At 43.6% G+C, this 72,089-nt stretch overlaps 1 protein-coding gene across 1 annotated transcript; it reads left to right on the top strand.

Moving 5' to 3' along the window:
* Positions 1-11,960: 11,960 nt before the first annotated feature.
* On the top strand, positions 11,961-69,795 carry LOC110488603 (ras-GEF domain-containing family member 1C). The gene is made up of 14 exons (XM_036942735.1): positions 11,961-12,640; positions 41,551-41,789; positions 41,922-42,044; positions 42,247-42,384; positions 43,146-43,370; positions 49,328-49,402; positions 51,199-51,297; positions 53,613-53,715; positions 53,806-53,885; positions 54,966-55,061; positions 55,219-55,314; positions 55,418-55,541; positions 62,689-62,761; positions 67,182-69,795. Exons 2-14 carry the CDS (start codon positions 41,562-41,564, stop codon positions 67,240-67,242), a joined length of 1,521 nt encoding a protein of 506 aa, XP_036798630.1. The 5' UTR covers positions 11,961-12,640; positions 41,551-41,561; the 3' UTR covers positions 67,243-69,795.
* The last annotated feature ends 2,294 nt before the right edge of the window (positions 69,796-72,089 follow it).

Below are 72,089 nucleotides of genomic sequence, written 5' to 3'. Positions count from 1 at the left end.
TAGTCCTCACGAATGTGGACCCTCCCAGAATCATGTGTCAAGTAATTATCTTTTTGTTTTCACATGATTTGGTTGGGTCTAATTGTGTCGCTGTCCTGGAGTTCTGTGGGGTCTTTTGGTGTTTGTAAACAAAGTCCCAGGACCAGCTTGCTTAAGTGACTCTTCTCCAGGTTCATCTCTCTCTCTCATCTTCCCCCAAATCCCAGTGCTGAAAACACTACTCCCTGACAATCCTCAAATCCATCAAGACTTTTGTCTCTGTGCTCTGATCAGCTTGGAGTCTCTCCCAGACAAACCAATACTCTTTACTCTCTGTCCAGTGAACAGAACATTGGTCAAGGCCTGATGCCTACAGCGCTCTGCCAGAGGTCTGTCTGTACCCTTCAGACACTTTTCTCCACAAAGAGAACTCTTGTTTTCCTCTGCTCTCTCTGGTTGTTCCCCCTCTTCTCTATAAGGGTTGAGGGGTGCAGACTCATCGATTCCGCAGAGGGGAGAAGACAGAGAGGCGCCTGGGGGAAACATTGGAACACTGGTCGGGTCAGGAGGATGACGAGAGCCTGGCAGGGGCACAAACCCCTCATAGCTGAGCCCCATGCCTCTACCCCTGTACCCCTGCCATCAACACCTCCCGGCCATTACGCTGACCAATGCTGTGTGACAGCTAGTCTTCACAAATGAGGACCCCCCCCCAGAATCTGTTATCCTAAGCTGTCTTGGACTCTGCCCATTCTCTTGTCTGACAGGGTAGGCATTGTGTGGTGTAGTATAGCTTTCTGTAGTAGTTGCTGTGCATCTCACGAGTGGGTGCTACACATTAGTAAAGGATGGAGTAAAATACCTAGAAGTGCTTTGAGACTAAAAATTCAACCCATTATCAACACGCTTAGAATGATGTCATAGACTCAGTCACAGATACACAAAAGGAAGGAGTGAGTCTACTGCAGTCAAACCAAGGCCAAGGGCATCAATAAGGAGGAGAAAATGGCTGCCCTTGGAAGAGGGGAATTCAAGTGAGAAAGTCAAAGTCCATTTAGAAAGCACTAGGCCGGGAATTGTGCTGCCTGGAGAAGACTTAGTGATGGGGAAAATCTCTCTCTGAGGTCACCTCTAGGACTGTGTCCCAAAATGGCACCCTGCACAGGAATCCATGTGTATTTGTGTGGTTGTAAAATGGTTGTGCAGTTCTGTCTGTCAGAAAAGCAGTGATATTTGTATGGTCGTAAAATGAAATGATTGTGGTGGTGGTTGTGTTTGGGAAAGTAGCACTCATTCTGATTAAATTGGTTACTTCCTATGACAATGTCAAGCTTATTCACAACACATAGAGCAATCTGTAAGACTGTACATGGCACAGTATTTACAAGTATAGATCTAGATGAATGTGCTAAATGCCAATGTGACATTGTAGTACAAAACATTGTATGTCAAGCTTGAAATTACTGAAAACGTAAATCTATGAATATGGATCAGATAATGATCATAGCGTACAATATGCGCCACCCAGTTCGATTCATTTCTTTATGACATTCATATCAACGCTGTTCCTAAAACCTAGTGACACTGTCAGGTGATGATGTGGCCAAATAGAGCTGTCGGCAGCAATGACACAACTGTGAATCTGCCTTCTTCTGCTATTTTCAACACGCTATATGGAAAGAGCGAGGAGAGCCCTGTCATGTTGAGATGGGGAGAGTGAGAGAGGAGAGTAAGAAAGAAAGAAGGAGAGTGAAAGAGAGAGCGAGAGAGAAAGTGAAAGAGAGAGAGAGAGAGAGGGAAGGATAGAGAAAGAAAGAAAAAAGAAAGAACGTGAAAGAGAGAGAAATGTTGTACTTTAACCATTTGTACATCGTTACAAACACTTAAATACATAATATGGCATTTGTAATGTCTTTATTATTTTGTAACTTCTGTGAGTGTGATGTTTACTGTTCATTTGTATTGTTTATTTCACTTTTGTATATGATCTACTTCACTTGCTTTGGCAATGAAGCCCCTTAGAGAGAGAGAGAGAGAGTCGTGTTGTGTAATCAGCATTTTTGCCTCTCCTTTTTTACAGGGAGACTGACAGACAGACACACACACACACACACACACACACACACTAACACACACACACTGAGATAGGGAAGTGGCAGTGAGCTGGGTTCAGAATGCTGATGCAGGGAGGAATAACAGGGTTGTAACTGTGATAGACATGCTAACCGTCAAAACAATATATTTCAACAAGCCTCACCAACCATTACTTAAATGCTGACAGAGAGATACATTAGACAGATAGACAGACACATTGCATGTGCACAAGCAATCGAGGGAGTGTGGCTCTGTTTTTGTGCTCAAATCTTTCAAATGTCAGACATGCACTCCTCTGGCCCAACCAATAGCCCCAGAAGTCCAGAGCTTTAAAACTCCTGAGAGAGCATCTCAATCCAATGACTGTGTTCTCACCCTGCCTGTGTCCTCCGTTACAACAGCAAGGACCTTTTCATGGATAGCTATTGTTTTAATTACAGTCTCTGTCCTCTTCTCCCCCAAGCCATTAGACTGCTGAACAGCTAATCAAATGGCTACCTGGACTATTTGCATTGACCCCCCCCCCTTTTTTTTACGCTGCTGCTACTTGCTGTTTATTATCTATTATCTATGCATAGTCCCTTTACCCCTACCTACATGTACATATTACCTTGACTAACCTGTAGCCCCGCACATTGACTCGGTACCGGTACCCTTGTATATAGCCTCGTTATTGTTATTTTATTGATGCTCTTTCATTTTTTTGTTTAGTAAATATTTTTCTTAACTTATTTTTCTTAAAACTTCATTGTTGGTTAAGGGCTTGTAAGTAAGCATTTCACGGTAAGTCTACACCTGTTGTATTCGGCGCATGTGACAAATCTAATTTGATTTGATTTCTTTATTTTCCATCTGTGCCTCCTTCCCTTGTTCTCTCCTTCCCTCCCTCCTCCCCTCCTCTCTCTCTCTCTATGGTTAAATGAAAACAATCAGAAGTAAAAGTGCCTCCCTCTCTCCCTCTGCTCCTTAATATTCTGGAAACATGCCCCAACTTGTGTGTCTCAAACTTGCTAAAATCAGTTCCAATGGCATCAATAGAGATCGCCAACTTGTAGTCCTAAACACTGGAGATGAATTACCTCTGGTTCGTTCAGCCATTTCTATGGCAAAAATTAATGGGAAAAGGATAGCGTTTTGGGAGGAATGCCAAAAATAAGGTCTGAAGGGCCTTCCGAGTGGCGCAGCAGTAGAAGGCACTGCATTGCAGTGTTGTGGTATCACTACAACCTGGGGTGCGATCCCATAAATAGGCGCACAATTGGCCCATCGTCGTCCGGGTTAGGAGAGGGTTTGACCGGGGGGGCTTTACTTGGCTCATCAAGCTTTAGTGACTCAGTCGTCAGTCGAAAGGTGTTTCTTCCGACACATTGGTGCAGCTTGACTTAACCTTAGCCTTTCCCAAGCCCGTTGGGAAGTTGCAGCGATGAGACAAGATCGTAATCACGTTAAAGGGGGTAAAAAATTCAACAAAAAGGTCTGAGGTTAACACAGGCTTAGGGGATATTTTACGTTAAGCTCTATGAGATAGTATCAGTCAGTTAACAAGGCTGTTACAATAAAGCTGTTTACCACAGCCTTATTTTTGGTGTTTATTCAAAAACCCGACAAAGATTCAATTCATTTCCCCATAGGCTTTTTATAACGAACCATGGCATAGTTATTTTTATTTCACCTTTATTTAACCAGGTAGGCTAGTTGAGAACAAGTTCTCATTTGCAACTGCAACCTGGCCAAGATAAAGCATAGCAGTTTGACATATACAACACCACAGAGTTACAATGGAATAAATAAAACATACAGTCAGTAATACAGTAGAAGAAAAAAATCTATATACAGTAAGTGCAAATGAGGTAAGAAAGGATTTAAGGCAATAAATAGGCCATGGTGGCGAAGCAATAACAATATTGCAATTAAACACTGGAATGGTAGTTGTGCAGAAGATGAATGTGCAAGTAGAGAAACTGGGGTGCAAAGGAGCAAGATAAATAAATAAATAAATACAGTATGGGGATGAGGTAGTTGGATGGGCTGTTTACAGATTGGCCAATTACAGGTGCAGTGATCTGCTCTGACAGCTGGTGCTTAAAGCTAGTGAGGGAGATATGGGTCTCCAGCTTCAGTCATTTTTGCAGTTCGTTCCAGTCATTGGCATCAGAGAACTGGAAGGAAAGGCGGCCAAAGTATGAATTGGCTTTGGAGGTGACCAGTGAGATATACCTGCTGGAGCGCGTGCTACGTGTGGGTGCTGCTATGGTGACCTGTGAGCTGAGGTAAGGCGGAGCTTTACCTAGCAGGAACTTGTAGATGACCTGGAGCCAATGGGGTTGGCGACGAGAGTGAATCGAGGGCCAGCCAACGAGAGCGTACAGGTCACAGTGGTTGGGTAGTATATGGGGCTTTGGTGACAAAACGGATGGCACTGTGATAGACTGCATCCAATTTGTTGAGTAGAGTATTGGAGGCTATTTTGTAAATGACATCGCCGAAGTCGGAGATCGGTAGGATGGTCAGTTTTACGAGGGTATGTTTGGCAGCATGAGTGAAGGATACTTTGTTGCAAAATAGGAAGCCAATTCTAGATTTAATTTTGGATTGGAGATGCTTAATGTGAGTCTGGAAGGAGGGTTTCAGTCTAACCAGACACCTAGGTATTTGTAGTTATCCACATATTCTAAGTCAGAGCCGTCCTGAGTAGTGATGCTGGACGGGTGGGCAGGTGCGGGCAGTGATCGGTTGAAGAGCATGCATTTAGTTTTACTTGCATTTAAGAGCGGTTGGAGGCCAGGGAAGAAGAGTTGTATGGCATTGAAGCTCGTCTGGAGGTTAGTTAACACAGTGTCCAACAAAGGGCCAGAAGTATACAGAATGGTATCGTCTGCGTAGAGGTGGATCAGAGAATCACCAGCAGCAGGAGCGACATCATTGATGTATACAGAGAAGAGAGTCGGCCCGAGAATTGAACCCTTCGGCACCCCCATAGAGACTGCCAGAGGTCCGGACAACAGGCCCTCCAATTTGACACACTGAATTCTATCAGAGAAGTAGTTGGTAGACCAGGCGAGGCAATCATTTGAGAAACCAAGACTGTTGAGTCTGCCAATAAGAACGTGGTGATTGACAGAGACTAAAGCCTAGGCCAGGTCGATGAATACGGCTGCACAGTAATGTCTCTTATCGATGGCGGTTATGATATCATTTAGGACCTTGAGCGTGGCTGAGGTGCACCCATGACCAGCTCTGAAACCAGATTGCATAGCGGAGAAGGTACGGTGGGATTCGAAATGGTCGGTAATCTGTTAACTTGGCTTTCGAAGACCTTAGAAAGGCAGGGTAGGATAGATATAGGTCTGTAGCAGTTTGGGTCTTAGAAAGAGGGGGTCCAGATTGTCTAGCCCAGCTGATTTGTAGGGTTGTCCAGATTTTGCAGCTCTTTCAGAACTTATCTGGATTTGGGTGAAGTAGAAATCGGGGAGGCTTGGGTGAGGGTGAGTTGCTGTGGGGAGTGCAGGGCTGTTGACCGGGGTAGGGGTAGCCAGGTGGAACGCATGGACAGCCGTAGAAAAATGCTTATTGAAATTCTCAATTATAGTGGATTTATCAGTGGTGACAGTGTTTCCTAGCCTCAGTGCAGTGGGCAGCTGGGAGGAGGTGCTCATATTCTCCATGGACTTTACAGTGTCCCAAAAACATTTTTGAGTTTGTGCTATAGGATTCACATTTCTGCTTGAAAAAGCTAGCCTTAGTTTTCCTAACTTCCCTGAAAAGTTGTATATCACGGGGGCTATTCAATGCTAATGCAGAATGCCACAGGATGTTTTTGTGCTGGTCAAGGGCAGACAGGTCTGGAGAGAACCAAGGGCTATATCTGTTCCTGGTTCTAAATGTTTTGAAAGGGGCATGCTTATTTAAGATGGTGAGGAAGGCACTTTTAAAGAATGATCAGGCATCCTCTACTGACCGGATGAGGTCAATATCCTTCCAGGATACCCGGACCAGGTCGATTAGAAAGGCCTGCTCGCTGAAGTGTTTTAGGGAGCGTTTGATAGTCATGAGGGGTGGATGCAGGCAATGAGGCAGTGATCGCTGAGATCTTGGTTGAAAACAGCAGAGGTGTATTTGGGGGGCAAGTTGGTTAGGATGATATCTATGAGGGTGCCCATCTTAATAGATTTGGGGTTGTTCCTGGTAGGTTCATTGATAATTTGTGTGAGATTGAGGGCATCAAGCCCCCTAGATTGTAGGATGGCCGGGGTGTTAAGCATGTCCCAGTTTAGGTCACCTAGCAGCACGAGCTCTGAAGATAGATGAGGGGCAATCAGTTCACATATGGTGTCCAGGGCACAGCTGGGGGCAGAGGGTGGCCTATAGCAAGTGGCAACGGTGAGAGACTTGTTTCTGGAAAGGTGGATTTTTAAAAGTAGACACTTGAATTGTTTGGGAACAGACCTGGATAGTAAGACAGAACTCTGCAGGCTATATCTGCAGTAGATTGCAACTGCACCCCCCTTTGACAGTTCTATCTTGTCGGAAAACGTTATAGTTAGGAATAGAAATGTCAGGAGTTTTGGTAGTCTTCCTGAGCCAGGATTCAGACACTGCTAGGACATCCGGGTTGGCAGACTGTGCTAGGGCAGTGAATAAAACAAACTTAGGGAGGAGGCTTCTAATGTTAACATGCATGAAACCAAGGCTTTTACGGTTACAGAAGTCAACAAATGATAGCGCCTGGGGAATGGGAGTGGAGCTAGGCACTGCAGGGCCTGGGTTAACCTCCACATCACCAGAGGAACAGAGGAGTAGGATAAGGGTACGGCTAAAGGCTAAAAGAACTGGACGCCTAGTACGTTCAGAACAGAGAGTAAAAGGAACAGATTTCTGGGCACAGTAGAAAAGATTCAAGGCATAATGTACAGACAAAGGTATGGTAGGATGTGAATACATTGGGGGTAAACCTGTGCATAGAGTGACGATGAAAGAGTTATTGTCTCTAGGAATATCATTTAAACCAGGTGATGTCACCGAATGTGTTGGAGGTGGAATTAAAGTGTTCACTAGAGGCTCTAAAGTGAAATAAGGCAATAAATACTAACCAAAACAGCAATGGACAAGGCATATTGACGTTAGGGAGAGGCATGCGTAGCCGAGTAATCACCGGAGTCCAGTGAGTGGCTTCGGGCAGCTAAAGGGCCGGGGCTAGCAGCAGAGCCTTAGAACGACATCGCGACGGAAGAAAGTTTGTTGTGGCCCCCTCGTGCTGAGTATGTCGGCAGACGGATCAGCAGGGCTCCGGGTGGTAAACCAGGCCAACTGGCAAATAGGAATAGTGGCCGAAGTATTTGTCCGAAGGGCCTCTTAAGCCAACAGTCCGGTGTGCTCTAGACAGCTAACGTTAGCGGGCCGCAGCTAGCGGTGCCGCAGAGCCAGTTTGAGTACCCCCTCGAGCAGATTTCGTCAGTAGTCCAGTTGTGAAGGATCAACAGGGTTCCGTGCCCCGTACCTGCAGTAGAAGGGGGTCAAGGCCAGTTGGCAAAAAGGTGTCATAGCCTAGGAGTGGCTGTTGGGCTTCTTCTGCTAGCCGGGATATGGGCCTAGCTCCAGGCTAATTGATGCTAGCTTTGGGACAGGGACGTGATGTTAAACCAGGAATAGTCACTCAGGTTGCAGCTAGCTAGCTGTGGTAATCCAGGTGAAAAGGTTCCGAGCTTGCGGTAGGAATCCAGGGATATGGAGAGAAGATAGGTCCGGTATGCTCTGTTTTGAATAGCGTTGTACAAACTGGCTAGAGCTTTCCAAGCTAAAGGTTAGCTGATGACCGCTAGCAGTGGTTAGATGACTAATTAGCTAGTAGCTAGTTAGCTGGTTAGCTTCTGTTGGGGAATACCGGTTCGGAGGTGGATAAGAATACTTTAGAAGAGACAGATCCACACTACATTGGATTAGGTGGGTTGCATGAGAGTATTTAGAAGTTGAGGTTTGGAAAAATATAAAAGATATGCAAAGAAAAAAGAAAAATATAAAACAAGATATATACAAGACGAAGAACAAAGATGTCTGACTGCTATGCCATCTTTGTTTTGATCTGTTACAGTGCATTCGGAAAGTATTCAGACCTCTTCCCTTTTTTCTAATTATTTTACATTACCAACTTGTTCTAAAATGGATTCAATTCAATGTTTTCCTCAGCAATCTACTCACAATGCCCCATGATGACAAAGCAAAAACAGAAATACCTTAATTACATAACTATTCAGAGCCTTTGCTATGAGACTTGAGCTCTGGTGCATTCTGTTTCCATTGCTCATCCTTGAGATGTTTCTACAACTTGATTGGAGTCCACCTGTGGTAAATACAATTGATTGGACATGATTTGGAAAGGTACACACCTGTCTATATAAGGTCCCATAGTTGACAGTGCATGTCAGAGCAAAAACCAAGCCATGAGGTTGAAGGAATTGTACGTAGAGCTCCGAGACAGGACTGTGTCGAGGCACAGATCTGGAGAAGGGTACCAAAAAAATGTCTGCAGCACTGAAGGTCTCCAAGAACACAGAATCCCCCATCATTCTTAAATGAAAGAAGTTTGGAACCACCAAACCGCCTGGCAAAACGGAGCAATCGGGGGAGAAGGGCCTTGGTCAGGGAGGTGACCAAGAACCTGATCAAACATCTCTGGAGAGACCTGAAAATACAGTTGAAGTCGGAAGTTTACAAGCACCTTAGACAAATACATTTAAACTCAGTTTTTCACAATTCCTCACATTTAACCCTCGTAAATATTCTCTGTCTTAGGTCAGTTAGGAACACCACTTTATTTGAAGAATGTGAAATGTCAGAATAATAGTAGAGAGAATGATTTAATTCAGCTTTTATTTCTTTCATCACATTCCCAGTGGGTCAGAAGTTTACATACACTCAATTAGTATTTGGTAGCATTGCCTTTAAATTATTTAACTTGGGTCAAACGTTACGCATAGCCTTCCACAAGCTTCCCAAAATAAGTTGGGTGAAATTTGGCCCACTCCTCCTGACAGGGCTGGTGTAACTGAGTCTGGGTTGTAGGCCTCCTTGCTCGCACACGCTTTTTCAGTTCTGCCCACAAATGTTCTATAGGATTGACGTCAGGGCTTTGTTGTGGCCACTCCAAAACCTTGACTTTGTTGTCCTTAAGCCATTTTGCCACAACTCTGGAAGTATGCTTGGGGTCATTGTCCATTTGGAAGACCCATTAGCGACCAAGCTTTAACTTCCTGTCTGATGTCTTGAGATGTTGCTTCAATATATCCCCAACATTTTCCTACCTCATGATGCCATCTATTTTGTGAAGTGCACCAGTCCCTCCTGCAGCAAAACACCCCCACAACATGATGCTGCCAACCCCATGCTTCACGGATGGGATGGTGTTCTTCGGCTTGCAAGCCTCCCATTTTTCCTCCAAACATAACATTGGTCATTATGGCCAAACAGTTCTATTTTTGTTTCATCAGACCAGAGGACATTTCTCCAAAAAGTATGATCATTGTCCTCATGCGCAGTTGCAAACCGTAGTCTGGTTTTGGAGCAGTGGCATCTACCTTGCTGATCGGCCTTTCAGGTTATGTCGATATAGGACTCGTTTTACTGTGGATATAGACATTTTTGGACCGGTTTCCTCCAGCATCTTCACAAGGTCCTTTGCTGTTGTTCTGGGATTGATTTGCACTTTTCGCACCAAAGTATGTTCATTTCGCGTCTCCTTCCAGAGTGGTATGATGGCTGCGTGGTCCCATGGTTTTATACTTGCGTATTATTGTTTGTACAGATGAACGTGGGATGAACGTGGGACCTTCAGGCGTTTGGAAATTGCTCCCAAGGATGAATCAGACTTGTGGAGGTCAACAATTTTTTCCCTGAGGTCTTTCCAGATTTCATTTGATTTTCCAATGATGTCAAGCAAAGAGGCACAGAGTTTGAAGGTAGGCCTTCAAATACATCCACAGGTACTTCTCCAATTGACTCAAATGATGTCAATTATCCTATCAGAAGCTTCTAAAGCCATGACATCGATTTTCTGGAATTTTCCAAGCTGTTTAAAGGCACAGTCAACTTAGTGTATGTAAACTTCTGACCCACTGGAATTGTGATAGAGTGAATTATTACTGAAATAATCTGCCTGCAAACTATTTTTGGAAAAATTACTTGTGCCATTGTCAGAGTCGTGTGTATAAGTGGCAGGGAAGTCAGGCGCAGGAGAATCAAACTTAGTGGAATGGAGATGTTTAATTACTTGAAAACAAACATAACTCCAAAACCATGAATACAATAAAACAACGTGGGACGAGGACCCGTCGCGCACGAATACTGAACAAACAATCTCTTACAAGGACATGAGGGGAAACAGAGGGTTAAATACACAACAGGTAATGAATGGGATTGAAACCAGGTGTGTAGGAAGACAAGAAAAAACCAATGGAACATGAAAAATGGATCAATGATGGCTAGAAGGCCGGTGACGTCGACCGCCGAGCACCGCCCGAACAAGGAGAGGCATCGACTTTGGCATAAGTCGTGACAGTCATGCACAAAGTAGATGTCCTAACCGACTTGCCAAAACTATAGTTTATTCACAAGAAGTTTGTGGAGTGGTTGAAAAACAAGTTTTAATTTCTCCAACCTAAGTGTATGTAAACTTCAGACTTCAACTGTAGCTGTGCAGAAAAGCCTGCTCATCCAACCTGACAGAGCTTGAGAGAATCTGCAGAGAAGAATGGGAGAAACTCCCCAAATACAGGTGTGACAATACAGGTGTGCCAAGCAGACTCAATGCTGTAACCGCTGCCAAAGGTGCTTCAACGAAGTACTGAGTAAACAGTCTGAATATTGACGTAAATGTGATATTTCTGTTTTTTATTTTAATAATTTTGCACAAAATTTAGAAAACCTGTATTTGCTTTGTCATTATGGGGTATTGAGTGTCGATTAATGAGGGGGGATTATTTTATTTTTATTTTAGAATAAGGCTGTAACATAACATGTAGAAAAATTCAAGGGGTCTGAACACTTTTTGATGTTACTGTAGTGCCTACAAAAAGATACCATTACTATTGCTCTCTATGACAACATCCAACAATACCATTACAACCAAACCCAAGCCCTGGCACAGGAGAGGGGTTTTAACCATCATACATACCGTTGTCATCCATAATTGGGTTAATGTTATTAATTAACTTTTCCTTTCTCAGCAGCATCTTTAAATGTCAAAGGCATATTAACATATTAAGGAGCTAGCATAGTGGGCTTCTCTGAGGGGTCATGGGTAGAGAGCTATGTATTAATTAATTGCACTGAGCCCTGCTCTGCTCTGCCATTCACATGGGAGTCGATGATGATTAGGAGAGGCCATCTTTTTATATATTAGAACATTAGTCTGGGATAACCTTGTTGACTTGTAGTCTGAACTCAAAGATAAGCATGAAACAGAAGATATTGAAATAGTAGTACTGCTTTTCTCGCACTTGCTCTCTCTCTCTCTTCAATAGGCTAGATGTGGAGGCTTATTTTACGTGACTTATTGGAGAGAAACAATGCCCTCTATTGAATCTTTTCCTCTTTATTATTGGGTGTTTTTTTTCTACTGACTCAGTGGCAATATCAACACACTCATGAACTCAATTTGACAACAGTTAATAATTGTCGAATCTGTAAATGATTCACGTGAAAATTAATTGTCAGTAATTTATTAAAATAACTGTTCACAAATACAATGACAAACTAATATTAAAGTGAATGTTTTTTTATTAATGTGTTATGGTACATTTGAATTACAAAAATATATTGAATTTGACCTATCCAATAGCATAATGCACAATATCAAGAGGATGAAAGAATTTGCTTTAGGCTGCATAGGCTACTGTAAAGAGAGGCGGAGATGAGGACTGGAGCATGTGGGTGTGTGTATTGAAAGAGAAAGACAGAGCGAGAGAGAGAGAGAGAGAGACTTGCAGGCGACTTGTTTGCTGAGGATATTAGATTTCTCTATTCATCGTCGTTAGTTCTTTCTCCTCTCTTCCAGCTCTCAGAGGACGTCTGATGTGCTGTCAATCCCCGTTGTAGCCTCTCACTCTCGTTTTGTATGGCCGTGGACACCGACTGGACAGCCGTGATCTGTTCGAAACGGGGCCGGTACATTACCACACCTTTATTGTACGTTGAAGCCACTGTCTGAATAGCGAAGGGACTACCCGCGAACCGAATTATTTCTGAATGGTTCAGTTGGGACTGTTTTTTTACGAGTATTTTCGTTCGTATTTTTATGTTCGGCATTTTGCTCCAGAATAAGTATGTTTTAGAAGATCAAGACAAGTGAATGGCTATACCAATATCAGTGGTACTGTAAACCAAGTCATAGCCCAGAGGAGACCCTAACATCATTCGATTGTGGCTTTCTTGGACCTTACTTTTTGTGAGTAGATTGTGGGATAATATATATTTTTTCCCACGGATCTTTGGATTAGCAGAACTGTTGAATTGAAACAGGCTAATACACGTAATACTCACCAAGAAGAAAGATGGGGAAGAGTGTCTAGTATCGGTAAGTGAAACGAGGTTACTACACCATAAGCAGAATAATCGATTGAAATTTCACTCACGCCCACGTGCGTCTGTGCCTCATTGCGCGCGTGCGTGTGTTTGATAATGACTTCACCTGAGTAAAAATAGCTTTTGACATATTTCAATCTTTATGTTTATCCAATCATCGAATGAGCATTAAAAACGTCAACATGCTGTCCGATTGTTTAAACATTTTATTGACGGAAGCTTAAATCCACTTGTCATTGTTGGTTGTAGGCTAATCTATATTGTTCATCTCCACACACAAACCCATGGTCATATAATTGTATTTGTAGGATTATGTAAATTACAAGTTATTCTATAACCTACAGAACTATATTTTCTGTAGAGTGCTGTAAAAAGTTTACCAAAGGGGATATCGTTCTAAGCAGCATCCCATTGGAGGTAGGTTTCACTGGTCACGTTGCCTCTACTACGATATGGGCTTAAAAAACCCCTGACAGCATGAGTCAGCGGTGTGTTTTAGCCAGAACCAGTGGGGCTATAAGGCCAGAACTCAGGAAAAACCTTGGTACAGGCTTATATGCTTACAAAACCAGCCTACTAGGGGGATTTTAGGGGCTTTATTGCGCCAAATTTAGTCAGCTGTCATATGCTAATCTAACCCAACTCCAACGTGCGCACCATACTAATTCAGAGAGAGAGAGTTAGGCAGGCGACACAGGCCAGGCATGAAACCAACCAGGATTCTGTGTCGCAGTCAGGAATACACAGCTATCCTAAATAATATAAATTAATTCCATTTAAATTACATGGCTTGTAGGCTAAATTTAACTTTCTTATCTAGCCTTTGTGTAATCATTAACCCACATGGGGAATGTAGACTCAGGACAGGACTACTTCCCCAAACAGGGTGTTGCTGTTTTTCTCTCTCTTGTTTCACAGCCTGGATATGCACTAGTAGTAGGCTAAATGCTAAGTGCCAGTTCCTGGACTGACATGATTATTTAGTTCGAATTATAGTCTTTCAGTGTAGTGCAATGGGTTTGAGGTCTGTTCTAGTGATGTGCGGGTTGAGAGTCATGAAATATTGTGTGGATGATATGGTGGATTGAATAAAAAGAAAACAGTGCATAAAAAAAATCTATAAATGTATAATTTTTGTGCAATTCATATCTATAGGCTACATTGAGGTTTTTCTTTCATTATTGGCCCCCACAATGAAAATGGGGGGGGGGGGGGGGGGGGGGGACTGTGGATGTCCATTAGTTCATACCGTCACATGCGATATCTCAGAAAGCACTGGCCGATTTTGAGGAAATTTAGGTGAATGATGCGTCTTGCCATAGAGATCCGGCATTTACAAAATTACACTGACTGGCCCAAGGCAGGAGCTTGAGTAATTATCAAACATTTGTGAGTCACACTAGAGAGGAAAAGGCGAAGCGAGAGGGATCTTCTCCAGCAGGTGCTGTTATTTGTTGTTGTTTTTGTATGGAGGTCAATCAGAATGTCGAATTTGGTTAACAACAAATGTCTTATTTCCTACGTGTGGCTTATTTGTTTGAATAGAAGTTTTGTAATACTTAGATTATTACAAGTGTACTGATATGTTGGACACGTGACATCCCGGCAACAAAACAAAACAAAAAATGTATATCGGAGTTGGGCCTGTTGTTCACATGCGTATCTGCCCTCATTGGCTAGACTGGTCCCACCTAGAGCTGTCATAGTGTCTGTATTACTGCCACACTGGTGGTCACGAGTCATGACGGCAGTCAAATTCCACGTGACCATTTAGCCACGGTAACTAGGTTTCTCCAAGCTCTGAGGCCATTCATGGTCATCAGTATACTATCAAACTTGCTAACTGCCTGGTACCTCACCCTATATTGTCCCTCTAATCAAACTGACATCAATGCAAACATAATCGAAAATCTAATCAAACACTTAATGAGAGCCGATGAGCTGATGTTGCGCAACATTTCTATAGGCAATGCAATTGCGTGAGAAAACAGAGTGATGGCTTCTATTAAAAAGAGGAGGATCCCATCAGCTTTCTATAGGCTAGGCCTACTATATTTAGTTCTCAACTTTCCTAATATTAAGCACATTGCTTCTCTTTAAAACAGGACTGTAGCCTACCTGGTTGCCATGAAAATGAACCACGGAAAAGCGTCCTCCATTCGCTATTTAAGTGCAAAGATGACATGTATTTTTTTCCGCTGCCCCTGTTTCGAAACAGGTCCATTCTAAAATAAAAACAAATTTCACACATATATTATTTAGTATATGTAAAGACAAGATTAAATTAAGAATAGTGTGATAGTATTAGCCTATCATTTGTGAATTGTATATTAAAACCGAATGATGCTCAGCTTAAGGGCAAACAGCGCATGCTTTTTTTTCACACCTCATGTAGCCTAGCCCATAGGCCTACATGTTTTGATAAGGTTTGTATTACAACTAAAGTGGACAAATAACTTCTTAAAATGAAGCACATTAATCCTCTTTACAATGGGTGTAGAGCCTAACTGGTATACAGTACATACGCAGCGCAGGAATTTCAAGTTTGGGGAAATAATTTTCACCATAGAAAAGCACCTTTATAATAAAAGCATTACATGCATAATCACATTTGTGGTCCCTTTTGTTTTGGGAATGATGTTTTCCTGCTAATGGAACATACGTGCTTATAGCCTACTGCCTTGTGCACATTGCTGTGCTTATAATGTGAAGAAATTGCCTAATATTTTATCAACATTTTAAGCTAAACGTTCTCATCTGTTGGACCAGGCTCATTGCTTTAACAGGTTTTTGGTTGCTAGTGGTTATATTAATTTGGGATCTATCGTATCCCACATCTATCTCAGAATATGTTTGGTATCTATACTATGAGGGATAGTAGAGTTACATAGGCTAGTGCTTTTGCTGTTCTTCAGGTCTACTCATCTTGTTGGCAAATTAAATGTAAATGTGGACAGTTCTTCCAATATCTTCAATATGCGCCTCGGAATTGGAGAAAGACTCGTGCAGTTGCGTCCCAGATGTATCGGTCTTCACTTGTAGGCTGTGAGAAAGACCAGATCAGGTGACTGAGAGGTGGTTCGGCATGCAGCCGGGAGAAGGGAATTCCTAATTATTATATTCAGTCCAAGGGCACAACGGCCACAAAAGTCATGGATTATTTTAGGGGGCATTACCTTCACACAGAGAGAGACTGATGAAGTGTGTACAGCATTGCGCAAAAAAACAAAGCAGAGTTTATGCCTTTCATGCAACTTTTTTCAAATCATCATTAGAGTCATATCATGTAACCTTAGAAAGTATTACAAACCGAAAACATAGAGCCTAACATTTGTATCACAACTAAAGTTACATAAATAACTTAAAATTAAGCATATAGGAGAACCTATTTCTTTGTTAACCGCTCAACACAGAATAGCCGCATGTGCGCACTCCCTCAAATTGTTTGGAGAAAATACCCTTTCTATTTTATTCAGCTATGTTCAATTGCATTCTTCATACTAGAAAATAATATAAAATAATGCCATGTAATTCTAAGAAATTTGTTTCTACTAAATGAACTAGTGCAGCCCACAGCCATATGGCATAGCCAGATCAGGGCCTAACATAAGGACAACTCAAGAGTATGCTATTCTGTTCTTCTGAAAAAAACTACATCTTCTTCATATCATGTTTCTTTAGACGTGTCTAAAATAAATAATGGGTTTATTGTTATGGTGTAGGCTATATTACATGGATTTATTAGGCCTTTTCAAATCTAGATGTTCCGTAGGTCTGCATCAGTGCCTTGTAGGCTATGCGTGGAAGCCAGGAGATGCTACCGGCAGTTATTTGCTAGACAATCACCTGCTGACAAAATTTCATGACCGCCACAGCCCTAGACTCCACCTAATCTTGCCTCCTCCCGACTTCCTTCTAGTCTGAGTACCAGTCTCTTTAGCTAACATTCCACTCCTTGACTCTCCTTGTCATTATGGAGTACAGGGAGAGAATTAGCTAAACAGACTGGTACCTAGGCTAACTGCCTTCCATTTTTATAGACATTTATTTTCACTTCAGTATCTGGTCAATGTAATGTATAATATGTGGTCACACACAATAATTGAAATGTGTTAGTCACATGCAATATCTCAATTGGCCCGGGGGGGTGGGGGGGCTGCATAATTTGTGCTGGACGACATGTTTACTGTTGCCTTGTTTTTATTTGGCATTTGTGCATAAGCCTAAACTTTAGGGCCTTACTGTACATGCGCCCATGGCCGGATTAAAAAATGTTTTTTTACTCACGGTGATGGCCGTTGCACTCGTCGTGGCAATCTATATCAAGATGAGCTACTTGGAAAAACAGTGATGCTGTTAGCTACAAATTGGGAGTTGTTGAGAAAAAAAAATGTATTGGTGCTACAGACCGATTACTCTTCTCTTTTCAGTAGTAGTAGGCATTTGTTTTCCAAACTACGTTTTTCCCGCAATTGTATTTTGAAATCCGCAATACGCAAATAAGAACAGTCTCTGAATGTCCTTGCGTGGCCCAGCCAGAGCCCAGACTTGAACCCACTCTAACGTCTCTGGAGAGACCTGAAAATAGCTGTGCAGAGATACTCGGCATCCAACCTGACAGAGGATCTGCAGAAAAGAATAGGAGAAACTTCCCAAATACAGTTGTGCCAAGCTTGTAGCATCTTACCCAAGAAGACTCGAGGCTGTAATCGCTGCCAAAGGTACTTCAACAAAGTACTGAGTAAATTTCCCAAAACTTGTTTTTGCTTTGTCATTATAGGGCATTGCATATAGATTGATGAAGAAAAAAAACAATTTAATCTATTTTAGAATAAGGCTGTAATGTAATAACATAAGGAAAATTCAAGGGGTTTGAATACTTTCCAAATGCACTGTATATACAGTATACAGTATATTTTCTTCATATTGTTTGTAATTATTATATATTTTTTCTATATATATTTGTTTTTGCTGCCTCTTGGACCCCCCCAGGCTCTGGGCCCAGTGGCGTCAGCCCCGGTAATCCCCTGCGTTATCCTGCGCCCTGCACGCACTGACTGAAACCTGGCACATCAGATGCTATTCGGTTTCTTAACACAGTGCTGCAAAAGAAAGGAAGACAAAGTAGGCAATTATAGCTTCATAACTGGACAGTGGGTACTTTGATTTTCCAAATGTTGTCTTATTGTCTATTATTATTGTTTTCTATGTCTATTTTTTATTTAATTTGATTCTTTGTTATTCATCTGAAAGCATAGGCTATTAGCCCACACAGGCCGTTGTCCTACAAGATGTCCATTTATTGTTTGTCATTTTGTTTCATTTCAGCAAAGTCAATAAGCCTTTTCAAATGAATAGGCCTAAATGCTCAAGAAAAACATAGTTGTTCAATTAATTGTTCAAGGGAAAGGTAGCCTAATTGTAGAGCGCAATTTCACAAAAGCATGTGCATGGTGTAACGGTCGTCGTGGGAAGAAGGTGAGGACCAATGTGCAGCGTGGTACGTGTTCATCTTTTTAATAAAGTAAACTTTACACTGAATAACAAAACAAGAAAGAAACACCCGAAACAGTTCTGTCTGGTGCAGACACACAAAGACAGAAAACAACCACCCACAAAACACAATAGAAAACAGGCTACCTAAATATGGTTCTCAATCAGGGACAACGATTGACAGCTGCCTTTGATTGAGAACCATACCAGGCCAAACACAGAAATAGAAAATCATAGAAAAACTAACATAGACAACCCACCCAACTCACGTCCTGACCATACTAAAACAAAGACATAACAAAAGAACTAAGGTCAGAACGTGACACATGGGGTCAATTTAGGCTATTGTTTTACAATTTCTGTTCAAGCAAAATATCAGGCTTCTATTCAATTGGCTTAAATATTTAATGAATAAATGTTGACGAAAAATTAACATGTTCGATACATTTTTTTAAACCGCACAGCATATTTTCTAAATTTGCGGATTAGGATCAGGTCCGGGTTCTCAGATTTCCACTTTATCACATATCGTCGGATGGTTGCGGACGGGTTATTAGCAAGCGGGTGAACAAACAGCTGACCCGCACATCAGTAGTCTGTGGATCATCCTATCATCTTCATCCTGAAGATTCCGTAGCGAGCTTCCTAGGGACGTGTGTATCCCAGCTAGGCTATTCTATTCTCGTATCTCATTATCTTGATGGTCATAAATCAACCTTATTTAATATTCAGACAAAAACTGAGAGTCGTAAAGCGAGAAACATAGTGGAGGTGGTGTGGCACCATTTTGCAGCGAATGTGTTCCTTAACAATTTGATTTCAGTGTGAATGCAAACAGTATCCCAACCTTTGACTCTGTAAACAAACAGTACCCCAGCACATTATCTGTCACAATCTATAAATGATAGATTCCTTGTTACAGAGTTTGCAGTGCATGATGGTTCCGCCATGAGGTAGTCTGATGATAGTAGGCTCTTGGGAAACCTCTTAGGTGGGCAGAGAGACACTCAAGACATTGTGGCTGCTGCAACTTTCCCACTTTCCCCTCAGCTCCAGTCCCCTCCTCACTCACTGATCCTTCGAACTCCCCATGATTTGAGGAGGGGCTCAGATTTCCCACCCCACCTACCCACTACTCCAGCCTCAGAGATCCTTCCCAGTGGGCCTAATCCTAGCTGCTCCTTTCACAGAGATGCAGCCTTCACTAACCACCAGACACCTGCATGCAGCCCTAAGCTTTTTCTGTGCTCACTCACTCAATCTCTCTCTTTCTCTCTAATGACACCTTGGGAAAAGGACTGAAGCCCAACATCTGTGTCCCCTTTCACACTGGTTCACGTTTACTGAAGAACGTGCTGCTGTGTACCTAGCGGGGTGAAAAACAAACTTTCTTCCACTCCACGGTTAAGGGTGACATCATGGGGAATGGGAAAATACTGTATGTCTTCTGAGGCTCGTCTCCTTTCATTCCCTAGAACTTGAGCTTAATTTCATTGAAATGACGTGGAGACAACATTGATTCAACCAGTGTGTGCCCAGTGGGAATGCACTCTCTACAGATCTACTGGTGCAACAAGCCTAGTTCCCATGGGCACACTGGTGATACAGTTGTCAAGTGAAACCTGGGCATATCCACAAAGCGTCTCAGAGTAAGAATATAATGAATAAGATTATATGGACAGATTCTAGATCTGTCTTCCTACTCTGAGAAGCTTTGTGGATCAGGACGCTCGCTCAAGAGTGACTTCGAAATTGGACGTCTATCCATTTTGGGGCAGCAGGTAGCCTAGTGGTTAGAGCGTTGGGCTAGTAACCGAAAGGTTGCAAGATCAAATCCCCGAGCTGACAAGGTAAACATTTTTGGCCATCATTGAAAATAAGAATTTGTTCTTAACTACTTGCCTAGTTAAATACAAATAAAAATGTCCTAAGGACATCGGGAGATGCCTTCCAAACCGGCCACTAGGAGCAACAATGAGGGTTATTACCGTCAAGTAGGCTTGGGTTTCGCTAGGGCATGGCGCTAATCCCATGACTCTGGATCAGAAGGTTGTGTGTTTATAAAAATAATTGTATTAATCCTATCCCAAACCCTATCCCAAATTCCAAACCCTTAAATTTCAAAATTTGACGTTTTGAGGAACTTCTACATTTTATGTTTGAAGAAACGGAACAATACTGAGCAGGAAGAGTCATTCTAGGGTGTCACAACACTTGACGTTTGGAATAACTTCGGAATTTGATGTTTAGAGAAAAGCTTTGTAGTGTGGATAAGGGCTCTGAGGGCTCAAGTTCCTCTTAGATAAGAGTTGCTGTGAGTCACCAATGCAAGGGCAGTCATTCAACCTCTCCCATGTGCCCCAATCCAGGCCCAGCCTAGAGAGAGAAACAGGTGTGCGTTTTAACAAGGGCATAATTTATGTTGACATGGAGTGAAATGGAAAGGGGCATCTCACAGCCTCACATGAGGTCACGGTGGGTAGTAGTGTACACTCAGGGTCTGAGTGTGTGTCTGAGGGGTAACAGTCTGGCTGCTATGACAGGTTTAGCACCTCTGAATGTTTATGGGTCTGTGTTGCCCTGTGTTGATGTCATGGCAATTTGGATGGTTCAGTCTTCAGAGAACAACTTCTAGACAGGTTTTTTTTTAATTTGACAAACATGTTTTCAGATAAACAATCGTGGATTGAAATTGAAAAAGACAATGTGATGGTGTTGAAGGTTTTCATACATGACAGATCTACCCATCCCCTCAGGGGCCCTCTTACCTCGGGGGGCCTCGGGACAAGTCCACCAGAATCCTATACTCGGATGATTGTCGTTTTAGTAGCGACCGTCCAAATATATGTCATGAGTGAATCTTAAAGGACACCCAATTCTACATTCGTGCACTACATGGGGAGTATTTGTGATTTGGCGATACGGACATGGTCCTGCAGTGGAATACGAACGTAATGGCCGTGAATGTTCTGCGTCCAGAGAAAGAGTGAAGAGAGGAAAGAAAGAAAGAAAAATAAAGAAAGACAAGAGGGATGGAGTAATGATAGTAAGGTAATGACGGAGGAAGAGTGTGTCACTGTCGGGAATCAACAGACTTTGAATTACCTCACAACAAGTTAGACAGGACACCATGGCAACGCTCGGCACTCCACACTCTTCAATTTAGCTCTCTCGGATTCCACACGGGTGTCGTGGTGTCATTCAAGCAGAGCTTGTAAAACGTGATAGTTGCCTGTAGGTTACATTCAAGAAGTACTACACAAGGCTACGCCTGGTTAGATGTAGGTATTTACATCCTACATGTTCATAAAGTTCTATGAATTGGCCCAATTCAATTCATACCTAATCACATACATACTTCCCCTATGGTTACCATAAAACAAAAAGCAAGCCTTCCCGAAAGGCCATAGCTGTATATGCAGAGCTCCTATCTGTCTGCCTGTCTCTGATCCTGTCACAACACATGACGCATGATATCACAGTAGACAGAGCCAAGGCCTAAGAAAAGTTATTATCTCACCCTTCCTTCTTCAGTAACAATGACAGATCATGTATCTGTCTCTCCGTACAGTAGGGGTAATAAAGGATGCTGTAATATATATTCAAAATCGTAACAGCCATTATGAAATTAGTAATGCAGTGATATTACATTTGCATCGGTTACCAATCACTCGTAACTGATTGGGTTGTATGTCAATTATGTCGCATGGTCGTGCAAAATCAATGCAACGTAAAGGACATTTGACAAGCCTGTTTGAATCGCGCCTAAAGAGCTCGTATTAACTAGAAAGGTCACCTATTACCATTGGGTAGAATCTGGTTGAATCAACGTTGTTCCCATGTCATTTCCCCCAAAAATAATCTACGTGTAAAACTGATTGAATTTGAAATAAAATCATCAACGTAAGGGAATTTAGTTTATTTTTCACATAACTTTTAACCTAAATCAATGACATGGTGATTTGTTTAGTTGATTTCACGTTTAATTCACAACTCAACCAAATGTGAATCAAAACTAGATGTTGAACTGACATCTGTGCCCAGTAGGTTTATTCAAATCATTTCAGTAACATTTGATTCATCCGTTCTATTATCCCTTCCCTCCCTCCATTTGATACATTTCTGAGTATCGTCTTCCAACCACCTTTTTAAAAGATGATAATTCCCCTGTAAGTGCCTCCTTAGAATGATGTCTGTTCGGAGAAAACCTCTCCCCCTCCCTTCTCTTCAGTGCACCATTGCATCATGTGGCCGTGATGAATCTGAATGTATGAATAATTCAACACTTTTTTAAAGTAACATGACCCTTCTGAATGACAGATTGAGGGCATGTGTAGCTCAGGCATGTGCCGGTGCCGTTCATTCGGAGAGCCATTTTGTATACTCCCCTCCAATTACCTCTAAGTAACACCAGAGAGTACCTATTCATCTCAATGATGGATTACCAGGACGTGTACTCCAAGCATGCGCTGAACTGGCAGGTGTCTTCACTGACATTTTCAACCTGTCCCTGACTGAGTCTCACTCAACACTGCCCTTTCCCACCTGGACAACATGAACACTTATAGTTGAAGTCATTCAAACTAGTTTTTCAACCACTCCACAGATTTCTTGTTAACAAACTAGTTTTGGCAATTCGGTTAGGACATCTACTTTGTGCATGACACAAGTAATTTTTCCAGCAGTTGTTTACAGACAGATTATTTCACTTATAATTCACTGTATCCCACTTCCAGTGGGTCAGGAGTTTACATACACGAAGTTGACTGTGTCTTTAAACAGCTTGGAAAATTCCTGTTAATTATGTCATGGCTTTAGAAGCTTCTGATAGGCTAATTGATATCATTTGAGTCAATTGGAGGTGTACCTGTGGATGTATTTCAAGGCCTACCTTCAAACTCAGTTCATCTTGGCTTGACAGCATGGGAAAATCAAAATAAATCAGCCAAGACTGCTGAAAAAAATTTGAAGACCTCCACAAGTCTGGTTCATCCTTGGGAGCAATTTGGGAGCAATTTCCAAATGCCTGAAGGTATCTGTACAAACAATAGTATGCAAGTACAAACACCATGGAACCATGCAGCCATCATTCCGCTCAGGAAGGAGACGCGTTCTGTCTCCTATAGATTAACTTACTTTGGTGCGAAAAGTGCAAATCAATCACAGAACAACAGCAAAGAACCTTGTGAAGATGTTGGAGAAAACAGGTACAAAAGTATCTATATCCACAGTAAAATGAGTCCTATATCGACATTAGCAAGGAAGAAGCCACTGCTCCAAAACGGCCATAAAAAAGCCAGACTACGGTTTGCAACTGCACATGAGGACAATGATCGTACTTTTTGGAGAAATGTCCTCTGGTCTGATGAAACAAAAATAGAACTGTTTGGCCATAATGACCATCGTTATGTTTGGAGGAAAAGGGGGATGCTTGCAAGCCGAAGAACACCATCCCAACCGTGAAGCACGAGGGTGGCAGCATCATGTTGTTGGGGTGCTTTTCTGCAGGAGGGACTGGTGCACTTCACAAAATAGATGGCATCATGAGGATGGAACATTATGTGGATGTATTGAAGCAACATCTCAAGACATTAGTCCGGAAGTTAAAGCTTGGTCGCAAATGGCTCTTCCAAATGGACAATGACCCCAAGCATACTTCCAAAGTTGTGGCAAAATGGCTTAAGGACAACAAGGTCAAGGTTTTTGAGTGGCCATCACAAAGCCCTGGCCTCAATCCCATAGAAAAAATTGTGGGCAGAACTGAAAAAATGTGTGCGAGCAAGGAGGCCTACAAACCAGCCCTAATCAGGAGGAATGGGCCGAAATTCACCCAAGTTATTGTGGGACCCACTGGGAATGTGATGAAAGAAATAAAATATGAAATAAATCATTCTCTCTACCATTATTCTGACATTTCACATTCTTAAAATAAAGTGGTGATCCTAACTGACCTAAAACAGGGAATTTTTACTAGGATTAAATGTCAGGATTTGTGAAAAACTGAGTTTAAAACTATTTGGCTAAGGTGTATCTAAACTTCTGACTTCAACTGTATGTGAGAATGCTATTCATTGACTACAGCTCAGCGTTCAACACCATTGTGCCCCCAAAGCTCATCAGCAAGCGAAGGACCCTGGGACTAAACACCTCCCTCTGCAAATGGATCCTGGATTTCCTGACGGGCCGCCTCAGGTGGTAAAGTTAGGGAACAACACATCTGCCCCGCTGATACTCAACACGGGGGCCCATCAGGGGTGCGTGCTCAGTCACCTCCTGTACTCCCTATTATTTCATGACTGCATGGCCAGGCATGACTCCAACACCATCATCAAGTTTGCTTTTGACACAACAGTGGTAGGCCTGATCACCGTCAACAATGAGACAGCCTATAGGAGGAGGTCAGAGACCTGGTTGTGTGGTGCCAGGACAACAACCTATCCCTCAACGTGATCAAGGCAAAGGAGATGATTATGGACTATAGGAAAAGGAGGACCGAGCACGCCCCCATTCTCATCGACTGGGCTGTTGTGGGACAGGTTGAGAGCTTCAAGTTCCTTGGTGTCCACATCACCAACAAACTCTCATGGTCCAAACACATTTAAGACAGTCGTGAAGAGGGTACGACAAAGCCTATTCCCCCTCAGGAGACTGAAAAGATTTTGCATGGGTCCTCAGATCCTCAAAAAGTTCTACAGCTGCACCATCGAGAGCATCCTGACCGGTTGCATCACTGCCTGGTATGGCAACTGCTCGGCCTCCAACCGCAAGGCACGACAGAGGGTAGTGCGTACAACCCAGTACATCACTGGGGCCAAGCTTCCTGCCATCCATGACCTCTATATCAGGCACTGTCAGAGGAAGGCCCTAAAACTTGTCAAAGACTCCAACCACCCTAGTCATAGGCTGTTCTCTCTGCTACCGCACAGCAAGCGGTACCGGAGCTCCAAGTCTAGGTCCAAAAGGCTTAACAGCTTCTACTCCCAAGCCATAAGACTCCTCATCGGCTAATCAAATGGCTACCCAGAGCCCCCTTTTACACTGCTGCTACTCTCTGTTTATAATCTATGCATAGTCACTTTAACTCAACCTACCAACATGTTACCTCAATTACATCGACTAACCGGTGACCCTGCACATTGACTCTGTACCGGTATCCCCTGTGTATAGCCTCGCTTGTTATTTTACTGCTGCTGTTTAATTATTTGTTACTTTTATTTTCTATTTTCTACATGTCTATTTTTTACTTAACACTTATTATTATTTTTCTTAACTTCTTCGAGCATTGTATGTTAAGGGCTTGTAAGTAAGCATTTCACTGTAAGGTCTACCTACACCTGTTGTTTTCGGCGCATGTGACAAATAACATTTGATTTGATTTGTGTCGTGGTGGAACTCAAGTGCAAGCTAATGTTTCTTCCTCTTTCAACCTAGACATGTATTTTGGTATATATTTATAATGTAAACGTTGTCAGCTTTTACTAGTTGCTTAAGTAAAATAATATGTTTTTAATGGTGAGCAAGCATTGTGCCTTTTCCTTTTCAATTATGTAAAAGTGGGAGAATTGGTGTAAAATGTGGTGTGTTGCAGGAGACGATGTTAACCACCCTACGACCATCCTTTTTAACTAATCCTTTTTAACTAAAGCTACATCTGATAAGAAGCTGTAGGTGTAATGTGTCACGTCCTGACCTTAGTTCCTTTTTTATGTCTCTGTTTTAGTTTGGTCAGGGCGTGAGTTGGGGTGGGCATTCTATGTTTTGTAGTCTAGGTTTTGTATTTCTATGTGTTTGGCCTGGTATGGTTCCCAATCAGAGGCAGCTGGCAATTGTTGTCTCTGATTGAGGACCATACTTAGGCAGCCTGTTTTCCCACTATGGGGGTGGGTAGTTGTTTTCTGTTTTGTGTGTCTGCACCAGCCAGAACTGTTTTGGTCGTTGGCGTTGTTATTTTTGTGATTTCAGTGTTCATGAAATAAATATGGACACATACCACGCTGCACCTTGGTCCTCTTCTTCCAACAGCCGTTACATAATGGGAGTGAACGAGAGAATAAACTGGAAAATGAATACTCTACACAGAGTGTGTTTGATAGACACTAAGGTTTCACTGTGTGACCTTATGCTTTGCAAGTTGATCATTTCTTGAAACATTCATCTTGAATTAATCTAAATGTAAATTATAATAAAGTGGTAGTGTGGGCCGTGGAGCGTTTCTTTACAGATTGAGAGAGTGTGCTGCTTTTGTCCTCCCAAGAGCCTTTCTCTCCCTCTCCTTCATCCCTCTCCCTCCACCTCTCTCTCTCCTTCGTCCTGCTCTCTCTCTGTCCCTCTGTCCCTCTCTCTCCTTTGTCTCCCTCTCTCCCTCGTTCCTCTCTCTTTCCCTCTCCTTCGTCCCTCCTTCATCCGTCTCTCTGTCCTTCGTTCCTCTCTCCCCTTCTCCCCTCTCTGTCTCTCACTCTCTCTGGCTGATAGACAGGGCCTATGGGAATACAACCACACCTCTTGCTGATGAGAGAACTACTTTGTTTTCTCCTCTCTGGGATGACTTCATTGGGCTCCGCTGTGTCGAGGCAGTCAACAGCCTCAGTCCCCTCACTCACTCACACACACACACACACACACGTACGCTCACACACACAATGTCCAAACTCGCTCAGGAATGAGGCCGGCTGGCTGCCGCTCACACACACACTCCCAGGATAGGGTGTGTTTATCGGCAGATAATTCCCAAAGAGGTTTACGTTGGGGATTGATGAAGCTGATCCGGCATGGGAACAGGTGCCGGGATATGATTCAAACACTGTCCATATGCCATGGTGGTGGCTGTTCAACAGAGGGATTTAGGGTACATGTTCATGTTTAGCTTGAAAGTCTCTGCCTCTCCTCTCTCACTGTCATGCCATACCACAGAAAGAGGGTGGAGTATGGATGGAGAAATGGAAAACCGCAATGGTAACTCGATAGTCGGTGTGTGTGTGTGTGCGCGTGCATGAGCTTGTGTGTGTGTGTGCCTGCACGTGTGAATGTGTGTAACACAATGCACTCATTTGTTTGCAACTGAACCCCCCCCCCCCCACACACACACACACACATACACACACGCACCACAAACAAAGAAAGGCGGTTTACGGTTTGTTAGAAAGCATGCTGAGACATATGATTGCTATTTTTCACATTCTGTTGGAATTGACTCCACTCAGCTTGGCAGAAGCGACCCTAGCCTTGCTCTTTTTCCTCGGGCATAGTGCTGGACGCCAGTAGACTTTTGGGGTCCTGTTGTGACTGGGGAGGGTGGAAAGCCAAAAGGGCTCCTATGCCAGCAGTCCCCACTGGGATGACAGGCTGTTGCAGGGCCATCTGTATAGGCATCCTGACATAGTGGGTTGGGAAGTAGGGCGTGGGCTCGTGGAGAGGAATGGATGGACTAGTGGAGGGGAAAGAGGAGAGGTAATGGATACATTTTTGTTTAATTGTGAGGATCAATAACTACTGTGCTCAGGTGACATCTGATTTCAAAGACACTTTTATCCTGGGCTCAAATTGAGATAAAGCCCACAGAATCATTACAAAGCAAACAGCTTTCAAAGTATATCTCCAATATAGGCCAGCAGTGCTACAACTCTGTGAAGTCTCAGTCTCAGTCTCATTACACCCAAAACAGTGTCAGCACTAAAAATACATCAATGTTTTTTTAGAGCAGTTCCTAAAAATGGAAAAGGCACTAAAATAAAGAGCTTCCTAATAGAGTTCAAAAGCAGAGCTGGAGGAGAGGAGGGGAGTGGAGGAGAGAGGAGAAGTTTCTAGTTCAGTCCGAGACAGAGAAGAGTTTGTCTGCCCTCTGCCCTTGGTTGGAATATCTCCTCCTCACCCTTTCTCACCCACCAAAGGGATGGTAAGGGTCACATTTGACCTCTCCTTGTCCTGGGAGAGTGACCCTGAATGACCTTTGAACCAGGAAATGAAAACAACACCAAAAACAACGCCTACTGACATACCCATGAACTATGTTTAAAAACCAGGCGTTAAGTGTCAACGGGATTTTTAGTGTCACTGTTGGCATCTGAGAGGAGACTCTCACAACCCACTTGCATATAAGGATCTTGTCCATCCAATTGGCTGTCAGTAATACATACAGTCTCTATAACTTCCCTCAATCAAACTTGGCTGTTCTTAGGATGCTGATATGGCAGGCTATATAATAAATTCTCTGTCCCCTCCCTGGTAGATACTGTGTTCCAGCCAGAGGATAACAGCTAGGATCTCTGCCTGCTGTACAGACACACAACTGGTCTTGTCCTCGTGTTACTGACTTTGGGAGGGATAAATTGACAAGGAGAACATAGGCTAGTGAATTAATCACTGTAAAACAGTCCAGGTGTTTTTGTGCTGCCTCAGTCTATTGTTATGTTCAGCCACTCTAGGCTTTTCTAAAGCCTCCACAGTCTCTGAATAAGACCCACTAAAACATCCTGGCCCAGGCTGAATAAAAGAGGTGGAAGAGGGGCTCTGATACTTAGATTGACCCTGGTGTAAACAAAGCCCTGGCTGTACTCAGGAAGCACTGGATCTAACCCCCTGAACTCTAACCCCTGACCCCTGTGTCTGAGAGTTCAGACAGAGATTTTCTACCTCACCGATCCGTCTGACTCTCCCCCTCTCCTCTTCAGCCTCATTGTGGATCCTCAATGGCCCTGAATCCTGCCCCCTTAACCCTTTAACCCTAATAGACTCATTAATCCTGTATGTCTGGGAAGTCAGACAGAGATTTGCTACTTCACTGATTCAGCCAGCTGCTCCCACTCCTCTCCCCACTACACTACAGTCTGATTTTAGTGTTGTCTCCAATGCCCCTGACCTCTAACCCCTGTCTCTGAGAGAGCAGACTAGTAGCTGTGTCTCTCCATCCCTTCCTTTCTGCCTCACTGACAGCCAAGCAAATGTGAGTAATCCAGGTTTATCCCTGTGTAAACGAGACAAAGCAAGAAAGACGGATAGAGAACAGGTAAAGGAGAGAACGAGATGTAGTCTGACAGCTTCAGCACCCCAGTCATGCTAACAATGGCTTTGTTTCATCGCCACGGTGACAATGCTCTCCAAGCTCTCCCTTCACACACACACACACACACACACTGTGTGTTAATCCTGGCAGAACAAAGCAAGCAGATCCGCTTGATGGTAACGATACCATAGCAGCCCCACAGGAACAAAAGGCAGTGTGCACAACCAGTGTTTAATTTCAGCTGGATCCTGCCTGAACAGGATCCTGCACCTCTCCATTTTGGCTGGATCCGGTACCTCTCATGGAATGAAAAATAATTTTCATAATAATAAAAGCCATGAACGTTCATTTGAGTTCTCCTGCCCTGGTTTTTTGGGGGGGATATGCTAACATTAAAGTTCTGCTTTCTGTTAATTCAGAATAGGCTACTACACTATGAGTAGGCCTATAAATTAGCCACAGAGGATCTATAATGATTTTTTTTGCCTAGCTGTGGATTGATTGTGTGTAGCCCAATAACAAGGCCTAGCCTACGGTCGGGAGCGCGTGGCAAATCTGTCAGTGAACACTATGCAGGCAAATCCTTTTTTTCTCCTCCAACAATTGTATTTGAAGACACAGGTTGGAAAGCAAATAGCTCCTGCTGAAAAGAGAAGCCTAATCTGTCTTCTGTAGGCTACCAAAATATTTGATCCACTTCCAAATATTGTTTTGCAAAGAAGTAGCACTTTGTGACATCTGGTGATGTAAAAAAAGGCTTTTATGAGTACATTTGATTGATAGACTTTCGACACTAATGCATCGAACATCGCCGGCGAGCGAGTCATTGGGTGAGTAAGTGTAAGACTATAATTTCCTCAAATTGTAGCCTACAACACACCTAGGCCTAGGCTATTGATGGATTCAAGACAATGTTGTTTTTATTGACCTCAGATTCTCAGTGCCATTTCAATCATTTGTTTATTTATTTATTTTTTACCCCCATTTATCCCCAATTCCGTCCAATCCAATTGGTAGTTACAGTCTTGCCCCATTGCTGCAACTACCATCTAGACTCTCGGGAGAGGCGAAGGTCGAGAGCCGTGCGTCCTCCGAAACACAACCCCGCCAATCCGCACTTCTTCTTGACACAATGCTCGCTTAACCCAGAAGCCAGCCGCACTAACGTGTCGTAGGAACACCGGTACACCTTGTCAGCGTGCATGCGCCCGGCCCGCCACAGGAGTCGCAAGAGCGAGATGGGACACAGCTGGCCAAACCCTCCCTATCCCGGACGACGCTGGGCCAATTGTGCGTCGCCTGCGACACAGCCAGGTATCGAACCAGGATCTGTAGTAACGCAGCTAGAACTTCGATGCAGTGCCTTAGACCGCTGCGCCACTCAGGAGGCCCCATTTCGATCATTTGTGCGGTATTAAAAAAAGATTCTGCTAAAGTCTCCAGTCTTGTAAAATTACATAGAATTGCATGAAATGCGTTTATAAAAGGACACATTTCACCCGGACCCTAGGCTACTAAAAATGTTCTCCATGTGTGCAACCTCTGTTAGTGCCTCTACTCTACTGCTCTATGAAACTACCAAATGCGATGATATGCATGCAATGCTTTATTATAAAGGTGATTATTTTTTTGGTACCTCTGAGTTCCCCAGGTTACCCCCCTCTCACGCTCATTTTTCGTTCCAGCACCTCCTGATTTACCAACAATAGCAGCTGAAACCCCTAGCTGTGTGTCTTGACAGATGTGTGACTAGTGTCATTGTGTAAGAGAGCATGCAGACAGCCACCTACAGTTTGACAGTGTGTGTGTGCTTTGTATATCAAGATTTGTAAATTAAGCACACACACATTTGTAAATTAAGCACACACTGTCAAACTGTAGGTGACTGTCTGCGTGCTCTCTTACACAATTACACGAGTCACACATCTGTCAAGACACACAGCTAGGGGTTTCAGCTGCTATTGTTGGTCTCGGGCAAGTAGTTTGATAAACATCACCTACTATGTTTTAGTTGATGTGATGATCAAGGCTCTATACTAGGAAAGGGAATGTGGGTGAAGAAAACCTGATCGTACAGAAGGTTACGGCTTATGGGTGTGTCTGCATTGCAACTAGATCTCACACCTATGTCACACGAAATCCTGCCCATAATCCTGCATTGCAGCATAATTCACCATCATTTTTGTGCAACCTCAGCTAAACGTGTCTGATACTGTTGGTTGACGTAAGCACTACCGTAATACACAGGCTGAGACAGGATGTCTGTATTATTGTTTCCTGACCGCTCTATTCTTCTTGACCATGATGCATTAACTGACGATGATGATGATGATGATGGTGTGTGTGTGTGTGTGTGTGTGTGTGTGTGAAGGGGGGATACAACTAGAGTGAAAGCGGAAGCAAATCACACGTGTGTGTGTGTGAATGAGCGAGGTACCCACTGGGTACACACACGCTCATCCGTCTCTGGAGTAGTGCAGGGGCTTAGAGTGTGTGTACACACAGAGTGGTGACTCATGGTTGAACTCAGATGTTCTCCCAGACTCACCATGGCCCTAGAGCTGTACAGCCTTAAGTACACAGCCAGTCAGCCAGTAGCCAGCCAATCAGCCAGTAAGTCAGCAAGACAGTCAGCCAGTAAGTCAGCCAGTCATCCAGTCAACCAACCAGTCAACCAACTAATCAGTCAGCCAGTAAGTCAGCCAGACAGTCAGCCAGTAAGTCAGCCAGTCAACCAACCAGTCAACCAACTAATCAGTCAGCCAGTAAGTCAGCCAGACAGTCAACCAGACAGTCAGCCAGTAAGTAAGTCAGCCAGTCAGCCAGTCAACCAACCAGTCAGCCAGCCAGTCAGCCAGCCAGTCATCCAACCAATCAGTCAGCCAGTCAGCCCTGCCTTACAGAGGAAATGCTTCCTTTAGGAATCCCTGTGTACTGTATCTCTAGGACAGCATCATAGATGTGGCAGTGCCAGAGTAATCTACACCACAGCAGGGGTATTACAAGGACACACTGGGCTTTCCCTAGCATTGTCACATCTAGACCATTATATACAGTGCCTTGCGAAAGTATTCGGCCCCCTTGAACTTTGCGACCTTTTGCCACATTTCAGGCTTCAAACATAAAGATATAAAACTGTATTTTTTTTGTGAAGAATCAACAACAAGTGGGACACAATCATGAAGTGGAACGACATTTATTGGATATTTCAAACTTTTTTAACAAATCAAAAACTGAAAAATTGGGCGTGCAAAATTATTCAGCCCCCTTAAGTTAATACTTTGTAGCGCCACCTTTTGCTGCGATTACAGCTGTACGTCGCTTGGGGTATGTCTCTATCAGTTTTGCACATCGAGAGACTGACATTTTTTCCCATTCCTCCTTGCAAAACAGCTCGAGCTCAGTGAGGTTGGATGGAGAGCATTTGTGAACAGCAGTTTTCAGTTCTTTCCACAGATTCTCGATTGGATTCAGGTCTGGACTTTGACTTGGCCATTCTAACACCTGGATATGTTTATTTTTGAACCATTCCATTGTAGATTTTGCTTTATGTTTTGGATCATTGTCATGTTGGAAGACAAATCTCCGTCCTAGTCTCAGGTCTTTTGCAGACTCCATCAGGTTTTCTTCCAGAATGGTCCTGTATTTGGCTCCATCCATCTTCCCATCAATTTTAACCATCTTCCCTGTCCCTGCTGAAGAAAAGCAGGCCCAAACCATGATGCTGCCACCACCATGTTTGACAGTGGGGATGGTGTGTTCAGGGTGATGAGCTGTGTTGCTTTTACGCCAAACATAACGTTTTGCATTGTTGCCAAAAAGTTCAATTTTGGTTTCATCTGACCAGAGCACCTTCTTCCACATGTTTGGGGTGTCTCCCAGGTGGCTTGTGGCAAACTTTAAACAACACTTTTTATGGATATCTTTAAGAAATGGCTTTCTTCTTGCCACTCTTCCATAAAGGCCAGATTTGTGCAATATACGACTGATTGTTGTCCTATGGACAGAGTCTCCCACCTCAGCTGTAGATCTCTGCAGTTCATCCAGAGTGATCATGGGCCTCTTGGCTGCATCTCTGATCAGTCTTCTCCTTGTATGAGCTGAAAGTTTAGAGGGACGGCCAGGTCTTGGTAGATTTGCAGTGGTCTGATACTCCTTCCATTTCAATATTATCGCTTGCACAGTGCTCCTTGGGATGTTTAAAGCTTGGGAAATCTTTTTGTATCCAAATCCGGCTTTAAACTTCTTCACAACAGTATCTCGGACTTGCCTGGTGTGTTCCTTGTTCTTCGTGATGCTCTCTGCGCTTTTAACGGACCTCTGAGACTATCACAGTGCAGGTGCATTTATACGGAGACTTGATTACACACAGGTGGATTGTATTTATCATCATTAGTCATTTAGGTCAACATTGGATCATTCAGAGATCCTCACTGAACTTCTGGAGAGAGTTTGCTGCACTGAAAGTAAAGGGGCTGAATAATTTTGCACGCCCAATTTTTCAGTTTTTGATTTGTTAAAAAAGTTTGAAATATCCAATAAATGTCGTTCCACTTCATGATTGTGTCCCACTTGTTGTTGATTCTTCACAAAAAAATACAGTTTTATATCTTTATGTTTGAAGCCTGAAATGTGGCAAAAGGTCGCAAAGTTCAAGGGGGCCGAATACTTTCGCAAGGCACTGTACATAAGAAACTGAGTGAAATAAATGGCTTCTTATTATGTACATTCTCATTATAATTGTCACGTTCTGACCTCTATTTCCGTTGTTTTGTATTTATTTAGTATGGTCAGGGCGTGAGTTGGGTGGGCAGTCTGTTTGTTTTTCTATGTTTTGGGGCATTTCTATGTTTTCGGCCTAGTATGGTTCTCAATCAGAGGCAGGTGTCATTAGTTGTCTCTGATTGAGAGTCATACTTAGGTAGCCTGGGTTGCACTGTTTGTTTGTGGGTGATTGTCTATGTTGATGGCTTGTATCAGCACAGTCCATATGATTAGCGTCACGGTTGTTATTGTGTTTACTGGTTTTGTATAGTGTTCAGTGTTCACTACTTTCTTTATTAAAGATTGACCATGGACACTTACCACGCCGCGTATTGGTCCTCAGATCCATCTCGCCTCTCCTCTTCAGATGAAGAGGAGGACGGCCGTGACAATAATAGAATCAAACCTCACAATACATGTTTTGTTTAATTCAATTTGATTCACTTTGTTTGCTCAGTCCAGCTGCTTTTTCATCAAATTAGTCGCCAAACAATCAAAAAGGTCGGAGACTGAAGTGGTGACAGTGGCGGTCACAGTGTGTGTGTGTGTGTGTGTGTGTGTGTGTGTGTGTGTGTGTGCGTACATTCATGTGTGTGCTTGTTTCTGCGTGCGTGCCCGCATATGTGTGTGTGTGTGAGTGTACATGCTGTGAAATAGACGCATCCCTGTCAGAGGAGGTGAGTTATGGCATTAGAGGACTAAAATGTTTTCTGTCTGGTCAGGTCTTAGACAGTATAAGTGGACTGTGACAGCGTAATGAAAGGACCGGGGTGTTAACTACTGTGCTAAATGCTTAATATCTCCTCTCAATGGATACTGTTATTTATGTGACTGTGTCACAGTTGGATCACACTGGCCTGCTATGACAACCAAAGACAAGGAAATGTCATCTGCTTTCCAGCTGTTTTTTTTATCACAGATGTAGCTCGACAGCTGCTGAGGGATACAGGGTAGAGTGACAGCCACCCTCTTCCGCCTCCACTATTCCCCAACAAGATCTCACAGTTTAACGAATTTGACTTTTATTTATTTATTTGTAATAATGACAATTACAACAATACTGAATGAACACTTATTTTAACTTGATATAATACATCAATAAAATCAATTTAGCCTCAAGTAAATAATGAAACATTCAATTTGGTTTAAATAATGCAAAAACAAAGTGTTGGAGATGAAAGTAAAAGTGCAATATGTGCTATGTAAGAAAGCTAACGTTTCAGTTCCTTGCTCAGAACATGAGAACATTAGAAAGCTGGTGGTTCCTTTTAACATGAGTCTTCAGTATTCCCAGGTAAGAAGTTTTCGGTTGTAGTTATTATAGGAATTATAGGACTATTTTCCTCTATACCATTTGTATTTCATTAACCTTTGACTATTGGATGTTCTTATAGGCACTTTAGTATTGCCAGTGTAACAGTATAGCTTCCGTCCCTCTCCTCGCTCCTCCCTGAGCTTGAACCAGCAACACAATGACAATTAACGCGCGCTAACTAGCTAGCCATTTCACTTCGGTTACACGAGCCTCATCTCGGGAGTTGATAGGCTTGAAGTCATAAACAGCGCAATGCTTGACGCACAAAGAAGAGCTGCTGGCAAAACGCACGAAAGTGCTGTTTGAATGAATGTTTACGTGCCTGCTTCTGCCTACCACCGCTCAGTCAGATACTTAGATACTTGTATGCTTGTATGCTCAGTCAGAATATATGCAACGCAGGACACGCTAGATAATATCTAGGAATATCATCAACCATGTGTAGTTAACTAGTGATTATGATTGATTGTTTTTTATAAGATAAGTTTAATGCTAGCTAAAAACTTACCTTGGCTTACTGCATTCGAGTAACAGGCAGTCTCCTTGTGGAGTGCAACGAGAGAGAGGCAGGTCTTATTGCATTGGACTAGTTAACTGTAAGGTTGCAAGATTGGATCCCCCGAGCTGACAAGGTGAAATCTGTCGTTCTGCCCCTGAACAAGGTAGTTAATCCACCGTTTCTAGGCGTCATTGAAAATAAGAATGGGTTCTTAACTGATTTGCCTAGTTAAATAAAGGTATAAAAATATAAAAAAAACGGCAAATCGGCGCCCAAAAATACCGATTTCCGATTGTTATGAAAACGGCAAATCGGCCCTAATTAATCGGCCATTCCGATTAATTGGTCGACCTCTAGTTCACACCCTCTTAAGCCTTAGCCCCTCCATTCTCTTTAAGGATTCACATGTGAGTCCATGTGCTCAACAACCAAATATTTCAAGACGAAAGGCTTGTTTGTACCAAGGGTGTATTTGTAAATTCAATCTGGAGTGCCAGAGTGCGCTCTGGGCGTTTGTAAACTCAGAGAGTAGTCAGATTGTCAGTTCGTAAATTCAGAGCGTTTCACTCTCTGAGCATTCAGAGCTCACACCGGATGCTCTGGCCGAGAAGTAGGATCGATCTGAGTGTTCTGACCCTAACAACAGCAATCAAGCACCCAAGCTAACTGGCTAACTTGCTAGCTACTGCCAGGAAAAAATTTGAGAACAGCTCACTCTGACCATTTTACTCACCCTAGCAGAGCTGGTTAGGCTGTTTTCATGTTATCCAGAGCATTGGTGACTGTAACTGTTCTGCTGGCTACAATTTAATTTAGTTTTTTTGACAATGTGTACTGACACCGGCCATATTCAACGGGTGTTGAGCGTTCATGAATTTGTCAGTTATTCTCTGCTCTGGCACACTGATGACAAGAGTGCTCTGAAATTGGAGTAGATAGCCAGAGCGAATTTACCAGCTATGTCTATCGACAGTTGTCACAGTTGCATCATGAACATTCCATTGAAATGGTTAATTTCATAGTGGAGTCTTTTGTTTAGACATGTAGCTAGCTAGAACCATATTCCCAATTCAAAACGTTATTGCCCTGCATGAATCTGCAGGTAGCTAACCAACCAGGTTCATTGTTAGATAGCTAGCTAACATTAGGATATAACTAGCAATGCAAATGAGTTACAAATAATATTACTATACAGATCACACACATAACGTGAGCTAGCGAGCCAGCAACATAACATTAGCTAGCTAGCTAACAGTACGCTTTAACTTGAAATTAAAATGACTTTTTGATAAAATTAGAAACGTGTAATATCTGAAAATTTAGCTAGCTAGACTATTTTACCCGTATACATGGATGGACGCTTCTCCCTCTCTGTCATGGATGCCATGGTTGCCCTTTACACAATAGCCTTCTGTGTGTTCTCTTTTCGACTCCCTCTGCATATTGGCAATCAAATGTCAGAATTTTCTCCATCTCCTTAGCTATCATACTCTAATTCCACAGGGCATTCCACTGATTTCAGAACTCGATCCTCCAGAAAGCGGTGAGCAATATTTTTTGCAGTTCTACTATGTGATATCTTTAAAAAAAAATATGTGTTAGAAAGGATTACCTACAAATACTGACCAGCTCATGTTATAGACAGAAATGTGCTACATGGCAGACCAATCCAAACTCATCTCATGGGATGTCTAGCCCAACCAATATCTCACCCAATCATGGCTAACGGGAAGTTTTTTTTCCCGTGGATAAACCAACTAGGCTCGTAATTTGGCAATCGTATCGGTATTTACAGATGGCATACAAGTTTGTTATTGAGGCACATGAAAGTTCACATGTTCCAAAAGGCATTCATGCCAAAAAACATTTTTTTAGCTCTCCTGTGATGTAGTGACGCGTGACATACGCCTGGTTTCCTGAAACGAGTCACATATGAACACATCTTAAGCCATGCAAAAAATCTTTTAGAATGTAGAATGACAGGAAATTTGCTTTAAAACTGAAAAATGTAAAGAATAGCAGGACATTTATATCAGGAAATGTACATTTAGGGGTATTTTATAAGGGAACGTTTTTTGGGTGGGAATTTCCAAAATACTTTCAATATTATTAGTGTTTATTATTATTCATTATTATTAGTGTTATTAGTGTTCTTCGTCTTGCAAGCCTCCCCCTTTTTCCTCCAAACATAACAATGGTCATTATGGCCATCAGACCAGAGGTGCACATAGGGACGATCTTTGTCCCTATGTGCAGTTGCAAACCGTTGTCTGGCTTTTTTATGGCGGTTTTGGAGCAGTGGCTTCTTCCTTACTGAGCGGCCTTTCAGGTTATGTCGATATAGGACTTGTTGTACTCTGGATATAGATACTTTTGACTCCAAAATGACACAATACATTGTTTACCATTCATTTCTATTGGGCACAAAATAATCTGTATAGTCACCAAGCTTGATGTAATCATTGCATGCTATAAATACGGTACCAAATACTAAACTTTTGTCTACTTTAATACACAAGTTTGGACACACCTACTCATTCCATGGTTTGTCTTTATTTTACTCATAGAGACGGATGATGAATTTTATGAATGGTGAACGTTTGATCTCCGTGTGTGTGGTTCCCACTGTGAAGCATGGAGGAGGTGTGATGGTGTGTGTACTTTGCTGGTGACACTGTCAGTGATTTATTTAGAATTCAAGGCACACTTAACCAGCATGGCTACCACAGCATTTTGCAGTGATACGCCATCCCATCTGATTTGGGTTTAGTGGGATTATCATTTGTTCTTCAACAGGACAATGACCCAACACACCTTCAGACTGTGTAAGGGCAACGTTACCAAGCAGGAGAGTGATGGAGTATTGCATCAGATGACCAGGCCTCCACAATCACCCGACCTCAACCCAATTTATATGGTTTGGGATGAGTTGGACCGCAGAGTTTTTAATTGTTTTATTTTACCGTTATTTAACTATGCAAATCAGTTAAGAACAAATTCTTATTTTCAATGACGGCCTAGGAACAGTGGGTTAACTGCCTTGTTCAGGGGCAGAATGACAGATTTGTACCTTGTCAGCTCGGGGATTCGATCTTGTAACCTTTCAGATACTAGTCCAATGCTCTATCCACTAGGCTACGCTGAGTGAAGAAAAAGCATCCAACAAGTGCTCAGCATATGTGGGAACTCCTTCAAGACTGTTGGAAAAGCATCCCAGGTGAAACTGGTTAAGAGAATGCCAAGCGTGTGCCATGCTGTCATCAATGCAAAGGATGGCTACTTTGAAGAATCTCAAATATAAAATATATGTTTAAATGTTAAACATATTTTTAAATGTTTTTTTTACTACATTATTCCATATATGATAGTTCATAGTTGTGATGTCTTCACTCGTATTCAACAATGTAGAAAATAGTAAAAATACAGAAAAACCCTTGAATGAGTACGTGTGTCCAAACGTTTGACTGGTACAATATATACAGCACATTTGGAAAGTATTCAGATCCCTTGACTTTTTCCACATTTTATTACATTACAGCCTTATGGATACATTTTTTTCCGCTCTTCAATCTACACACAATACCCCATTATGACAAAGAAAACCTGTTTAAAAATATATATAATTTAATCACATTTACGTATGTATTCAGACCCTTTACTCAGTACTTTGTTGAAGCACCTTTGGCAGCAATTACAGTCTTCTTGTGTATGACGCTACACTCTTGGCACACCTGTATTTGGGGAGTTTCTCTCATTCTTCTATGCAGATCCTCTCATGCGCTGTCATGTTGGATGAGGAATATCGCTGCACAGCTATTTTCAGGTCTTTCCTGAGATGTTTGTTTGGGTTCAAGTCCGGGCTCTGGCTGGGCCACTCAAGGACATTCAGAGACTTGTCCCGAAGCCACTCCTGGGTTTTCTTAGCTGTGTGCTTAGGGTTGTTGTCCTGTTGGAAGGTGAGTCAGGTCCTGAGTGCTCTGGAGCAGGTTTTTATCAAGGATCTCTCTGTACTTTGCTCCATTCATCTTTCCCTTTCTCCCAGTCCCTGCCATTAAAATGATCCCCACAGCTGCCCTCACCATGCTTTACCCGTAGGGAGTTGGGGGGGCCCCTTGCGAGGTGTGTGTGTGTGTGTGTCTGTGTGTGTGTGTGTCGGTAGAGGAACAAAGGGAAGCTGAAGCCTTGGAGTGGAAACTTCAGACACCCGTCACGATCTCGCACGGCGGTGTCTGCTTGACCTCTCACCTCCGAGGCAGTAGTGACACCAGTCAGTCAAGAAGATCCGGTGGGAGAGAGGGCAGCCAGTTAAACATGACCTTAGTTTTCAGTATATTGTGATAGGAATCCTACCACTCCATTGCTCCCAAATGATTTTGCACAGTCGTTCATATTGCCACTCAACGCTCAGAATACGCTCAGATGTGTACTTTTCTAGTCAATGATCTACATGGGAAAGTGAATGGATTTGGATGCTTTTGAACAGTCCCTGCCCTGAAGGGCCATTTTGAGTGTGTAGGCTAGCTATGCTATGCTTCATTTATACTGTAAGTATTGATCTCTCCCTTCTCCTATGAATGTCAATAGGACAAGAGATCTGCTTTGTCTTCTCCTGAACACAGTGAAAATCCTTGTCACACCCAGTCCAGCCTCGTCTCTCACTCACTCACTCACTCACTCACTCACTCACTCACTCACTCACTCACTCACTCACATGGAGATTGCTGCTGTTGTGGCACTGGCACTGTAGCTCTGCCTCTGTTTGTTTAGGCTGCTTGTATACATTTTGAAATTGGGTAGGCAAAGCAGGAAGACCAAGCAATGTTTACATCTGGAAGAGAGTCCTCTTCTTTGCCCTGCCAAAGGTTTCACCGTTGGCACTGCGTGTTTACTGACTTTCTCTCTCACCACTGCTGGGGAACAAGACACTGGCTGTGGGTTTGTTTTTCAAACAGTCTAAAGACATTATTTTTCATAAGAAAGCCCATGGTCATGGGTCAGGGAGAGACTGCAGATAGGCTTGCTCGGTCGGCCACACCTTTTTGTTACCTGATGCCAGTGATTCACAATAAATACCTGGAATTGGCATGCTATTGTTCTTCCTTCTTTGGAGGCTGCTTAGTTTATAGCTAACACTGACTAAATCAGTGTCATACCACCATCTATTATCTCAATATAATATTATTCATTAGTGTCTATTGTGGGCTAAGAAGTCCCATGGTGCCATAATGCAGTCTTGATGTGGGCCTCTATCTCTATAACACCTCACTTTAATATATCTGCTCCAGTGTAAGTGCTTATTCACACTACAACTACCTTGTTGGCCCATTGAGAGGGATGTGTTTAATTTTTTAAAACGTGTAACGGAGCACGGTCTAAGAGCAGACAGAGAGAGAGAGATGAGGGTTGAGAGAGAGAGAGATGAGGGGTAGAAAGAGGACACGGAACGCTTTCTCACGGCAACGGTCTCCACGGCGACGGTGTGACCCACATATCCCTTCTCTCTCGTTGTCCTCGGAGACGGGGCAGCTGTTTTGGGGCGGGGGGAGACGAAGACTGCGGCTGTGGCGGGGCGGGTTGTAACGGAAGGAGTGTGTAGTGGAGACTGAACTAGAGATAATGCTCTGACCGAGAGGGTAAACATCTTGCCTGCTCAATGTGATATAGCAAAAGGAGAGAGAAAGAAAGTCGGCGTGTGCATGGTGTGTGTATGCATGCCTGTGTTTGTGGTTGTGTGTAGTTGAGTGGGTTTGTGCGGTATCTGTCTATATGTATATATCTGCCATGCATGTGTGTTTTTAAATAGCCCTCATCCATTACACGTTCACTCTCAAGCCAGGAGAGGAATGCCCCAGACTGTGTGCCCAGCAGCAGGCACCATGTTCACCCCCAGTGGCTTCAGCCCCCACCTGGCCTCCACCTGCTCTGAGGCTGACCCGGTGATCGAGGATGAAGGGGGCCCTCAGGAGGCCCGGGGGCCTGGTGCTTGCCTGGCCGAAGGACCCCCCATCACCTCCGCCTCCCTGGACACCCTCATCCAGCACCTTGTGCCCACCACAGACTACTACCCAGAGGTAAACAACTATTAGAGGGCCAGTAATCTATCCTGGTTGTACTGGCTACAGCATCAGTAGTAGAAATAGGAATAGTAACAGCAATAGTAATGTTAATGATAATGTAAATACTTTATGTGTTGCCTTCCACAGAAAGCCTATGTGTTTACATTCCTGCTGAGTGCTCGTCTGTTCATCTCTCCTCCTGAGCTACTGGCCAGACTCTGTGAGACCTGCATTAAACAACAGCAGCTGGACCAGAGTCCACTGGACATGGTCAGTACACACACACCTACTGACCACTTATACACAGAGTCCTCTCAACACGTTCAGTACTGCTTACACACACATGCACAGTCCCTCAACACACACAGCTACTGCTGATCACTTCGACACGCCTACTGAAAGCTGTCCTTCCCAGTGTCTCTGACTGTGTCTTCTTCTCCTGCGCCCCCCCCCCCCCCCCCCCCCCCCCCAGGCTAAAGTGAGGAAGTTTGGTCCCAAGATCCTGCAGCTGCTAACAGAGTGGACAGAGACGTTCCCCACAGACTTCAGAGAGGAGAAGATGGTGGGCCTGTTCAAAGACATTATCCACAGGATAGCACCCTGTGATGAGGTGAGGAGGAGAGAGGGAGGGAGGGAGGGAGGGAGGCTACCCTCCATAGTCTCAAAGATGAGACTGAGAGCAGGGGGAAGGGGTGTGATGCTCTGAATGTACAAACAGTGCAATGTTATACAATCCTGTTCCACTGCATTACAGGTGAGAGAGTGGGATAGGGCGAGAGTGAAGTGAAAGAGAGGAGGGACAGAGAGAAAGAGAGAGGAGAAGAGAGAACAAGGGGAGGGGTTTTGGCATTGCCTCTGCAGCCTCAGGGAAAGAGAGAGAAGAGATGGATGATGATGATGGAGGTAGAAAAAGGGATGGAGGATGGAGAGCAGGAAGGGGGGGAAGTGAAGGGAGGTTGGATGCGAGGGAGGAACAGGGATGTAGAGAGAGAGAGTGTGAGGAGGCTAATGGTGATGAATGTGCAGTTATTTGTGGCTGCAGAGCAGAGCTGGGCCCAGGCAGTGTTCTCACTCTGGGTCATTTATGGCACACTGTGGGTGATTTACTGAGACCCGACCTGTTGGCCCCAACCCAACAGCCTACAGCCACACAGCTCATTGGGGGCTGGACACACATACACACACTGGGGGAACACACACATGTCCATGCACACAGAAGAAACAATGGTGTGAAAGAGGTCTGGGAAGATGATGATGATGATGATGATGATGATGATTTTTGTTATCTCCTGATGATGATACTAATGTTGAACATCCTTAATATGTTTATGATCATTATTAGTTGTCTAATCATTATAATGTCCTCCCCAGGCGTACTGGAAGACACTGAGTCAGGTCCTGCAGACCCTGAACCAGAAGCTTGCAGCCATCGCCCAGGGAGAGGAGTGCATCGTCAAAGTGAATGCCTCCTCTGTATCCTCAATCTCTGACAAGCTGGTGGCCTTCAAGACCAAGTCTCCACCCATCCAGAAGGAAATGCTGTCTATCTGCAACGACCCTTACACACTTGCACAGCAACTCACCTATATAGAACTGGTAAGGAGAGGGGGGGTGAAGGATAGGATGGGAGGCGGGGGTTAAATAGAGGTCATGGAGGGAGAGCGAGAGAGAGAGAGAGAGAAAGAGATGAAGGGAAGTGGAAGGGGAAAAGAAGGAGAGAGAGAAGCAGAGATGAAAGATAATGAGAGAAGGGTGTGATGTAAGGGAGAGAGATGATGAGAAGGGTAGGGAGAGATGACACTAAGAGAGAGAGAGAGCAGAGGGGAGAAAAGAACAGACACAGCAATAAAGCCTAGATTAAGATAGCTGGAGAGAGAAAGAGGGAGAGGAGAAAGAGAGAGAGAGAGAGAGCACTGAAATCTTCCAAACAGCCCAGAGGACAGCTAGTTCTCCCATTGGCTTGATTACCTGCTAACTATTCCAGTATTAGTTTTAAATGCTCCCCTGTTAGCTCTAGCCTACAACTGACTAATAGGCATAGGAAAGGGTGCTCTAAAGACACATGAACAGACAGGGCTGAGCAACAAATGATCGGAGGAGGACGACCCACTCTCACTGATTGAGTGACGTGTGTTCATGTGTATTGGTGTGTGGGGGTGTTTTTATGCGTTTATGTGATTCTGTGTCTGTGTGGGGGGAAGGGGGGCGGGGGTTGTGTGTCTGTTTGTCCGCCCTTCCATGTGGGTCGGTGTGTGTGTGTGTGTGTGTGTGTGTGTGTGTGTGTGTGTGTGTGGGGGCGGGGTGTGTGTGATTGTAAGGGCCGTCTTCCGCAGGCCTGAGTAAGCATGTGCTCTCATCTGATAAGTATGACATCATCTCAGAAGTCAGTGGATTGCCCGAGGCATTTAACAAAGGGAATAAAACCGCAGTGGATATATGCGACCTGACAGCGTTACAATCCACAGCACACACACACACAAACGCACACGCGTACACACACACACACACACACCCTGGCTAATATGCAATCTCTCAGACGTACTGTAAAACTGACAAACTGTAAAGTGCTTATCACAGTACCGAAATGCCTGCATTCTGGCATTCACTGAGTCCTGGCTGACAGAGCAGGATCGAGACGCTGATTTAGAAATCGACGACTTTGGGGTTCCTGTGCTCCAGGACCGTGATGCCTAAACAATGTGCGAAGCACAAGGTGGAAAGGTCTGCCGCTACAATTAATAAACGATGGGCGAAGCACAAGGTGGAAAGGTCTGCCGCTACAATTAATAAACGATGGCTCAACACGGTGGAAAGGTCTGCCGCTACAATTAATAAACGATGGCTCAACACGGTGGAAAGGTCTGCCGCGACATTAATAAACGATGGCTCAACACGGTGGAAAGGTCTGCCGCTACATTAATAAACGATGGCTCAACACGGTGGAAAGGTCTGCCGCTACATTAATAAACGATGGCTCAACACGGTGGAAAGGTCTGCCGCTACAATTAATAAACGATGGCTCAACACGGTGGAAAGGTCTGCCGCTACATTAATAAACGATGGCTCAACACGGTGGAAAGGTCTGCTGCTACATTAATAAACGATGGCTCAACACGGTGGAAAGGTCTCCGCTACATTAATAAACGATGGCTCAACACGGTGGAAAGGTCTGCCGCTACATTAATAAACGATGGCTCAACACGGTGGAAAGGTCTGCCGCTACAATTAATAAACGATGGCTCAACACGGTGGAAAGGTCTGCCGCTACATTAATAAACGATGGCTCAACACGGTGGAAAGGTCTGCCGCTACATTAATAAACGATGGCTCAACACGGTGGAAAGGTCTGCCGCTACATTAATAAACGATGGCTCAACACGGTGGAAAGGTCTGCCGCTACATTAATAAGCGATGGCTCAACACGGTGGAAAGGTCTCCGCTACATTAATAAACGATGGCTCAACACGGTGGAAAGGTCTGCCGCTACATTAATAAACGATGGCTCAACACGGTGGAAAGGTCTCCGCTACATTAATAAACGATGGCTCAACACGGTGGAAAGGTCTGCCGCTACATTAATAAACGATGGCTCAACACGGTGGAAAGGTCTGCCGCTACATTAATAAACGATGGCTCAACACGGTGGAAAGGTCTCCGCTACATTAATAAACGATGGCTCAACACGGTGGATAGGTCTCCGCTACATTAATAAACGATGGCTCAACACGGTGGAAAGGTCTCCGCTACATTAATAAACGATGGCTCAACACGGTGGAAAGGTCTGCCGCTACATTAATAAACGATGGCTCAACACGGTGGAAAGGTCTGCCGCTACATTAATAAACGATGGCTCAACACGGTGGAAAGGTCTGCCGCTACAATTAATAAACGATGGCTCAACACGGTGGAAAGGTCTGCCGCTACATTAATAAACGATGGCTCAACACGGAGGAAAGGTCTGCCGCTACATTAATAAACGATGGCTCAACACGGTGGAAAGGTCTGCCGCTACATTAATAAACGATGGCTCAACACGGTGGAAAGGTCTCCGCTACATTAATAAACGATGGCTCAACACGGTGGAAAGGTCTGCCGCTACATTAATAAACGATGGCTCAACACGGTGGAAAGGTCTGCCGCTACATTAATAAACGATGGCTCAACACGGTGGAAAGGTCTGCCGCTACATTAATAAACGATGGCTCAACACGGTGGAAAGGTCTGCCGCTACATTAATAAACGATGGCTCAACACGGTGGATAGGTCTCCGCTACATTAATAAACGATGGCTCAACACGGTGGAAAGGTCTGCCGCTACATTAATAAACGATGGCTCAACACGGTGGAAAGGTCTGCTGCTACATTAATAAACGATGGCTCAACACGGTGGAAAGGTCTGCCGCTACATTAATAAACGATGGCTCAACACGGTGGAAAGGTCTGCCGCTACATTAATAAACGATGGCTCAACACGGTGGAAAGGTCTGCCGCTACATTAATAAACGATGGCTCAACACGGTGGAAAGGTCTGCCGCTACATTAATAAACGATGGCTCAACACGGTGGAAAGGTCTGCCGCTACATTAATAAACGATGGCTCAACACGGTGGAAAGGTCTGCCGCTACATTAATAAACGATGGCTCAACACGGTGGAAAGGTCTGCCGCTACATTAATAAACGATGGCTCAACACGGTGGAAAGGTCTGCCGCTACATTAATAAACGATGGCTCAACACGGTGGAAAGGTCTGCCGCGACATTAATAAACGATGGCTCAACACGGTGGAAAGGTCTGCCGCGACATTAATAAACGATGGCTCAACACGGTGGAAAGGTCTGCCGCTACATTAATAAACGATGGCTCAACAAGGTGGAAAGGTCTGCCGCTACATTAATAAACGATGGCTCAACACGGTGGATAGGTCTCCGCTACATTAATAAACGATGGCTCAACACGGTGGAAAGGTCTCCGCTACATTAATAAACGATGGCTCAACACGGTGGAAAGGTCTGCCGCTACATTAATAAACGATGGCTCAACACGGTGGAAAGGTCTGCCGCTACATTAATAAACGATGGCTCAACACGGTGGAAAGGTCTGCCGCTACATTAATAAACGATGGCTCAACACGGTGGAAAGGTCTGCCGCTACATTAATAAACGATGGCTCAACACGGTGGAAAGGTCTCCGCTACATTAATAAACGATGGCTCAACACGGTGGAAAGGTCTGCCGCTACATTAATAAACGATGGCTCAACACGGTGGATAGGTCTCCGCTACATTAATAAACGATGGCTCAACACGATGGAAAGGTCTGCCGCTACATTAATAAACGATGGCTCAACACGGTGGAAAGGTCTGCCGCTACATTAATAAACGATGGCTCAACACGGTGGAAAGGTCTGCTGCTACATTAATAAACGATGGCTCAACACGGTGGAAAGGTCTGCCGCTACATTAATAAACGATGGCTCAACACGGTGGAAAGGTCTGCCGCTACATTAATAAACGATGGCTCAACACGATGGAAAGGTCTGCCGCTACATTAATAAACGATGGCTCAACACGGTGGAAAGGTCTGCCGCTACATTAATAAACGATGGCTCAACACGGTGGAAAGGTCTGCTGCTACATTAATAAACGATGGCTCAACACGGTGGAAAGGTCTGCCGCTACATTAATAAACGATGGCTCAACACGGTGGTCATACGTGTGACCCAGATATTTTACTTTGATCGGTCTCACTTCGGACCGTTTTCTTACCATGGGAGTTCCCCCAGATAGTTGTCACGCCGGTCTCCATCCATTCTAGAGCTAACGGGGACAAGGCGACGGACACCATCTCCCGGACCGTACAAAGGTTACAGTACAACTCCCTGACGCTCTGAACCTCTTTATTGGTGACTTTAATCACTGTTTGCTGAAAAAGTATCTCAATCGCTACCAATACGTCGCCTGCCTTAGAAGACATGGCAACGCGTTGGATTTGTGTTATGGGACAGTAAAGGGGGCATATAAATCCATTGCCAGAGCGCCACCGGGCTCGTCTGACCATAGCACTGTTTAACTCGTTCCCACCTTAAAAACCGGTCATGAAGAGAGGCAAAGTTGAACGAAGAAATGTTCAGGTGTGGACGGCTACTGAGCGTCTTCAGGACTGCTTTGATAGTACATGTTTCCTAGCTCCTGCACTGACCTGTGAAAATGAGGAAATACCCCGGAAATCAGGCTAAATATTTACTAATAACAAACCTTTGGTAACCGAACGTGTTAGCAGAGAGGCTTTTGTAAAGTTTAGCATAGTCAGCTGGTTGATGGACTTTTTAAACCAATAGAACTCAAAGGGTGAGAGTCAACAGTTCCCGATCCTCCACTGGTTCACCACAAGGGTGCGTCCTTTCCCCTCTGTTTGTACTGTACAGTAATGATTGTCAGAGTAATCACGACTCTGGACACATCATTAGGTTTGCAGACAACTTGGTTATGGTGAGTCTTTTACAGGATGGGGAGGTGAGCCACGGCCCAGTGGTGGAGGAGTTCTTGCTTATAATAACTTAATGTCACGAAAACCAAGGGTATGGTTAAATGAGATCCAGAAGCTCTCACTGCCACCAAATGCAGACTCTTATAGATGGTGAGCTAGTGGAGACCGATGGTCGATACAAATATATCTTGGCCCTTTCCTTGACAGCAAACTTGAGTTTTGAGCCCAATATGTATGCTATCTTCCCGGGGGAACTCTTTTACAGATCGTTCATTGCATCCATATTTACATTCAATATGATCTGCTGTTTCGGTGATCTAAACTTCAGGCTGGGTAACATTGTGAAACAAAGTAGTAGGATCGTTGGCATGAACTTAACCCACCTTTTTTTTTACCTGTATCAGTCATAAGTCGTATGTAAGGCGCAATCCATTCTGAGGGACTCCCAGCATCCCTTGTTTGTTGAATTTATGTTGCTTCTCAGGGCACCGATGCAGGCTCCCTAAGTTTAGGTCTGAACTCTCCTTCCTGCCAGCTGCTATCAGCTTTCTCAATAAGCTGTAGTAGTACTGGTAGTTGTGTATTGCTGTATATTGTTTTTGTGTATATTTATTGTCATGTGTTCAATGTGTTTTTAACCACGTGCTGCGAAATGAATAACCCCCCCGGGGATAATAAAGACGACTCTACACGCACATGTGCACAGCTATCTGTGCTGTGGACTACCACGCCATGCTTGGATTCTTTATGAATTTTTCCCTGTGTCTATGCCCCTATGGCTGCATTTACACAGGAAGCCCAATTCGGATCTTTTTGCCACTAACTGGTCTTTTGACCAATCAGATCAGATATTTTGTCAAAAACATTTCAGAAATGGGCTGCCTGTGAAAATGCAGCCAAAGTAAACGGGTGAGCTAATGTAGCTGCATACCAGGGGTCATCTGTTAATTCAAGGACATGTGATATCTTGTCGATGATTCATGACTTCCTGTATTGATTGGCTACCATTACTGATATTAATTTAATATCCATGGCCATGTCGCTATGCTCTGCTCTGTGTGTTTCAGGAACACCTGAGTCACATCGGCCCTGAAGAGTTTGTACAAGCCTTTGTTCAGAAAGACAAACTGGATAGCACTCAGGTATAGTATACGGCACTTTGTCAGTGGAAATAACATTACAATATACTGCTGTGTGAATCATTTTTTTGCCTTTTGAAAAGAGTGTGAGAGAGAGAGAGAGAGAGTGTTTCAGCATCACTAATTAGAAGGCAGTTCTATAGGGCCACTCAGGGGCCAGCAGGTCACTAAGGCCCCGCTCTGCCTGGGGCTCACTTTAATGATGATGACTGGACACAACACACAGTCACATACACACAGTTGCATGCACGCACACACACACACACACTAAGTTATTTTTATCTCTCCATCTCTCTTGCTCCTTTGCAACTTCTCTCTCTTTATTTGCCTGTCTTTTGATGCTTTCTTGCTCTCTGTGTGCTTCTCTCTTTTTCTCTCCCTCTCTCTCTCGCTGCAGTAATTGCCCTATTTCCATTGTCTCTGCCAGCTGCTGATGACATTAACACAGGGAAGGGGTGGGTCGGTGGGTCTGTCTGTCTGTCTGTCTGTCTGTAGTTAGATAGATGCCTCCATAACATCAGACAAAACCCCTATAGCACCTATAGCTTCAACCCAGTCAGCCCACTGGGCAAACACACTGGTTGAATCAACTTTTCCACGCCATTTCAATGAAATGACATTGGACCAACATGTAATAGATGTTGAATTGAGATCTGGGTCCAGCTATAACTTATATTATCATGGTGAAATCGTTTACACTTTCAATCCACATAAAATGACAACAATGTACTCCTTTAATGATCATTGAGGGTCTGATTCAGACTCAATAGTGGAATTGAAAAAGGAAGAAACCCATTGAGACACAGCGTAAACCGAGCCCGTGCACTTGGGCAGATACTGTGTGTGACTGTGTGAGAGCAAAGTCTAGCATGACGCTCATCTCAATATCTGCGGCGCTGCTCATGGCAACACCATTTCGCAAGAGTCTACCTTTAAACATACAATGAAAACAGCAACAAACAACAACAAAAAACACATCATTGAGAGATGATCGGCCCACAGAAAACATTTACACCTCTCGTCAACAGTTGTGCGACACAGTTTTAAACTCACTAAGGGGCACTAGTACATCTAGGTGAAGCATTTTTTTTACAGACTGTTCCATGTCTCCGGTGCACATTGGGAAAAGGCAGTCTTGCCTAACTCGGTAAGGACCCTGGGGACTTTAAGTAGCTACCACCTAGTAGACCAAGTCTGGTAACTGCTAGTGGTGAAGGAGAGCAGGCTACCAAGGTAGAGAGGGGGCCTTGTAGATAAACACATACAAATGTAGCTGCGCATGTAAAGCGAGGTCCAGCCCACCATTTGATACAAGATGCAATGGTGGGTTTGCAACTTGGCATTTGAAACAAAACGCAAAGATGCATGATAAGCTCAGTTCAGTCTCTTTAACACAGAAGAGGCTGCATGCATATACAATAAGTCACCATAATCAAGCTTGAACAAGCTTCCTTCTAGCCTCAAAACTGTTCCGAAAATAAAAAAAACTATTCCAGTTTAAGCTTCCTCACAAGATTATCTACATGAACTTTGTAAGACAGCTTATCGTCCAACCAAAGACCAAGGTATTTGTATGATGACACCTTTTCAATGGGTGTGCCACAGGCATCAAAATGCTAACCTTCTCTGGCTGAGAGGGAGCTCTGGTAAAGGTCATGAAGTGGACTTAACATGGACTTATTGTAAGTCAATAAAACACAGACTTAAGTCCATGTTAAGTCTACTTATCTCAAGTCTGGATAGGTGGCCTAGTAAGGTGGCCCTCTGTGGTCCTGATTGTGTGCTTGTGTCTCTTGCAGCCGTGTTTCAGTGAGCAGAAGAAGAAGACCACTAACTTGGAGGCTTATGTCAGGTGGTTCAACAGGCTGTGCTACCTGGTGGCCACTGAGATCTGCATGGTAAATGATTTCACATGTTATTCTCATCTTTGTTGTGCAATGTGGCATTACTACCCTCAGATCATCCCCATTGTGAGTAGCATTACTACCCTCAGATCATCCCCATTGTGAGTAGCATTACTACCCTCAGATCCCCATTGTAAGTAGCATTACTACCCTCAGATCCTAATTGTGAGTAGCATTACTACCCTCAGATCCCCATTGTGAGTAACAGTACTACTCTCAGATCCCCATTGTGAGTAACAGTACCACCCTCAGATCCCCATTGTGAGTAACATTACCACTCTCAGATCCCAATTGTGAGTAACAGTACCACCCTCAGATCCCAATTATGAGTAACATTACCACTCTCAGATCCCAATTGTGAGTAACATTACTACCCTTAGATCCCAATTGTGAGTAACATTACCACTCTCAGATCCCCATTGTGAGTAACATTACTACCCTCAGATCCCCATTGTGAGTAACATTACCACTTTCAGATCCCAATTGTGAGTAACATTACTACCCTCAGATCCCCATTCAAATCAAATGTATTTATAAAGCCCTTCTTACATCAGCTGATATCTCAAAGTGCTGTACAGACACCGAGCCTAAAACCCCAAACAGCAAGCAATGCAGGTGTAGAAGCACGGTGGCTAGGAAAAACTCCCTAGCAAGGCCAAAACCTAGGAAGAAACCTAGAGAGGAACCAGGCTATGAGGGGTGGCCAGTCTTCTTCTGGCTGTGCCAGGTGGAGATTATAACAGAACATGGCCAAGATGTTCAAATGTTCATAAATGACCAGCATGGTTAAATAATAATAATAATAATCACAGTAGTTGTCAAGGGTGCAACAAGTCAGCACCTCAGGAGTAAATGTCAAGTTGGCTTTTTATAACCGATCATTGAGAGTATCTCTACCACTCCTGCTGTCTCTAGAGAGTTGAAAACAGCAGGTCTGGGACAGGTAGCACGTCCGGTGAACAGGTCAGGGTTCCATAGCCGCAGGCAGAACAGTTGAAACTGGAGAAGGAGATTGTGAGTAGCATTACTACCCTCAGATCCCCATTGTGAGTAACATTACTACCCTCAGATCCCCATTGTGAGTAACATTACTACCCTCAGATCCCCATTGTGAGTAGCATTACTACCCTCCAATCCCCATTGTGAGTAGCATTACTACCCTCAGATCCCCATTGTGAGTAGCATTACTACCCTCAGATCCCCATTGTGAGTAGCATTACTACCCTCAGATCCCCATTGTGAGTAGCATTACTACCCTCAGATCCCCATTGTGAGTAACATTACTACCCTCAGATCCCCATTGAGAGTAGCATTACTACCCTCAGATCCCCATTGAGAGTAGCATTACTACCCTCAGATCCCCATTGTGAGTAACATTACTACCCTCAGATCCCCATTGTTAGTAGCATTACTACCCTCCAATCCCCATTGTTAGTAGCATTACTACCCTCAGATCCCCATTGTGAGTAGCATTACTACCCTCATATCCCCATTGTTAGTAGCATTACTACCCTCAGATCCCCATTGTGAGTAGCATTACTACCCTCATATCCCCATTGTTAGTAGCATTACTACCCTCATATCCCCATTGTGAGTAGCATTACTACCCTCATATCCCCATTGTGAGTAGCATTACTACCCTCATATCCCCATTGTTAGTAGCATTACTACCCTCAGATCCCCATTGTGAGTAGCATTACTACCCTCATATCCCCATTGTTAGTAGCATTACTACCCTCCAATCCCCATTGTTAGTAGCATTACTACCCTCAGATCCCCATTGTGAGTAGCATTACTACCCTCATATCCCCATTGTGAGTAGCATTTTCTACTCTCAGATCCCCATTGTGAGTAGCATTACTACCCTCAGATCCCCATTGTGAGTAACATTACTACCCTCAGATCCCCATTGTGAGTAACATTACTACCCTCAGATCCCCATTGTGAGTAACATTACTACCCTCAGATCCCCATTGTGAGTAACATTACTACCCTCAGATCCCCATTGTGAGTAGCATTACTACCCTCAGATCCCCATTGTGAGTAACATTACTACCCTCAGATCCCCATTGTGAGTAACATTACTACCCTCTGATCCCCATTGTGAGTAACATTACTACCCTCAGATCCCCATTGTGAGTAGCATTACTACCCTCAGATCCCTATTGTGAGTAGCATTACTACCCTCCGATCCACATTTTGACTGAGGCAGTATACTTTCTTCCCAGAACTGGGCCAAGTATATTTAGTTTTGCATCTAATTTACATCCAGTATATCTCACTACCAGCTTGTTTATGTATCCTCTCAGCCTGCTAAGAAGAAGCAGAGGGCCCAGGTGATTGAGTTCTTCATCGATGTGGCCAGAGAGTGCTTCAACATCGGCAACTTCAACTCCCTCATGGCCATCATCTGTGAGTGTCTCGGCTGTATCCCACACGATACAAGATCATACACTGATATTTGGCAATATACTGACATTTGACATGTGTCTGCTACTCTAGCTGGTATGAATATGAGTCCTGTGTCTCGGCTGAAGAAGACCTGGGGGAAAGCCAAGACTGCCAAGTTCTTCATTCTGGAGGTACAACTCACTAATATAGAACAGTATGTCCTTGGTAGAATATGGAGAAAACACTTTACCTGCCTATTAAATTAGAATTGAATGCGGGCTGAACTTCCTGATTTGGCCTCGTTTTTAGGCTTGGTCATTAAGAAATGCAGCAGCTATGACTGAAGCTAAACGAGAGTTGTCTTGGGGTTGGGTGGTTTAATATGCTTGTCTCTTGTGTGTTTGTTTGCACGTGGTAAGCGTTTGTACACTCACTCTAACAAAACAGTACACAATTAAGGTCACTCACCCCTCTAAATAACTTGAAATAGTCTAACCAGGTCTTGTCTTGAAGTTGCCTAGGCTAGTTAGTACCAGCCAACCTCTTTCGCCAATTAGCTTCAGCCAGCTGGTGTGCGACCAGGGCAAAGGGAGTTTGACATTGGAAAGTCTATCCCTGGGGCTAGTTATGGACTATCAATAAATTACACAATTTAAATGGGACAATATTTTCATGTTTCTCATGTTTTAGTTGTCATATTAAATGTTTTCAATATTTGTATATGAATTTTTACAATTCATAGTTGGTTTGAGGTTTTTAAGTCATTGAAATGTGGACCTATTGACCTTTTAACATATTGTCCCATGTGCATTGTGTAATTTAATGATAGTCCCTAACTAACCCCATAGGGATATCAAATGTCATACCAAATTGACCATGGGCATTACGTTCAGGTCACACACTGTGTTACAAATGGATGATTACTTGGATGCTGCCAGTCGTAAGCATGTGGGCATGTGGCCATGCCAAGGAAAACTGTTACGGTACTCTTCATTCCGTGACATACCATTTTTTTTAAATAATCTTACAAATCTCTGTTTTGGACGAGACTGTCTTTACAACCAAAATCATCCGATTTACACTGTGTAGTCAATTTGGACACTAGAATAAATGTTTCTGACTCATATAGATGCCACATAGGCCGTTTTCAAAATGAGAAGTTTCTTTTTAAGGGCAGTCAGTCTTTAAAAACATGGTTTTAGTGCCACAATAAGGTGGGGCCAATGCTTATCATGGACATCTTTGTAATGCTATGTTGTTCTCCCATACAGCATCAGATGGACCCTACTGGAAACTTCTACAACTACAGAACAGCACTGAGGGGAGCTGCCCACAGGTCCCAGACTGCTAATAGCAACAGGGAGAAGGTAGCCTACAGTTCAACCCAGTATTCTCTATTTCATCTAACTCTGACCTAAACTATTGGACTCACCTGACCCAGTTTCTTGTATCAAAACCCAGTGCACTAAACTTTAAATGAATTATTTTTCTATATATCTCTCTTTCTATCTCTCTTTTTTTTAGATTGTGATTCCCTTCTTCAGCCTACTGATCAAAGATATCTACTTCCTGAATGAGGGATGTGCCAACCGCTTGCCCAATGGCCATGTTCATTTTGCGGTAAGGCTACAAATATTATACTGATACTTAAAAATGTAGGATTTTCTTTTATTCTCTCTCGCTCTCTCTAATGGGGCGTGTCCTTTGTTAATTTTGTTTTCAGAAATTTGTGGAGTTGGCTCGTCAGGTGGGCGAGTTTATGACGTGGAAACAGATGGAGTGTCCATTTGAGACAGACAGGAGCATCCTACACTACCTCCACACTGCTCCCATCTTCAGTGAGGATGGTAAGACACACAGTCGCACCTAACAAAAAAAACATGTTTTTGCAGCACGAGCAATCATTGCTTCAACATTTCTCTATTGAAAATGAGATACTTTTTCTAAGCTGGGGAATTTTGATTGGCAGCACCACCTAGTGGGAATTTTTTTGTAATCCTCCACTCAGAGCACAGATATTGGTAATGTGATCAGTCTGCCGTTCAAATTTTTTGGGGGAAAACATGGTGGCTGTTTTGAGATGTAGTGAGAGAAAATCATCTCCCGTTATGAAATTAAATGTTGGCCATGCACGTCTAAAATGTTTCTTCACTATAATATTTGATCATGATACATTAATACATACATACAGTGTTCAGTTTCATGTTTATCTGACAAGAATATCCACGCTGGGGTGCATGCTAATCGATTAGCATGCTAATCATAGCCCATGTATATTCAATGTGACAAACTGTCTAAATTAGCTAGCCACATACATTGTTACCTAGCTATACCCATTTACATTTTGTTTTTCATTTGAGTTTTTTGTATGTTTAAGTAGCTGGCTAGCTAGTTTAACCGGTGCTGTACTGCACCGCTGTAACTCTGCGTTGTGTGTGGTTGATTGAGACTATAGACGTGGACTTGAGATCAGATCAGATTTAATTAAGCAGAACTCACTCTCTGCATCCTGCATCTGCATCCAAAAGTAAATAAAACATTTGTAGAGCACATATGTTCTGAGAATTGTTGCCTCTTTCTACAACAGATGCACAATAGGAGGGACTGGGATCATTAGAGGAGCTAGCCATCGTTCACACATACAATAGCCTGCTAATACCTTAGCTAGCTATTAACCACATGTTGAATTCAGAATATTGATATCATCCTAAAAAGTACAATTACAAGTGCATCTTAACAATACCATCCACTTATGAGTAACCTCTAAATATACAACATTATTCATGAACAAAACACTGTGTGTATGACTTTGTACTTAAAAGAATCAAACTTTTCTGAAGAAAACAGAAAAAGCGTGCCTACCTCTCATAGTGCATCAAAATGATTTGAACACGAGCACGCAGGGCAAAACCTAAGTACACACTCCCCTTCTCCCAGGATGCAGGCATGCATAATAACAAATCAACACGACATATTAATATATGTGTTAGAGGTGCGTGAATGAGGACCCAAAAGCGAACTAACGTAAACAGGGCTTCTTTAATAACAAAACATACGTAGGCTCAGATGGACCGGCAGATTCCGACAGGACAAGGTTGCAGCAAACATGACGATAGTCTGGTTCAGGCATGAATAACACAAACAAGAATCCGACAAAGACAGAAACAAAAACAGAGAGAGATATAGAGGACTAATCAGAGGGAAAAAGGGAACAGGTGGGAAAAGGGGTGACGAGGTAGTTAGGAGGAGACAAGGAACAGCTGGGGGAAAGAGGGGGAGAAAAGGTAACCTAATAACGACCAGCAGAGGGAGACAGGGTGAAGGGAAAGGACAGAAACAAGACACAACATGACAATACATGACAGTACCCCCCCACTCACCGAGCGCCTCCTGGCGCACTCGAGGAGGAAACCTGGCGGCAACGGAGGAAATCATCGATCAGCGCACGGTCCAGCACGTCCCGAGAGGGAACCCAACTCCTCTCCTCAGGACCGTACCCCTCCCAATCTACTAGGTACTGATGACCACGGCCCCGAGGACGCATGTCCAAAATCCTACGGACCCTGTAGATGGGTGCGCCCTCGACAAGGATGGGGGGGGGGGGGGGGGGAAGACGAGCGGGGGCGCGAAGAACGGGCTTGACACAGGAGACATGGAAGACCGGGTGGACGCGACGAAGATATCGCGGAAGAAGAAGTCGAACTGCGACAGGATTAATGATCTGAGCAATACGGAACGGACCAATGAACCGCGGGGTCAACTTGCGAGAAGCGGTCTTAAGGGGAAGGTTCTGAGTGGAGAGCCAAACTCTCTGACCGCGACAATATCTAGGACTCTTAGTTCTACGCTTATTAGCAGCCCTCACAGTCTGCGCCCTATAACGGCAAAGTGCAGACCTGACCCTCTTCCAGGTGCGCTCGCAACGTTGGACAAAAGCCTGAGCGGAGGGGACGCTGGACTCGGCGAACTGAGACGAGAACAGCGGAGGCTGATACCCGAGGCTACTCTGAAAAGGAGATAGCCCGGTCGCAGACGAAGGAAGCGAGTTGTGGGCGTATTCTGCCCAGGGGAGCTGTTCTGACCAAGACGCAGGGTTGCGAAAAGAAAGACTGCGTAAGATGCGACCAATAGTCTGATTGGCCCGTTCTGCTTGACCGTTAGACTGGGGGTGAAAGCCGGAAGAGAGACTGACGGAAGCCCCAATCAAACGGCAAAACTCCCTCCAAAATTGAGACGTGAATTGCGGACCTCTGTCCGAAACGACGTCTGACGGAAGGCCATGAATTCTGAAAACATTCTCGATGATGATTTGTGCCGTCTCTTTAGCAGAAGGAAGCTTAGCAAGGGGAATAAAATGAGCCGCCTTAGAGAACCTGTCGACAACCGTAAGAATAACAGTCTTCCCCGCTGACGAAGGCAGTCCGGTGACAAAATCTAAGGCGATGTGAGACCACGGTCGAGAGGGAATGGGAAGCGGCCTGAGACGGCCGGCAGGAGGGGAGTTGCCGGACTTAGTCTGCGCGCAGACCGAACAAGCAGCCACGAAGCGACGCGTGTCATGCTCCCGGGTGGGCCACCAAAAACGCTGGCGAATGGAAGCAAGCGTACCCCGAACGCCAGGATGGCCGGCTAACTTGGCAGAGTGAGCCCACTGAAGAACGGCCAGACGAGTAGGAACGGGAACGAAAAGAAGGTTCCTAGGACAAGCGCGCGGCGACGGAGTTTGAGTGAGTGCTTGCTTTACCTGCCTCTCAATTCCCCAGACAGTCAACCCGACAACACGCCCCTCAGGGAGAATCCCCTCGGGGTCAGTGGAGGCTACTGAAGAACTGAAGAGACGAGATAAAGCATCAGGCTTGGTGTTCTTAGAGCCCGGACGATAAGAAATCACGAACTCGAAACGAGCTAAAAACAGCGCCCAGCGCGCCTGACGCGCATTAAGTCGTTTGGCAGAACGGATGTACTCAAGGTTCCTATGGTCAGTCCAAACGACAAAAGGAACGGTCGCCCCCTCCAACCACTGTCGCCATTCGCCTAGGGCTAAGCGGATGGCGAGCAGTTCGCGGTTTCCCACATCATAGTTACGTTCCGACGGCGACAGGCGATGAGAAAAATACGCGCAAGGGTGGACCTTGTCGTCAGAGAGGGAGCGCTGAGAAAGAATGGCTCCCACGCCCACCTCTGACGCGTCAACCTCGACAACGAACTGTCTAGTGACGTCAGGTGTAACAAGGATAGGTGCGGATGTAAAACGATTCTTGAGGAGATCAAAAGCTCCCTGGGCGGAAACGGACCACTTAAAGCACGTCTTGACAGAAGTAAGGGCTGTGAGAGGAGCTGCCACCTGACCGAAATTACGGATGAAACGACGATAGAAGTTCGCGAAGCCGAGAAAGCGCTGCAGCTCGACGCGTGACTTAGGGACGGGCCAATCAATGACAGCTTGGACCTTAGCGGGATCCATCTTAATGCCTTCAGCGGAAATAACAGAACCGAGAAATGTGACGGAGGAGGCATGAAAAGAGCACTTCTCAGCCTTCACAAAAAGACAATTCTCTAAAAGGCGCTGGAGGACACGTCGAACGTGCTGAACATGAATCTGGAGTGACGGTGAAAAAATCAGGATATCGTCAAGGTAAACGAAAACAAAGATGTTCAGCATGTCTCTCAGGACATCATTGACTAATGCCTGAAAGACAGCTGGAGCGTTAGCGAGGCCGAAAGGAAGAACCCGGTATTCAAAGTGCCCTAACGGAGTGTTAAACGCCGTCTTCCACTCGTCCCCCTCCCTGATGCGCACGAGATGGTAAGCGTTACGAAGGTCCAACTTAGTGAAAAACCTGGCTCCCTGCAGGATCTCGAAGGCTGAAGACATAAGAGGAAGCGGATAACGATTCTTCACTGTTATGTCATTCAGCCCTCGATAATCTATGCAGGGGCGCAGGGACCCGTCCTTCTTCTTAACAAAAAAAAACCCCGCTCCGGCGGGAGAGGAGGAGGGGACTATGGTACCGGCGGCAAGAGCTACAGACAAATAATCTTCGAGAGCCTTACGTTCGGGAGCCGACAGAGAGTATAGTCTACCCCGGGGGGGAGTGGTTCCCGGAAGGAGATCAATACTACAATCATACGACCGGTGTGGAGGAAGAGAGGTGGCCCTGGACCGACTGAACACCGTGCGCAGATCGTGATATTCCTCCGGCACCCCTGTCAAATCACCAGGCTCCTCCTGTGAAGAAGAGACAGAGGAAACAGGAGGGATAGCAGACATTAAACATTTCACATGACAAGAGACGTTCCAGGAGAGGATAGAATTACTAGACCAATTAATGGAAGGATTATGACAAACTAGCCAGGGATGGCCCAAAACAACAGGTGTAAAAGGTGAACGAAAAATTAAAAAAGAAATGGTTTCGCTATGATTACCAGAAACAATGAGGGTTAAAGGTAGCGTCTCACGCTGAATCCTGGGGAGAGGACTACCATCCAGGGCGAACAAGGCCGTGGACTCCCTTAACTGTCTGAGAGGAATGTCATGTTCCCGAGCCCAGGTCTCGTCCATAAAACAGCCCTCCGCCCCAGAGTCTATTAAGGCACTGCTGGAAGCTGACGAACCGGTCCAGCGTAGATGGACCGACAAGGTAGTGCAGGATCTTGAAGGAGAGACAGGAGTAGTAGCGCTCACCAGTAGCCCTCCGCTTACTGATGAGCTCTGGCTTTTACTGGACATGAAGTGACAAAATGACCAGCAGAACCGCAATAGAGACAGAGGCGGTTGGTGATTCTCCGTTCCCTCTCCTTAGTCGAGATGCGGATACCTCCCAGCTGCATAGGCTCAGCACCCGAGCCGGCAGAGGAAGATGGTAGTGATGCGGAGAGGGGGGCAACGGAGAACGCGAGCTCCTTTCCACGAGCTCGGTGACGAAGATCAACCCGTCGCTCAATGCGAATAGCGAGTTCAATCAAGGAATCCACGCTGGAAGGAACCTCCCGGGAGAGAATCTCATCCTTTACCTCTGCGCGGAGACCCTCCAGAAAACGAGCGAGCAAAGCCGGCTCGTTCCAGCCACTGGAGGCAGCAAGAGTGCGAAACTCAATAGAGTAGTCTGTTATGGATCGATTACCTTGACATAGGGAAGACAGGACCCTGGAAGCCTCCTCCCCAAAAACAGATCGATCAAAAACCCGTATCATCTCCTCCTTAAAGTCCTGATACTGGTTAGTACACTCAGCCCTTGCCTCCCAGATTGCCGTGCCCCACTCACGAGCCCGTCCAGTAAGGAGAGATATGACGTAGGCGACACGAGCAGTGCTCCTGGAGTAAGTGTTGGGCTGGAGAGAAAACACGATATCACACTGGGTGAGGAACGAGCGGCATTCAGTGGGCTCCCCAGAGTAACACGGCGGGTTATTGATTCTGGGCTCCGGAGATTCGAAAGCCCTGGAAGTGGCCGGTGGATCGAGGCGGAGATGGTGAACCTGTTCTGTGAGGTTGGAGACTTGGGTGGCCAGGGTCTCAACGGCATGTCGAGCAGCAGACAATTCCTGCTCGTGTCTGCCTAGCATCGCTCCCTGGATCTCGACGGCTGAGTGGAGAGGATCCGAAGTCGCTGGGTCCATTCTTGGTCGGATTCTTCTGTTAGAGGTGCGTGAATGAGGACCCAAAAGCGAACTAACGTAAACAGGGCTTCTTTAATAACAAAACATACGTAGGCTCAGATGGACCGGCAGATTCCGACAGGACAGGACAAGGTTGCAGCAAACATGACGATAGTCTGGTTCAGGCATGAATAACACAAACAAGAATCCGACAAAGACAGAAACAAAAACAGAGAGAGATATAGAGGACTAATCAGAGGGAAAAAGGGAACAGGTGGGAAAAGGGGTGACGAGGTAGTTAGGAGGAGACAAGGAACAGCTGGGGGAAAGAGGGGGAGAAAAGGTAACCTAATAACGACCAGCAGAGGGAGACAGGGTGAAGGGAAAGGACAGAAACAAGACACAACATGACAATACATGACAATATGAACCTGGTGAAATTCACAGAGTACTTTAACAACTGTTACACTAGCTTAATACCATTCACATCTTTCTAGCTTATGATTATGAAGTTAAGACTGCTAAATCTAGTCTTTATCTTTATGTCTGCATTGCCATTTACTTGACTGGCAGCAGGTTGAGTGGATGAACAGGGCAGAGACAACATCTCTTTGTTGCTTGTTTGTTAGCTGATTATTTTTAGTACAGCTGTGGCAGTCAACAGGCAATAACAAACTATAGGAGATAAGCAAATAAATGGGGAGATAAAGATTGGAATTGATCTACAGTGACTTTGGTACCCTTCCCGAGATCTGTGCCTCAACACAGTCCTGTCTCGGAGCTCTACGGACAATTCCTTCGACCTCATGGATTGGTTTTTGCTCTGACATTAACTGTCAACTGTGGGACCTTATATAGACAGGTGCCTTTTCAAATCATGTCCAATCAATTGAATTTACCACAGGTAGACTCCAATGAAGTTGTAGAAACATCTCAAGGATGATCAATGGAAACAGGAGGCACCTGAGCTCAATTTTTGAGTCTCATAGCAAAGGGTCTGAATACTTATGTAAATAAGGTATTTGCAAAAATGTTTTCATTTTGTCATTCTGGGTTATTGTGTGCAGATTGCTGAGAAAAAAAATGTTATTTAATCCATTTTAGAATAAGGCTGTAATGTAACAAAATTTGGAAAAAGTCAAGGGGTCTGAATACATTCCGAAGGCACTGTACGCTTTATATGAAATATATTTTTCATGTCTATGTTACACATAGCTCATCAATGCTCCAATGTCTACAAAATTGCTCTGCAATATTTCCCCCCCAGAAATTCTAGTATCATAATTTTACAGTTCAAAATTATAGTCACACATCACAGTGAATACACGGCTGAAACTGATACAAAGTATCAGATTTTAATATGTAATTGATGCTTTCTTTTTCTGTCATCCCTAGGACTCTATCTGGCATCCTATGAGAGTGAGAGTCCAGAGAACCAGGTGGAGAAGGACAGATGGAAAGCACTCAGGTAAGACAGATATCTCTATTTATATACTGCATGTATATGTATATTATGTATATTTATATACTGTATGTGTATATTATATATATACACATACATATATATGTGTGTATGTATGTATATATAAATATGTATGTATATATATATACACACACGCACACACACACACACACACACACACTGTATATATATATATATATATATATATATATACATACATACATACAGTGGGGCAAAAAAGTATTTAGTCAGCCACCAATTGTGCAAGTTCTCCCACTTAAAAAGATGAGAGAGGCCTGTAATTTTCATCATAGGTACACTTCAACTGTGACAGACAAAATGAGAGAAAATAATTCAGAAAATCACATTGTAGGATTTTTTATGAATTTATTTGCAAATTATGGTGGAAAATAAGTATTTATACATACATACATACATACACTGAGTGTATAAAACTAGGAATACCTGCTCTTTCCATGGCATAGACCAGGTGAATCGAGGTGAAAGGTATGAACCCTTATTGATGTCACCTGTTACATCCACTTCAGTCATTGTAGATAAAGGTGAGGAGACAGGTTAAAGACATATTTTTAAGCCTTGAGACAATTGAGACATGGGCCGTGTATGTGTGCCATTCAGAGGGTGAACAAACAAGAAAAAACGGGGTATGGATGTAGGTCCCAGGCGCACCCGTTTGAGTGTGTCAAGAACTGAAATGTTCCATGTGTATCAAGAATGGTCCACCACCCAAAGGACATCCAGCCAACTTGACACAACTGTAGGAAGCATTGGAGTTAATATGGGCCTAGGTCTGTTGCGGTGACTGTATTACCGCCATACCGGCAGTCAAATTCCACATGACCGTTTAGTCACGGTTAAGCACATTGCTTATATTTACCTTACCTCCCGTATCCTACCTCATTTGCACATACTGTATATAGACTTTTTCTACTGTATTATTTACTGTATGTTTGTTTATTCCATGTGTAACTCTGTGTTGTTGTCGAACTGCTTTGCTTTATCTTGGCCAGGTTGCAGTTGCAAATGAGAACTTGTTCTCAACTAGCATACCTGGCTAAATAAAGGTGAAATAAAAATAATAATATTCAACAGGAGTTTAACCTACCTGGCATGAAAATTAACCATGGGGAAAGCGTCCTCCATTCGCTATTTAAGTGCGTTTCGATACAAGTGCATTAAAATCGTCCATTCTAAATCAAAACAAATGTCACACATATATTATTTAGCATATGTAAAGAGAAGATTAATCAAGAAAAGTCTGATGTGTGACAATATTAGCCTATCACTTGTGAATTATATATTATCACTTGTGAATGATGCATAAGGAACAATGCCTTTTTTCCCCAACTTTTTCTAATCACAGTTACACACCTCATGTAGCCTAGCCCATAAAAAAAAGGTGTTTTGATGCTAGTGGTTGTATTAATTTGGGATCTATCGCATCCCACAACTGTCCCAGACTATGTTTGGAATATTTATTTCTCGCACAGAATAGAATAGGTCAACTTTTGTATTATGGGGGATAGTAGATTGACATATGCTACTGCTTTTGCTGTTTGTTAGGCCTACTCATAAATGTGGACTGTTCTTCCAATTTGCACCTCGGAATTGGATAAGGACGCAAGCAGTTGTGTCCCCGATGTGTCTGGCTTCATTTGAAGCCTGTGAGAAAGACCAGCTCACGTGACTTAGAGCCATGCGAGTGAGAGGGTTTCCGATTGCGCAGCGCACTCCGGGAAACAAAAGGAATGGATTTTTTAAGGGTGCATTACAGCCACAAAGGGGATGCCGCCGCCGTGAAATTCGAGGCATTATCAAGTGCTTGTCAAATTGTGAATGAGAGATTATTGGAGTGTGTACAGCCTGCGCAAAACACAAAGCAGAACTCATGCCTTTCAAGAGACCTTTTTTCAAATCATCATTACAATCTCATCATGCAGCCATACAATGTATAAAAAAAATCTAAACATATAGCCCAACGTTTGTAAAGTTACATTAGCAACTCTAAATTAAGCATATAGGAGAACCTATTTATTTGTTAACCGCTCACAGGCATGTGTGCACTCCCTCAAATCGTTTGGAGACAATATTTCTAGTTTATTCCGCTTTGTTCAATTGTATTCTTCATACTATAAAATAATATAAAATAATGCCACGGATTGACAAGCAAATTTGTCTGCTAAATTAACTAGTGTAGCCCACAACCATTTGGCATAGCCAGATCAGGTCCTAACATAAGGACAACTCAAGAGTATGCTATTCTGTTCTTCTGAAATAGACTACATTTTCTTCATGTCATGTTTCTTTAGACGTGTCTAAAATACATCATGGATTTATTGTGAATGTGTAGGCTATATTACATGGGTTTATTAGACTTCAAGCTATCTCCTGAAGTCAGGAGATGCTAAATATGTTTATGTTAATTACCGGTCGATTACCATGAGACCGACCGTTATTTGTTTGACAATCATCGACTGACGAAATTTCATGACCGCCACAGCACTACACGGGCCAGCGTTCCTGTGGAATGCTTTCAACACCGTGTAGTCCATGCCCCAACGAATTGAGGCTGTTCTGAGGGCAAAAGTGGCACCCTTCCCTCCCCCCTTTTGAGGCATGGAATCTACAAGGTGTCAAAAGCGTTCCACAGGGATAATCGCCTGGCATCTACTACCATGCCCCATACAAAGGCGCTGGTCAGTCGATGTCATGGAAAGAGCAGGTGGACCACTTCTAAGATGCTTTTTTAAAATTGTGAAACAAACAAGAAATAACAACAAAAATAAAACAGAACTTTAGCGTGCATAACTATTCACCTCCCCCCCCCAAAGACAATACTTTGTAGAGCCACCTTTTGCAGCAATTATAGCTGCACGTCTCTTGGGGTATGTCTCTCTAAGCTTGGCACATCTAGCCACTGGGATTTTTGCCCATTCTTCTTGGCAAAACTGCTCCAGCTCCTTCAAGTTGGATGGGTTCCGCTGGTGTACCGCAATCTTTAAGTCATACCACCGATTCTCAATTGGATTGAGGTCTGACCTTTGACTAGGCCATTTCAAGACATTTAAATGTTTCCCCTAAACCACTCAAGTGTTGCTTTAGCAGTATTCTTAGGGTCATTGTCCTGCTGGAAGGTGAACCTCCATCCCAGTCTCAAATCTCTGGAAGACTGAACAGGTTTCCCTCAACAATTTCCCTGTATTTAGCGCCATCCATCATTCCTTCAATTCTGACCAGTTTCCCAGTCCCCGCCGATAGAAAACAACCCCACAGCGTGATGCTTCCACCACAATGCTGGATGGTGTTCTCGGGGTGATGGGAGGTGTTGGGTTTGCACCAGGCAACGTTTTCCTTGATGGCCAAAAAGCTCAATTTTAGTCTCATCTGACCAGAGTACCTTCTTCCATATGTTTGGGGAGTCTCCCACATGCCTTTTGGCAAACACCAAACGTGTTTGCTTATTTTTTTCTTTAAGCAATGGCTTTTTTCTGACCACTCTTCAGTAAATCCCAGCTCTGTGGAGTGTACGGCTTAAAACGGTCCTATGGACAGATACTCCAGTCTCCGCTGTGGAGCTTTGCAGCTCCTTCAGGGTTATCTTTGGTCTCTTTGTTGCCTCTCTGGTTAATTCCCTCCTTGCCTGGTCCATGAGTTTTGGTGGGCGGCCCTCTCTTGGCAGGTTTGTTGTGGTGCCATATTCTTTCAATTTTTTTATAATGGATTTAATGGTGCTCAGTGGGATGTTCAAAGTACCTGATATTTTTTTATAACCCAGCCCTGATCTGTACTTCTCCACAACTTTGTCTCTGACCTGTTTGGAGAGTTCCTTGGTCTTCATGGTGCCGCTTGCTTGGTGGTGCCCCTTGCTTAGTGGTGTTGCAGATTCTGGGGCCTTTCAGAACAGGTGTGTATATATACTGAGATCATGTGAAAGATCATGTGGCACATAGGTTACACACAGGTGGACTTTATTTAACTAAGTATGTGACTTCTGAAGGTAATTGGTTGAACCAGATCTTATTTAGGGGCTTCATAGCAAAGGGGGTGAATACATATGCACGCACCACTTTTATGTTTTTATTATAGTTTCGTTTTTAAAGCAAGTCATTTTTTTCATTTCACTTCACCAATTTGGACTATTTTGTGTATGTCCATTACATGAAATCCAAATAAAAATCTATTTCAATTACAGGTTGTAATGCAACAAAATAGGAAAAAGCCAAGGGGGATGAATACTTTTGCCAGGCACTGTATATAAAATACATGTATTATTATTATTATTATATAGCCTAATGAGTGACATAGTCAGCTCAATCAAATGTGAAATGAAAAGCTGCAGTTGTAAAATCTTATTTTGTCGTACCTTATTTAAACCACCTGTGTCTTTCCTCCTGTCTTTCTCCAGATCTAATATTCTGGGGAAGACAAAAGAGTTAAAAGAGCTAAGAGAGCACCATGGCAGCTAACCCTCAGGCCAGCCCAGCGAGGGAGGGAGTCGGTGTACTGCACTACAACAAACTGTGAAGGAGCCTAGCTGGTACTTAGGTGTTTTTCTACACATGAAGAATAGAAATGAGAAAACAATCATGATGAACGGGATTCATCACCAACATGACCAGTAAAAACAAGAAAAGAAGAACAAACGTCAACAAGCGGTGAAAAGTGAAGCTATCATGGACACTGACTGGAGTATAAGGCCATGGTTTGACTATTGTACATTGGCTACATTGGGTACTGTATGTTAGTGAGGGATAGATCTATCCCTCCATCTTGTTGCATATTTACTCTTTGGGCTCATGTTTGCTACCAGAGTGTTCAGTTACAGGGACAGGGAAATCTACTGCTTTTTTAAATGAAATTCCTACTGAAATTGTTGTTATATTATCGTATTTCTCTATCCTTTCTTTCACTCCCCCACTTCCTCACTCCCCTTCTCTCTCACACCTACACCTTATTTTTGTTGTGAATGTTTTCTATTGTACTGTAAGAATCTGGTAAAAGTAAGAGTTACTATGATGGGAAGGGCACTGGCTTGCCCACTTACTGGCTTGCCCACTTACTGGCTTACCCACTTGTGTTTGTTCCTCGAAAGACTACTAATGATGACTACTATTGAGTACTTGCATTGACTGGAGAAGCCTACAGCATTATATCATTCCACATACAGTACATAAATACATAGACGATATAGTGTGTGTCTGCAGGGCTGGCTCCAGGCATAAGCGCTTAGGGCACGCGGTCGCTAGGGGGCCCCTGGCCAAAACATTTTAAAATTTTTGGGGGGAACTCCATCGGGGTCTCAACTTTCTATTGAGAGTTAAACTAGTATAATACACCAGGTGCAATTTAGAAATGTGGTTGTGCATCAACAGTGTTTCTCTTGTTATGTCAGTCACTCAATTACCTGACAATTAGCCATCCCAATGTTTTGATTGGTAGTAAGTCTAGCCAGCTATCTAAACGTGTAATAATCATGGCTGAATAATGACCGGGCATGTGCCCAGAGGCCCTGATCTCCAGGGGACCTCCACTGATTTTGTTAGTCATTATCACTCAGATATCATATTAACATGTCATAAGTCATGGCAAAATATGTAGAATTGCAGGAAATTTGCTTTAAAACGGCTAACCTTTCTCTCCACCCCATTGGAAAATGGGTAGAATTGCATGAAATTAGGTGTAAAACTGTAAATGTTTTCACTGCGCCATACTCAAAATGAGTATGTTTGCATTAAATGTGTTGTAAAATTGCACAATTTTCTCTCCGCCCCATGGTAAAATGTGTATAATTGCAGGAAATGAAATTCAAAGCAGACATTTTCTCTCTGCCATCAAGAGGGGAGCCACTAAAATGTTTTGCCTCTCTCTTAGGGCCCCCAAAAGGCTAGATTCAGTCGTGTGTGTGTGTGTGCGTGTGCGTGTGTATAATTCCCTCATCTCATTACATTTGGATGAGTTGTCAAATATTGTGAAATCAACAAAAAATGTCACCATGTCATTGGATTTAGGTTAAAGGTCAGGAGAAAAAAATACGAAATGCCCTAACGTTGATTACTTCCAATGAGTTTTCCACGTTGATTCAACATCATCACATAGATTTTTTTGGATTGAAATGCTATGGAAACAACGTTGATTCAACCAGTTTTTGCACAGTGGGCAGGGTATTCTCATCGCCATGTATTAATCTACTGTACCTGTACATTTTAGGATTGGGGGCTTGGGATATCAGTGTTGTTTACTCCTATGTGAAAATGAATTGTGCCATGAAAACGACAGCAAAACAATCAATCATGTCCAGAGCCAGGCCTGTGTATAGATTGTGTATATATGACTACTTTTCCCATGTAGCCCCTGACATCTTTCTGCTCTCCAGGAAGTAGTCTCTCTCTGACTGATGTTCAGTTGTCTGATATTTATGGAGATTTCTGTAATGACAGATGTATTTGGTTTTGTTTTGTTATTATTTTATTGTATTCCTCTATTGAAAACAAAGTCTTCTAAATGGCATGCTAAAGACAGTGTTTTAAAGGGGCATTATATGTAGGGTTCCACCAATGAAATACTGGAGGGATTATAGACCACTTTGGAATATGAGCTATGTGATTCCATGTTGTTAAGAGACAGTTCTGATTCATTTTCATATGATGTTCAAGTGATGCATTTATAGCCCTTTCCTTCTTTAAACAACAATCTCTCGCTCACTCCTCTCTCTCTCTCTCTCTCTCTCTCTCTCTCTCTCTCTCTCTCTCTCTCTCTCTCTCTCTCAAAGCAGTTTTGAAATTGTTTTGAAATAGTCATTTAACTCTTCCCCTACCCAGTTGCCTACACCCATGTCATGCCACACTGTGTGCTGTCCTGTAGGATCAGGAGTTATCCAAGGTAGTTGTTTTCAGTGCAGTGTTTTCAGTGAAGTGTGTGTGCGTGTGACACCCTGAAGCAGGCAGATCACTGATACCATTTTATTTACTGGTCAGATTACAAGATTCTGACTTAAATAAATGGCTTTTAATCAAATGTAACCCTGCTCAATGTGTTGATTTCATAGTACTGTAGGTCCATAGGCCTCGCCTACATTGACGTCTTATAAAAATCTAAATGTTCAACGTGTTATGCACCCAGATCTACAGGAGGGCATGTTGTGATGAGACCATTTTAGTAGCTACTATTGCCCATGGAGTGAAATAATGTTAATCACTTCACACATATGTTCAAAATAAGGAACTTGAGTTGACCATGCCAGAGACGACGAGGGTAAGAATTCGGTAAACCATAGAAAGGAGGAAGTAGTAAAGCTCTTGTGTTCATTTTAGTGACTCTGTATGTGCATGTACTCTTGACTGTGTGAAAAAGGAATGTATATTATCACCTTTTGGCTGAATGACAAATAGCATCTAGTAGTGTTTACCTTTGCTCTTCTCACGTCTTCCTCTCCACCACCATTGGTTGTTTGCACTGTTGTTATGGAGTGGTAACAGTTTTCAGCTCTTTACACCTTCTACTGTACTGCATGTGGCTCTTTATAAAGGGGCCAATGTGTAACTTCTGGGTGAAAATTTCAAAATGGTTTAATATACATTTAAATATAATGTTCTTGCAGCTTCACATCTGTAGTTACAAAGGTCGGCACAATGAGACCATAACTCCATCCAGCAATAACAAAACCCTCTCAATGTAATTCAAAATATCACTAGAAACATGGACATGTCATTTGGTATTTGGTATTTTATGAGGATCCCCAGTAGCTTTTGCAAAAGCATCAGCTTCTCTTCCTGGGGTCCACACAAAACATGAAACATGATACAGAACATCAATAGACAAGAACAGCTCAAGGACAAAACTGCATACATTTTTTTTTTAAAGGCACACGCAGTTTACATATCAATGCACACACACAAACTATCTAGGTCAAATACTGGCGAGGCGTTGAGCAGTGAGGTGTTGCTTTATCTGTTTTTTGAAACCAGGTTTGCTGATTAGTTGAGCAATATGAGATGGAAGGAAGTTCCATGCAATAAGGGCTTTCTATAATACTGTACGCTTTCTTGAATTTGTTACGGATTTGGGGACTGTGAAAAGACCTCTGGTGGCATGTTTGATGGGATAAGTGTGTGTGTCAGAGCTGTGTGTAAGTTGACTATGCAAACCATTTGGGATTTTCAACACATTAATGTTCCTTATAAAAAGAAGAAGTGATGTGGTCAGTCTCTCCACAACTCTTAGCCAAGAGAGACTGGCCTGCATAGTATTTATATCAGCCCTCTGATTACAATTAAGAGCAAAACGTGCCGCTCTGTTCTGGGCCAGCTGCAGCTTAACTAGGTCTTTCCTTGCAGCAGTGGACCACACGACTGGACAGTAATCAAGATTAGACAAAACTAGAGCCTGCAGAACTTGCTTTTTGGAGTGTGGTGTCAAAAAAACAGCATCTCTTTACTACGGCTAGACCTCTCCCCATTTTTACAACCATTATGTTTTGACCATGACAGTTTACAATCTAAGGTAACGCTAAGTAATTTAGTCTCCTCAACTTGTTCAACAGCCACACCATTCATTACCAGATTCAGCTGAGGTCTAGCACTTAAGGAATGATTTGTACCAAATACAATGCTCTTAGTTTTAGAGATGTTCAGGACCAGTTTATTACTGGCCACCCATTCCAAAACAGACTGCAACTCTTTGTTAATTAAGGGTTTCAGTGACTTCATCAGCTGTGGTTGCTGATGCGTATAGGGTTGAATCATCAGCATACATGGACACACATGCTTTGTTTAATGCCAATGGCAGGTCATTGGAAAAAATAGAAAAGAGTAGAGGGCCTAGAGAGCTGCCCTGCGGTACAACACACGTTACATGTTTGACATTAGAGAAGCTTCCATTGAAGAAAACTCTTTGAGTTATATTAGATAGATAGCTCTGAATCCACATTATGGCAGAGGTTGAAAAGTCATAGCACAGGTTATGGCCAATAATCAAAGGCTGCACTAAAATCTAACAGTACAGCTCCCACAATCTTCTTATTATTGATTTCTTTCAACAATTCATCAGTCATTTGGGTTTGCTAAGAGCTGGCAGAAAGCTTATAGGTCTGCTGTTAGGACCATTAAAGGCCTCTTTACCCCTCTTGGGTAACGGAATTACTTTGGCTTCCCTCCAGGCCTGAGGACAAAGACTCCTCTAGGCTCAGATTAAAGATATGACAGATAGTAGTGACTATAGAGTTAGCTACCATCCTCAGTAGCTTTCCATCTAAGTTGTCAATGCCAGGAGGTTTGTCATAATTGATCGATAACAATACATTTTCCACCTCTCCCAC

Source organism: Oncorhynchus mykiss, chromosome 14 (assembly GCF_013265735.2).
Source record: "Oncorhynchus mykiss isolate Arlee chromosome 14, USDA_OmykA_1.1, whole genome shotgun sequence".
Taxonomy (NCBI): Eukaryota; Metazoa; Chordata; class Actinopteri; order Salmoniformes; family Salmonidae; genus Oncorhynchus; species Oncorhynchus mykiss.
Note: the sequence above shows the minus strand (reverse complement) of the source record. Positions and strands in the feature narration are given on the sequence as shown.

Bases quoted from the DNA above. Each gene is read 5' to 3' on its own strand.
- LOC110488603 (XM_036942735.1), top strand. From the start codon at position 41,562: ATGCCCCAGACTGTGTGCCCAGCAGCAGGCACCATGTTCACCCCCAGT. The intron at 42,045-42,246 runs GTCAGTACACAC...CCCCCCCCCCAG, and splicing joins ACCAGAGTCCACTGGACATG to GCTAAAGTGAGGAAGTTTGG. The intron at 42,385-43,145 runs GTGAGGAGGAGA...TGTCCTCCCCAG, and splicing joins GGATAGCACCCTGTGATGAG to GCGTACTGGAAGACACTGAG.